General features: G+C 32.8%; 5 protein-coding genes and 2 long non-coding RNA genes across 13 annotated transcripts; 5 read left to right on the forward strand and 2 right to left on the reverse strand.

Annotated features, from left to right (window-relative positions):
• Nucleotides 1-8,928: 8,928 nt before the first annotated feature.
• On the forward strand, nt 8,929-12,057 carry LOC101203912 (indole-3-pyruvate monooxygenase YUCCA6). Its single transcript, XM_011657187.2, has 4 exons — nt 8,929-9,970; nt 10,318-10,566; nt 10,684-10,806; nt 11,614-12,057. Exons 1-4 carry the CDS (start codon nt 9,281-9,283, stop codon nt 11,782-11,784), a joined length of 1,233 nt encoding a protein of 410 aa, XP_011655489.1. The 5' UTR covers nt 8,929-9,280; the 3' UTR covers nt 11,785-12,057.
• Nucleotides 12,058-16,173: 4,116 nt separating this feature from the next.
• Nucleotides 16,174-19,589, forward strand: LOC116404092. The gene is made up of 2 exons (XM_031886300.1): nt 16,174-16,742; nt 17,082-19,589. Exon 2 carries the CDS (start codon nt 17,115-17,117, stop codon nt 19,587-19,589), a length of 2,475 nt encoding a protein of 824 aa, XP_031742160.1. The 5' UTR covers nt 16,174-16,742; nt 17,082-17,114.
• Nucleotides 19,590-20,843: 1,254 nt separating this feature from the next.
• LOC116404093 lies at nt 20,844-22,024 on the forward strand. The gene is made up of 5 exons (XM_031886306.1): nt 20,844-21,131; nt 21,219-21,431; nt 21,527-21,619; nt 21,696-21,809; nt 21,908-22,024. Exons 1-5 carry the CDS (start codon nt 20,844-20,846, stop codon nt 22,022-22,024), a joined length of 825 nt encoding a protein of 274 aa, XP_031742166.1.
• On the forward strand, nt 20,893-25,152 carry LOC116402757. Of its 3 annotated transcripts, none has more exons than XM_031882844.1 (14): nt 20,893-21,131; nt 21,219-21,431; nt 21,527-21,619; nt 21,696-21,809; nt 21,908-22,350; nt 22,498-22,728; nt 22,804-23,042; nt 23,121-23,288; nt 23,380-23,484; nt 23,566-23,614; nt 23,699-23,794; nt 23,873-24,220; nt 24,348-24,473; nt 24,950-25,152. In XM_031882844.1, the coding sequence occupies exons 5-12, from the start codon at nt 22,105-22,107 to the stop codon at nt 23,966-23,968; spliced, it is 1,230 nt and encodes a 409-aa protein (XP_031738704.1). In that variant the 5' UTR covers nt 20,893-21,131; nt 21,219-21,431; nt 21,527-21,619; nt 21,696-21,809; nt 21,908-22,104; the 3' UTR covers nt 23,969-24,220; nt 24,348-24,473; nt 24,950-25,152. The 3 variants fall into 3 exon arrangements, with proteins under 3 accessions (XP_031738704.1, XP_031738701.1, XP_031738710.1); XM_031882841.1 differs by having other exon boundaries at nt 24,348-24,459; XM_031882850.1 differs by having other exon boundaries at nt 20,894-21,131; nt 22,807-23,042; nt 24,348-24,459.
• Nucleotides 25,153-26,465: 1,313 nt separating this feature from the next.
• On the reverse strand, nt 26,466-29,348 carry LOC116402935. 5 transcript variants are annotated; one of them, XR_004215625.1, is made up of 8 exons: nt 29,034-29,348; nt 28,781-28,848; nt 28,563-28,597; nt 27,996-28,040; nt 27,820-27,909; nt 27,435-27,511; nt 26,806-26,923; nt 26,466-26,714 (listed from the first exon to the last, which is right to left on the reverse strand). It is a non-coding gene; the product is annotated as an uncharacterized LOC116402935 (long non-coding RNA). The 5 variants fall into 5 exon arrangements; XR_004215628.1 differs by adding an exon at nt 27,607-27,713 and having other exon boundaries at nt 26,466-26,923; XR_004215627.1 differs by adding an exon at nt 27,594-27,713 and having other exon boundaries at nt 26,466-26,923.
• An 8,141-nt stretch (nt 29,349-37,489) lies between these two features.
• LOC116402964 lies at nt 37,490-38,082 on the forward strand. The gene is made up of 2 exons (XR_004215692.1): nt 37,490-37,707; nt 38,028-38,082. It is a non-coding gene; the product is annotated as an uncharacterized LOC116402964 (long non-coding RNA).
• Nucleotides 38,083-44,290: 6,208 nt separating this feature from the next.
• Nucleotides 44,291-47,210, reverse strand: LOC116404095. The gene is made up of 3 exons (XM_031886312.1): nt 45,377-47,210; nt 44,731-45,079; nt 44,291-44,465 (listed from the first exon to the last, which is right to left on the reverse strand). The coding sequence occupies exons 1-3, from the start codon at nt 47,208-47,210 to the stop codon at nt 44,291-44,293; spliced, it is 2,358 nt and encodes a 785-aa protein (XP_031742172.1).
• Nucleotides 47,211-72,089: the final 24,879 nt, after the last annotated feature.

Consider the following 72,089-nt stretch of genomic DNA (forward strand, 5'->3'; position numbering starts at 1 on the left):
TGCGAATATGACAAATATAGACAAGTAATTATGATGCCATACGACTATTGGAGAGCAATCAGTGGACTATTGATTATAGAGTTATTAGAGGGTTATCACTTTTAAATTTGTAATTAAAAAAATGTAGTGACATGAGTCCTATTATCACAATTTTTTTTACTATTTTTGCAAGCGCTTCTAAATCATAGACTCCAAAATCATCAACAACCTAAATAATTTAGGTTTTGGGAACATTTTCGAACCCTCACAAGGGCGTCTTGTGTCCATGGAACCTGACTCACTAACTGCCCCGTGACGCTTTTATACTTAGTTATTCCAAACATATAATATAAATTAAATTATAAAAAATGTCTCTCAACTTTGTAGTTTTTGTCAAAATTTCTCCAAAACTTTTAAAAGTTTAAAAAATGTCTCTAACCTTTCAAAAGGGTTAAAAAGTATCCTTACCATTAATTTTCAATAAAAATCGTTAAAATTTTGTTTAAAAATATTATTGTACTATCAAAAGTTTCATAACAGTTAATTTACATCTAAAATATATATATGAGTTATATGAGTTATAAAATAAAAAAATTTAGAAAAAAATAACTCATATATCTCTCGTATATCAAAACTATATATTTAACTATTAACAGTTAACCCACCCTAAATTATTAAGAGGTATTTTTAAAAATAACAAAATAAATAAAATATTTACAAACATGTTGGATTCTATTAAGGATAATTTTCTATTACTATAACATATCCATTATTATTAATTTTTGAAAAAAATTCGGCTATTAATGCACAACTTTCATTATTCTCCCTATGAATTAGAGTTAATATACTTGAGTTAAGGGGGTTTATTTATTTGTTTATTTGTACCAAAGAAGAGATAAGAAGATAGAAAAAAAAATCAAAGAATTAAGACAAATATATTAACAACCGTATCTTTCTATTTTTTTTTATAATGTTCATGAGTGTTTTTTAAACTTTTAGATGTTTAGTGTGTAAATAGTTAAATACAACTTCTTCATTTGAGGGGAAATTTTTATTTTAAAATTTAATGAGATTTGGTGAAATTTTATGTTTTAATTTAAAATTTTGGTGTTTATACTTGGTAGGAGAGAAATTGGTGTAAAATTTAGACCAAAAAGAGTATTTTTTAATTTTCTTTTTAAAGTTTGAGGGTAATTGGAAAACGTTTCAATAGTTTAGTTCTACATGTGTGAAACAAAAGTTTAACGGATTTTATTCAAAACTAACAATAAGAGTATTTTCAAACAATTAAAAATATTTTTGAAACTTTTGAAAGTTTAGCAATTTTATACACAAACTACCCAGCTTTAACAACATTTTTTATAATTAAACCTATAACAAATTCAAGAGTTTCCATCCTTTTATAAAACTTTTAAAAATACATAGTAACACTGATTAGTTTAGAAGAGTCTTGAAGTATTCCAAGTATGTCATTAATGTGTAAAATTAGATTTTTCTAGAATTAGGTGGAAGATGTAATTAAACATGTAAAAGAGAAAATCTAGAAATATCCTTGTTAGATTTTTTAAAGTTATATTAAGATCAATTTCTTTAATTAGATGAGGACGAAATTAAAAATATATAAAATAGCTAGAAAAACCTTTGGTTTGGACTCATAGGATTTCATGCCTCTACATAAGAAGTGTGATCACAAATCAAGCAAAAATTGTAAGCAAATAGAGGAAGAAATAAAAAAGAGTGCTCTTCATCAAAAGTGTATTAATTGTTTTTGCAAATTTTCTTTAATAAAAGGTTGTTTCTTCTAAGTGAGTTTCTCTTCTTTTGTGGCAACTTTTTCAACAAAAAAAGTAACCTCTCATTCAGAGAAATGTTTAGATTTGATCAATCTAACCCCTCAACCTACTAAATTTTGATAATTAAGTCCAACTATGTATTGCAAACTAGATGAACTGCCATATTGAAGTATCATACTGGTACATATAAACATGAGCGTATATAATTCACAATAGTTGGCATAGTTGAACATTTTTTAATTTTATAATATCTGAAAAGTATATCATAACCATTAAGAAAATGTAGTAAGTTGAGGGTCTCACAAAATAGAACTTCATAAATTTTATAAAATAAATGAATTACTTTAACACACATTACTTTGGTTTTAAAATGAAAGCCAATGTTATCTAATATATAGTCTCTAAAATCGTGAGCTTGAGATTCATTATAACAGTTACATGTTACTAATTAAAAACATTTAGAAAATATTGCTTACGGAGCTGAATTATTGATTGTTATAGGTCTGATAGTTTATAGATAATATGAGTGAAGTGTAAAGTTTTTTTTTTTTCTCTCTCTGATGTGGTCCATTATTCAACAAACTGCTAACATACTTTGACAAAATTCAACACAAAAATCCAAGGATTTGTCTTAGTCATATAGATGGTGCATATGCTTTAAGTGTTGAAAGAGCTGATCACAATCTTTCTTCATTGCACTTTTTGCAATGTTTTAGTGGGTTACCCTCTTTTCTCTAACTTGGAAAATACTTTCCCTCTCCCATCCAACTTCGTCACCTGGTTATATTACAAATTCAATGCTTGTGTCTGTTACTCTTTTCAACTTTTAATAGCTCTAAGCTTTTAATTTCAGTCTTATATGTCTATCTAACAACTTAACTTTTTTTTGGTATAATTTAGTTTAAAGTTGTAAGCACTAGAATTTATAAGCTTTGAGAAGACAATGTAGTTACCATATTAATTACTTCCTAGTCTAAGAAAACTAAATTTGTAAGCTTTTTAAGAACTACATTTAAAGCTTTGATCAGAAGATATAAAGGTAGTTTAAGTTGTAAGAACAAAATTTGTAGCCGGTTGGAATTGACAATTTGTAAGTCGTGATATTTGATGAATCAACGAAGTCCATTCATTGTCATATATATATATACATATCAAACTAATTATGTTTTCTAATTTATGGGTCATGTGAATACAGTAGGATAATATGACTTGAGCCAATGCAACCACATTAACTTGCATCTATCTTTTCTATTTTTTTGTCGAATAAACGTTATCTTGTTAAGTTGAACTAATCATCTGATCATAAAACAAAACAGATATTCAACCAATTGGTTTTCAATTTGGCCTAAGAAATTCAAAGAAAAGGTGATAGCGAGTGGAGAAGATAGAGAGATTGGTGTGTAAGGGGAGAAATTTCGAGAAGAGGGTCTCTGTTAGAGCTTTCAATTAGAAGACTCCATCTCCCCTCTCTTTTTTTTTTTTTTTTTCTTTCTTTCTTTCTTTTCATTTAATTTAAAATAAATACAATTTTATTATTTATATTTAATGACGTTTAAAAATGGTCACACTTAAAAATTGTCATGAATTCTTCAAATCTGACAACTTTCGTTTTATTTATTTTAATTTTTTTTTTCTAAAAACACTAATTTTGATATTTTATGATAATTATAAATTGAGATGCAACTGTCATAATATGATTTTTGTTGTAGTGCAACTACTTAGGTTGTTAGAAGAATTTTGTAAAACAAAGCCCAAGTAGGAATGGTTTTATGTTTAAAATTGATTGATGTTGGAATGATATGGTAGCATAGTTTAAGCGAGATTGTTTACTAGATGAAATTATATTAGGTTGGAATTGAGAGAGATATTATTATACATTTTTTACATTTTCATACATATATATTGGAATTCTGAAGCTAATAAAATAATGGAATTGCTAGTTGGATGCATTGGCTAATTTTATTGATAAATCTATCTTATCAAAATTAATAATGAATGTAAAATAGAAAATGGAAAGTGAAAATTTTATTATATTTAAGGGATAATTGAAAATTTAGCAATTAAATTTAAATTAATTAAGTATATATCACAATTTTAAAAAATTTGCAAATATAACAAAATTTGTCAAATTCTATTAAAGATATAAGTCTATCACTGATAGACCATGTTACAAATATTGGTCTATCATTGATATATCATATGAAGTCTATCAGCGATACAAGTCTATCAGTGATAATTTTGCTATATTTGCAATCTTTTAAAATGTTGTTATATCCTTAATTATTATTGCTAAAATAGTCATCAATTGCAATTTTCCTATATTTAATATATTAATAAAAGATATATTCGTTACGCTAAAAACATTTCAAGAGTTATCCATTCTTTCGTGTAAGTATTCATTATGTACTTGACATGTAAAGAGTCGAAACATTTCAAGAGTTATCCATTCTTTCGTGTAAGTATTTATTATGTACTTGACATGTAAAGAGTCGAGTATACTATCTTAGTTGACACTAAAATTATGTCATAAAACATATAACTTGATAGTGTTTTGGTGTCACGTAATCGGACTATAATTGTTAGTCAATCATTTGACGCTTTTTTAAATGTCAAGTATAGGGTTACTTGGCATTATATGAATATCTATGAATATCTAGTAATCCAATATTTGTAGTAGTGGATGAGATTAAAATGGCAATTAAGCATGGTAGAGACAGTTTAACCATGAATATTGTCCTAAATGCTCTTAGATCTAGAGAGCTTGAACTGAAGAAAAATAAAGGTAAAGAACCAGAAGCTCTCTGATGGCTAGAGGCAGGGACTGAAAAGAAGTCTAATAAGGGAGGGATGTAGCAGTGGTAGGTCAAAATCTCAAGTAAGGTGAAGAAATGTTTCTACTGACATAAAGAGGAACATATTAGAAAAAAATGCTTTGAGTCGAGAAACAAGAGGAGATTTGAGGGTAAAAGAAAGGAGCAGTCACATAATGCTAATGTAACTAATAATTACAATGAAGCAAAAGTTTCTAATCGATTCTACATGTGGTTTTAGCTCTGAGTGGATGTTAGACACTGGGTGCTACTTCCACGTGAGTCCTAATCGACAATGGTTTCAAGAGTCTAAACAAATTGATGGCGGTAAAGTCCTTTTAGAAAACCATAAAAAAATGCAGTAAGAAGGGTTTTGGAACTATTCAAGTCAATGTTTGATGGTCATATCAAGAATTAACATCATTAAGATATGTGCCTGATTTGAAAAGAAACATATGTTGTCCATTGGTGTTTTTTATTCTGCAGGTTATATGATCCAATTGCAAAATGAACCATAAAGATAGTGAAAGGAGTTATTATCAAAGGTGAGAAGCAAACTTCAGAATGGTCTCTACATAATGGAAGGGATTATTATTATTATTGGAACAACTGTTGTAGCTTCTCATAAGCACCACCCGAAAGTAAAGCTCTGGCATAAAAGGCTTCGACACATCAGTGAAACTGTATTGAAGCATCTTCATAACCAAGGTCTGTTAGGGAATATTTCTTTTGGCTCCATTGACATATGTGAACATTATTGCATATATGGAACAACAAAGAGTTTCATTTAGTAAAGGCATTCACACATCTAAAACAATTCTTGAGTATGGCCATGCAAATTTATGGGAACCTGAAAATACACCAGCAGTGGGACATGGTACAGGGTTCTTTCTCTCCATTCTTGATGACTACTCAAGAAGGGTGTGAACATACCTTTTAAAGTTAAAATAAGAGACATATATAGGAAGTTTGTTGAATGGTAGACTTTGGTTGATAATTAAATAATCAGAAAAAAGAAACTCAAAATATTGAGGAAAGCCAATGGCCTTGAATTCTTGAGCAATGAGTTCCAAATTATTTGTGAAAATGAAGGGATTGAAAGGCATTTTACTGTCAAAGGCACTTCTCAACAGAATGGGCTTACTGAAAGGATGAATAAGAAACTTTTTTATTTTTTTTGCCATTTTTACCTTTAATCTCAAATCTAAATTTTTTTATTGGAAATTTTATTATTTTGAATAGATCATAACGTAGAGCTCGGAACAACGATTATGATGCCTCTTAAATGATCCAAATCGGAGTTCAAACGAAGAAAAATATTACTAAAAGAAGCTTAATAGAAAAATATTACTAAAATAAGCTTAATGAAAAAATATTGAGATGGTGACGTGGTAGTCAAATAATTTAATGAAAAAATATCTAAGATGATGATGTGGTAGTCAAATAATTAAATTGAGCGGATTAGACAAACCTCATTTGAGCAATTGGATAGTAATATAGGTGGCTTTTTTTTTTTATTGTTATCGACTTTTAAAAGAAAAATGAATTTAATATTATTACTTATTTGTGTGCCTAACAACTAGTTTTTTAAAACGATAGTTGTTATCATTGGTCTTTAAAACCAAATATTTTAAAAAGGTACATTATTATGTTATTATTTTTGTTTTGGTAGTTGAGCAGTTAATTGAGTTTAAATTTCAACCATCCAATTTTCTTCTACTTCTATCAAATAATTCAAAATGATTTTAAATTTTAATATCTTTTCCATCTTTCTAAATACTTCCTTTTTCTTCAAATTTTTAATAACTTTGTTTAGAAGTTTACACTCCTAAAAGATTGCAAAAGCTACTAAGGTTATTTTCTCTAGAGTTTTCAATTTTCATTTTTTCATCTTGTCTCATACTGGAATTGCTTTTGTATTTTGATGATTAATTATTGTGAGCTCAAAACCATATATTCACTCTTTTTAAAGAAAAATAGTTTTCTTTTGTGTAATTTACAGCCTCAACATATTGTGACGACTGTATTCTAACCTGTGAAAAGGATCGAGTTTGCTCTTGAACCCGAAAAATGAGCAAGTTGTGGTTCGACTCTAATCTAGTAGAAAGAGTACAAAAAAAAGTTTTCAATCAAAATCTCAATAGATGCTTGAAGAAAGCAAATGTAGGTTGAGTTTGACAAAACCACTATAGAATTATGGTGTCTTCTTCTCCAACTCTTTTCTAATTATTTTTGTCTTTAACTTTAGTTGCATATTCTTATTGGTTGAGATTGATTGTATTATACCCTATTTATCCTTTTTATCAATTTTGTTATTTTAACATAAATTAGCTAAATTTTTTTTATTTAATTTAAAAATGATCTAGTTAGTTTAATTTGGACATATTTAGTAAAAAGTTCAATTAAACTCTATTCACCTCATACCCGTTGAACATCATTGAGAAAGTAAGATGCCTTATGTTCAATGCCTTAAAAATAACAACATACCTTGTCAACAGATGTCTCTCATCAGCAATTGAATTTGTCACTCCAATTGAAAAGTGGACTAGATATCCTCCTGATCTTGGTAAACCTCAGAGTTTGTTTTTGGGTGTGTAGCATATGCAAACAATAAAGACAGGAAGTTACATAACATAGCCAAGAAATGTCTATTCCATGGATATTCAGAGTAAAAGGGTACAAACTATGGTGCATAGCCAAAAATGCATTATTATTAGAGAGATTACCTTTGACCAATCAAGTCCAAGCTATTATAGAAGGTTAGACCCATTTTTCTTCTCTCTTTATCACCCTGCTTAATGCTATTATGGTTGAATCTCACTCATGGGAGGTGATATAAACATGAAGAGCAACTGTTCTAGTCTAATTTCACTGAGGTGAAGAGCTCAGTTGGTGAGATTCTTCTGTTGACGAAGAGGTTTCGAAATGTCTCTTTTTTGTCCTCGCATTGTGAACCAGGTTGCTCACTATATATTAGGACGTTACATTGTTGGGTTTAAGTCTCATTATAGTTCTTTCTGTCTCTTCCAATTTGGAAGATGTAGGGAGGGCTTGTGACTCTTGTTTCTTTCCTTGACAATTTTTGGATGGAATTAGCATTGAACTTTGTCCGATTGACAATTTTTTTTTATAAAGTATTGGTTTAAAAAATAATATATATAAAATAAATAATAATAATAATAATAATAATAATTTGTCGGATAATTATTTTAAATGACAAAACTATTAAAACTATTAACAAAATACAACAAAATTTCAAATCTTATTTCAAATCTATCAAAATAGATATGACTAATAATAGACTTCTATCTAACTATAAATATAAAATTTTGGTATATTTTATAAATATTTTGGTATTTTTTGTCATATTTAAAAGGGATAATTGTAAAAATGGCAAAATAAGTTATAATAATTAATTTCATAGCACACACATTTTTTTATTATCTGTGAAAATGACAAAAACGAAGTCCAACCCACACATCAAGAGATAAAATGTCACAAATGTCTTCGTTACTAATATACATTTGATACACCTTATATACATTTGATACACCTAATACACTCATTGATACACCTGATACATTTGATTGATACACTTGATGGATCTGATACTCTTTGGTACACTTGATACCTTTTAATACACACATGAAACATTATTAATATATGTTTGATACACCTGATATACTACATATACATTTAATATTTTTCACTTATACAATTGATTGATTAAATGCACTTGATATTCTTGAAGTCCTACTTATATGCTTGATATATGATATACACTTGTAAACTTAATTCATATACTTGATAATAATTCATTTTACCGATACGCTTTAACAATATATTGTTGATATACTTGATAATGATACACAGAACTACATCATTCATATACTTAACAATACTCTAATGAATTTCATAAAATTTGAAAAAACGAAAATCACGTAGTAAGTATATTAACCAACTAATACATATAATATAAGTATATCACAATACTAATATACTATTCAAAGTAAAATAAAAAAAAGTAATATAGAAAAATAAAACAAAATGATTTGAAATTAGATTCAACTCAAAGTACACATCGAATAAAGTAAAAAGAAATCACTAATTAAGTTAAATTACTTAGATCAACAATCATTATATTATATTTCATATTGCAATTATTGTACTATTGATATTTTAAAATGAAGATTAAGACAGAACAAATAAATAATTTTATCATATTTGTAAAATTCTAAAGTAATGTATTGTAATTGCTATATCATATTCTTAAAATGAATTTCTCTACTTAAAATTGCTCCCAATTAGTGGTGGTGGTTTCTCTCAAGTCCTCTAGATTCAACACTCCATCACCAACTACACCGGTTACGTTACTCTTTTGGTTGAGGTCATGTTTTAAATTCCTCCACATTTATTGTGCTCAAAAAAACAACTAACATCCTTCAGAATTGTAATTTTGCCACTAGCCCCCATCCATATATCCTTCAACTTGAAGCTTACCAAGGAGTTTGTCTCAAATTTTCATCTCTCTATATAGTTCCCATAACTTTTCCCTTACATATCCTCCTCTTTGTCTAATAAAAACAACCCTTACAACTTCAATCCCCATAGATCAAAATCCAACTTTTCTTTCAAAACTAAAAAAGTATGCACAGAAAACCCGCCAATATACTAAACACATAACCCCTTTATTTCTTCATGGACGATTATTGGAAAGAATTGCAAGGCAAAAGACTTCACGATCCTCTCACCAAAAATCAAGTCAGCCCAATTCCACAAATTTTGGTTCAAGGGCCTCTCATCGTTGGTGCCGGACCGTCGGGCTTAGCGGTCGCAGCATGTCTAAAGCAAAAGGGTATCCAAAGTTTGATCCTTGAAAGAGCCGAATGTATAGCTTCATTATGGCAGTTCAAGACATATGACCGTCTTCGCTTGCATCTTCCAAAGCCATTTTGTCAGCTCCCATTCATGCCTTTCCCTTCACATTTCCCCACTTACCCAACAAAGCAACAATTTTTAAGCTATTTGAAAGCCTATGCTGATTATTTTAAGTTGAAGACGGTGTTTAATAGCACAGTTATAAGGGCAGAGTGGGATGAGAGATGTGGGTTTTGGAAAGTGAAATCAGTTAAAGACCAAAAGGTTATTGTTGAGTATTTTTGTAAGTGGTTGATTGTGGCAACGGGTGAAAATGCTGAAGAGATTATTCCTCAAATTGAAGGGTTAGAGATATTTGAAGGCCCTGTTGTTCATACTAGCTCTTATAAGACAGGTGAAGTGTTTCATGGGAAGAAAGTTTTGGTTATTGGTTGTGGTAATTCTGGAATGGAAGTTTGTCTTGATTTATGTAACTTCAACGCGTCCCCTCACCTCGTCGTTCGCAATTCGGTAAGCAAACAAAAAAATTGCATTATCCAATTAATTGAACTATGTTCAAGTTGATGAATACAATTGCATTCTCTCTCAAAATAAACTTCTCAAAGATACCAGGTTCAAAAATAGAAAATGGAATTTGTGTAAAATTTTCTTTTATAATATTTTGGATGAATCCCTCCAAACATCTCCTAAGCACACTATATTGTTCATTTTGAACATATATTAGCATTCTCGTCATTTTATTTTTTGTTTCACCGAAAAAACTTCAAATAATAAGAGATAATTATCTTGACTTATATATCGTGTCGAGATTACTCATTGTAAAAAAGTTTTGACCTTTGTTTTTTTTTGTTGCATAGGTGCACATTCTACCTCATGAGATATTGGGAAGATCAACATTTGGGTTGTCCATGTGCTTGCTCAGATGGCTTCCCATGCGTATAGTGGATCAATTTCTTCTTCTTGTTTCACGTTTGATGTTAGGAGATACATCTAAATTGGGGCTTCATCGTCCAAAACTTGGCCCTTTACAGCTCAAGAATCTGTCTGGAAAAACGCCTGTTTTAGATGTTGGCACTTTTGCAAAAATCAAAACCGGCAAGATTAAGGTAATTATTGTTGCATTACTACTTGCTCATTAGGTTTTCTCTCAGATTCTTCTCTTCAATATGTCAATATATTATGGTGTTTTAAATTTATTGATAAAATTTTTATTTGGTCTTTAGGTTCGTCGAGGAGTGACAAGACTAACCCGCCATGCCGCTGAGTTCGTTGATGGCAGCCTCGAAAATTTTGATGCTGTCATTTTGGCCACTGGTTATAAAAGTAATGTACCCTCTTGGCTAAAGGTGCATACACGACTCCTTTTTTTTTTTTCTTTTTTTTTTTTCAGTTTAGTGCTTTTCATTTAATTTCATTAATCACCTTAGATTTCATCTCATATATATAAAGTGATTCAGGTTAGCATGTGTATCTTTTCTAGATTTAACTGAATTTAATACACAAACAAATAGAAAGAATTATCACAAATAACAAATTTAACGAAGTATTACAGTATATAAAGTTTGAGATTCTATCAATAATAGGTATTGATAGACATGGATAGAAATTTATCAATTTCTATTATTGATAGAATCCAAAATTTTGTTATAGCATATAAGTATATTTTAGTTTATTTTACTATATTTAAAAATGCTTCAACAAATATTTGAATTTTATTATGAATAATGATATATATTAGACGTTGTCACACACGACTATACCCTAGTTGAGATATCTAGTTAACTTTTATCTCTAGAACCCTCATCATCCTCCCAATCCAAATGATCTTTATGCATTGTATGTGAAGATCACCAAATCGTTCTAATTTGTGGCCTTTTAACACTCGTGGCCCAACCATAAATTCAATTTGTTTTGAGAGTACAATAAAAAATTCTTTAATTCATTGAGCTATCCTTAGATGAGGTAAATGTACATATTGTGCATGGTAATGATTATATAACTTCTTCTCTAGTGGTAGTTGGACATTAACTTATCAAATTATGGGATTTTTGTTTTGTTTTTTGAGTTCAACAAAAAATAAGATATACTTGTGACTTAACTTGTTCAAGTTTGTAGGATTCCTAATTAATTAATTATATTATATGTTTGGACAGGAAAGGCATATGTTTGATGAGAAAGATGGAATGCCAAGGAAGGAATTTCCAAATGGATGGAAAGGTGAATGTGGACTATATGCAGTTGGGTTCACAAAGAGAGGGCTACTTGGAGCTTCAATGGATGCAAAAAGAATAGCTGAAGATATTGAACTTTGTTTGGAAAATTAAAGCTGATAAGAATTTGGCTTTAATTTTATAAAATGCCCCTTCACTTACTCTTCTGTATTGCCTCAATCATCACTCCAAACCCACCATTAAAGCAACCCCTTTTTAGTTTACAAATACAAAAGTCATGCACTTTCATTCTTACTTTTGTCACTTGTGGGGTTGGAAAAAAAAAAAAAAAAAAACACTATATACAATCTCTCCCAAAGTTACACAATTCATTGAAAAATATCTTTCATGGGAAAAAAAATTGGTTTAGACAGTCACCTTTCTTAAGTGTTTCTTTTTTAGTGATTGAAGCTTTGGTATTTGTTTATATTCATTGTGGATATATGTATGTATGTTGTAATTTTATTTTATTATGTTCTATTTACTACTATACTTAAATTTATATAGATAAAAATAGCGTGGGAGAATTTGAGTCTGTGACTCTTCCATGTAATTATTTCTTGCAATCTAAATCATCAAGTTCTAGCTAATCCATTATGTGTTGATGCTTTTATTTTTCTTTAACGAAAATATCTTAAAAGTCTATTTCACAAGTTCTCTTTTCTTTATTATTAATTGACATTTTATTGAATGATGAATAATATCATAGAATTTTGAACAAATTGGATCGAAGTGATGGTAGAACAACCCTATAAATATGTATGAATGTCAAACACACATTATTTGGTCATTAAATTATGGAATGATAGGGAGAGATTTATGAAAATATATGAACTAATTAAGATATATAAAAGGGACCATTCATATATATATATATGTACACACACCACTAGTGACCTTATTTTGTTGAAAGCAACAAGATAATAAAAAGGATCTAAAAAAGAAAGAGAGTGAAGAAGGAAAAAAAGAAAGTGTGTATCGGGACAAATGAACATACAAAAGTTGCATGCCAGTCAGCAAGAGGGTCCCTTTAAATTTCTAGCTTTCAAAATATTATATATTTCTCATAGTATATATACTTTGCTAGCTATATATATAATATTATATATAACATGACTAATTACATTAAATGTAGTACCCTTTTCTTTGAGCCTTATCACTTGCCCCTTTTCCTTCCTATCCTCATCAGTAACTCGGACCACTTTTCATTTTCTAGAGCGTTTGCACAGTCTCTCCCACCACCATCACCAAAAAAAACATTTCACTCACTTTAAATGTCATTTGATACTGTGTGGCATGCACGTCTCACATATTCATCCTTAGTTTTCATCTAACCTAATCCTTGTGGTTAAACCGAATAAAAAGATATGTGACTTTTTGATCTTTATTTTGGTTATATGTTAGGATGGAGTAATTAGAAGATGTATGAGATTGAAGAATAATGTTGAGATGTTTTAAGGATTATTTGAATTAAAATAGGGTTAGGGTGTGGGGATGGGGAATGGCAAAGACAAAGACAGGAGTAATGTAGTAGAGAGGTGAGAGGGAATGTGTGTTTAGGGTTAGAGAAGATTTGGTGTTGGTGGGCTTTATTCCGACCGAATGGAAGGTAATGAGAACACAAATAGAATCTTTTATTATTGGTTTCATAATAGTTTATAGTCTTCTCTTGGGGGTAACTCTTTCTCTCTCTCTCTCTCTCTCTCTCTCTCTCTCTCTCTCTCTATGTGTTTATATATATTAAAGAGGAGAATATCAACATCAAAGGATCAAAAGGTTTGGAGTTGGAAAATCTAATTAGGGACCAGCAATGCCCCTGCCCTACTAATTATTGCCTTTTGGTCCCTCAAACATCCCATTTTTACCAATCTTGGACAACCCTTTCATCAATTCTCCCTTCCACTTCCACTTCCTGCCGACTCCCATCCTCTCTTCTCTCTTTTACCTTCCTATTTTTTTTGAAAATATGAAATCAAACTTTTATTTACTTCCCTTTCTTTGAGAACAACCTACCTCTTTCGTTTTTTGTTTTTTAAAAGATTGTCATGGTTTGTCTAAAGTTATTCCATCTTTCATCTTTGCTTTTGTTAACTACATAATTCTTCACTAAGTACATGCAAACCAATTTTAGCTGATGATGTCCAACCACTAAAGTTTTGTTACATAATCAACCTATAAAACCATACAAAAATGTAAATAGTAAATAATTGATATAGAAATCTACATGATTCGCTAAGAGCGTGGTAGTACGTTCTCGAATAGAGAAAGAACAGTGAGAAAACAATTTTGATGACAGAGTATCGTGTATCTAAGTATTGAGAGTATATAATATACTTCTCCAAATTATGTTCTATGGTTCAAAATCGTAAACAATATAAATGTATCAAATATAAATTCAAACTTAAAGTTTTAAGAAGTTTATACACTATATCAACTCTATAACTTTAGCACACTTCAGTACATAATTATTCAAAATGTCAAATAACGTACTTAAAAGAGAAGTTATTTATGATGTGAGAGCATCCGTACATCACTTTTAACTTATAATCATGAAACTATATCTCCTTTGTTGCTTATACTTGGATTGATATTGGCCTAAACCTTACCTTTTTTTGCTTCCAAATTTGTTTTACTTTTATGTTGTATTTCTTTCATCTAATAACTAGACAACAAATAAAGTTTTCACATCCATTCATTTACTATTCAATGTTCTAGAATCATGAAAGCATGATTGGTTAATAATTATACCAACAACCTCTCTTGTTAAAACTTCTGTATTTCTGAACAAGGAACAACGAATTTGATTAAACTATCATTTTGGACATATAATTATAAACTCTTCAAATCATTGAGTTGACACGTGTGAAATTAGATGGAGTTGCATGAAATTGTTTCAAGGACTTAATTAAGATTAAATTCATCTTAATAATATATATATATATATATATATATCATGTGATTTTAGTCTTAATCACATGATGTTTGTTATTAATGTACTTGACTCTATAAAGCATATCATGTGAGAGTTCATTGTAGATTTGTTTATGAAACAACCGCCGCTTGAGATTCATTTAAATTTAAAATTACATTTTTTTAATCTTGTAGGAGAAACACCTTCGGGTCTATTTGGTTTGACAACATTACTTCGAAATTCATCCACTACATTAGGTGAATCACATGTAATGTTTCCATCATTAATCAACCTGTTAGAGTTTTTGTGTTTGACTCTATTTTTCCAGAGTTTGTTGCATGTATGTCTGATAAAATAAGTTTTAAAAATTAGATTGATAACACCAAACATATTTACTTTTGCATAAATGACAATAAGAGTCCAACCTACTTGATATACCTCTTACATCTGGCTAATACATCTTATCTTCATACACCACACACACACTTCAAACCCTTTCCAATAGACACTTTACACACTTTATATAATATTTGATGCACAATTGATAAACACTCGATACATGCACATTTGAAATACTAAATATTTTGAACCAAAAATTGATAAGGAACAACTTTATTTTTTTAAAAAAAATATTTATTTTAAATTAAAAGAAAAAGAACGAAAAAAGAGGGGGAACTTGCCTTCACGTGAAAACCACTTTTCTTTTCTCAATTTTCTAAAAAATAAGAGTTTTTCCTGTTTTTTTCCCAAATTTTCATTTCTCCCAATTTCACGAAAAAAAATTATTCTTCTTTCTTTTTCTTCCCCTTCCAATTGCACGATTTTTCTTCTCCACCACATGCCGTCAATTTCCCACGATAGTCTCGCACAAGTCGTCTATTTCTCTTCTCCACTAGGCTCCTCCGCTCAGTGATAGCTCAAGGTGCTTATTGCGGTGAATGCTCCTCCGTGCAATTTTGCCCACAGTGAAGGCTTCTCCATTTGATGCTTCTTCACAGCGTTCTTTTCTTCACAACTGTCTCACTCATATCAAAACTCTCCCCTGTCCGTCGTCGTCATGCCCTCTCTCACTCACTGCCCTCTCACTCTTTAGACTGCAGACCATCTCCTACCTTCATCGTTCGTGGCGATCTCTCAGGTATTTATGGTTCTAATCTTTACTCTTTGTACTTTTCTTTGAGTAAGTTATCCTAGAAAAAGATAGTTTTCTGGTATTTGAGTAAAGCTTTAGGCTATTTGCTAAAATTGCAAAAAGTGGTTTCTGGCACAATCCCATGGTCGAAATTTAAAAAGGATCGAGTTATTGCTCCTGCCGATTTTTCAATTAAACTTGAAACTCAATTCTCAACATTGCATCTAATATATGTTCTTCACAAATTTTTGTATTTATTCACTAGAAGAAAACTACCCTACAATGACAGTTATATATCTCAAAAAATGAATGGAAGGAAAAAAAACTGTCACGAAATATAAAATTTCGCGTTTTTGGCGGGAAAAGACGGAAATTTTTGGAAAACACTTTTCGTGACAGTTATTAACTGTCATAGAATGTTAGGGTTAAAAATTTTATTTTTTTATATTTAAAAAAATTTATTATTTTATATTTTGTTTTTCTTTTTTCCTTTTCTTTTCTTCTTCCTATTTCTCTTCTCCTCCCGTGCGCCGCGCAACCCAGATCTTCTCCTCTTCTCTTTCTGATCGCAGCAACCACCGGCCGTCTCCATTCCTCTTCTCCTTTCATTCGTGCCCAGCCGCAGCCCAGCCGCAGCCAGCCGTCGGTCCCTTCCTTCCATTTTCTTCTTCCGTTCGCAGCCCCGCCGCAAACCGTCGTCTCCCCTACTGAAGCCGAACGACCGGTCTGCCGTCTCCATCTCTAGTTCCGCGCGCCGATCTGCCGAACCCCACCGCCACCCTCTCTTTTCTCCTTCGGATCGAAAACCGCCGCGCCCATCCACCGTCGTCCAGATCTGCATCACAACCGCCGCTGCTCGTGCTTCACCCTGGTAGCTCGCAGTAACCCAGATCCGCCGCTTATAACCGTCGGCCGGTTCGTGAAGCCAGCCGCGCAACCTTCGTTCCAACCGCTGCACTGCCGCGCGATTCTCCGGCCACGTCTTCTTTAGCCGACCACTGACCGACCCACAATTTGTGTTTTCCAACGGTTAGCTTCTCTTCAATTTTAATTTCTGAGTTAGCTTATTAGTCTACTTACTTGTACAATGTAAGCCAAAATACTTATACAAACCTACCGCCAAAATACTTATACAAACCTACCCTACTTATTTGTCAACTAGTTCCCTTCATCATTCATCATGTCTGGAAAGGAAATTGTCCTTGAAATGTTTTAGAATAATTGGGGGTTGTTGAACCTAGTCCATAAGTTTCCTTCAAGAAAATTCCTAAATGGTTAGTAATAAATTATTAAGTACTTTGAGGATTATCTACCGTTTTGAAACTTTTAGTTTTTAAAGTTGTTGCCTATAATCTCTTTTGTAATCAGGTTTATTTTGAGGCCAACTTAGAACTCCACACAATGGACAAGTCATGGATGACCCAAAATAGGATGTCAAGAGAATATGATTTAGGAGTCGAAAGGTTCATTAAATTTGGGTTGAGTCATGCCAAAGGTCTTAATTCAATTAGATGTCCATGTTTGAATTGCGGCAATCGTTTACTTAAGGATGTCTCAACAGTTCGGTATCATCTGTATGCCAATGGAATTGATAAGAGTTACAAGGTATGGTTCTGGCATGGTGAAGAATTGAACTCAGATAACGTTGCCAACACGATGGAAACTACAGTGGATGAAACTGATGAAAACGACGATTTATTTAATACAGTTAATATGGTACAATCTATTGAAGAACAATCTTTTAATGCATCAAATACCTTCGACACTATGTTTGATGACGCGAAGAAACCCTTATATCCAGGATGTAAGAAATTCACAAAGTTATCAGCCCTCGTGAGATTGTATAACCTGAAGGTTAGGTATGGTTGGACGAATACTAGCTTCTCTGAATTGCTGTCCATAATAAGTGATTTATTACCTGATAACAATGAAATTCCATGTTCTTTGTACGAAGCGAAGAAAACACTTGGTGCCCTAGGACTGAGTTACCAAAAGATTGATGCATGCCCTAATGATTGTTGCTTGTACAGAAAAGAATATGAAAAGTTGACCAAGTGCCCTAAGTGTGGTTTGTCAAGGTGGAAGATCGCTAAGAACTCAAAGAAGGAAAAAAGTGGTGTGGCTGCTAAGCAGATGTGGTACTTTCCAATAATTCCAAGATTTATAAGAATGTTCAAGAGATCTGAAAATGCTAAGAACTTGCGTTGGCATGCGATAGATAGACAAGTTGATGGTGTTTTGAGACACCCGGCTGACACTCCATCATGGAGGTTGATAGACCACATGTGGCCAACCTTTGGGTCAGAACCGAGAAATCTCCGTTTGGGTTTGTCTACTGATGGAATTAACCCATTTGGAGATATGTCAACGACGTACAGTTGTTGGCCCATCATCACTACAATATACAACCTTCCACCATGGCTGTGTATGAGAAGAAAACATTTGATGCTGACAATGTTAATATCAGGTCCAAAGCAACCGGGGTACGATATCAATACGTACTTAGCACCTTTAATTGATGATCTACAAACGTTGTGGACGGATGGAGTTCGTTGTTTCGATGCATATAAGGAAGAATATTTCACACTGCGGGCTGTCTTATTATGGACCATCAACGATTTTCCAGCATACGGTAATCTATGCGGTTTTAGTGTGAAAGGATACAAGGCTTGTCCAATATGTGGAGAGGAGACTACTTCTATAAGATTGCAACATGGAAAGAAAATGTCATACATGGGACACAGGAAGTATTTGCCAAGACATCATCCATACAGATTACAAAAAAAAAAATTTAATGGGAAGCAAGAGCATGGAATTCCTCCACAACCCTTGTCGGGCGAGGCCATGTACCTTAAGATGAAAGACATGATATTTTCATGTGGGAAGAAGTGTGGGAAGACTGTGCATAATGAAGGTGGCAATGACTATTGGAAAAGAAGACCTGCTTTTTTTCAACTACCATATTGGAAACACTTGCATGTTCGACACTGTTTAGACATAATGCATATTGAAAAAAATGTATGCATGAACATAGTGGGCACCTTACTTGATATACCAGGAAAAAGTAAGGATGGGATGAATACTAGACTTGACTTGGTTGACATGAAAATTAGACCAGAATTGGCACCAACGTTTACTGGTAATAGAACTTATATCCCTGCGGCATGTTATACACTGTCAAAAGAAGAGAAGTATCGATTTTGCAAGACTTTGTCAGAAATTAAAGTTCCAGAAGGTTATTCAGCAAATATTAGTAGTCGTGTCTCTTTGGATGACTTAAAACTGACCGGCCTTAAGTCGCACGACTGTCATGTTTTAATGCAGCAACTGCTTCCAATTGCAATACGTTCAGTCCTACCGAAGAATGTGAGGTACACTATTAGTAGATTGTGCTTCTTCTTCAATGCGATTTGTGCCAAAAGTTTTTCTGTCTCAGATCTTGATGCACTTCAAGAAGATATAGTTCTGACTTTATGCAATCTTGAGAAGTATTTCCCACCCTCGTTTTTTACAATCATGGTTCACCTTGTCGTTCATCTCGTTAGAGAAGTAAAGCTTTGTGGACCAGTATATTTGCGATGGATGTACCCATTTGAACGATGCATGAAAGTGTTGAAAAGTTATGTTCGCAGTAGAGCTCGACCGGAAGGATGCATTGCAGAAGCAAGCATATGCGAGGAGGCAGTTGAATTCTGTTCAGATTTTCTTTCTGGATTAGATCCTATTGGACTTGGGTCACTCAATTCAAGGACAGAAATACAAAGCGATCGACCGCTATCAGCAGGAACATACGTTCGACCCGATGTCCAACAACTCAAGCAAGCACATCTTCATGTCCTACAGAATAGTGGAGAAGTGCACCCATACGTTGAGTAAGCATTCCTATGAGTATATACTCCCATTTTGTTATCCTCAAGCCACCAATTTAATGTATGAAACATTTCGCACGCAACATTTCAATCAATTAAAGATGGAAAATCGCAGAAGAGCAAAAAATGAACAGTGGCTACAAGTTGAACATAATCGATCCTTCAGTGCATGGTTTAGGGATCAGGTACATAGACAATCAAAAATTTATTTTCGTTTTATCTAATTGTTCAATATTTATAACGACTAATTGTTCTATTCAATAGGTGTTTAGTGAACTACAGGCAGGGAAGGTTCTCTCGAACACCATACGTTGGCTTGCACATGGACCCCACCCTGCTTTAATGATGTACGACGGATACACAATTAATGGAACGTCTTACCACACAAAATCTCGTGATGACTACCGAACGGTGCAAAACAGTGGGATTATGTTAGTCGCAACAACAATGCAAGTGTCAAGTGCGAAGGACAAAAACCCGGTCGTCTGTGACATGTCTTTCTATGGCACCATTCAAGAGATTTGGGAAGTCAACTACAATATGTTTAAGGTTGTTCTTTTCAAATGCAATTGGGTTGAAAATAATGCTGGTGTTCGAAAGGACGATCTGAACTACACACTGGTGGACCTTAGTCGAATTGGCCACTCTTCAGATTCGTTCATTATTGCCACACACGGAAGACAAGTATTCTATGTCACAGATCCTGTTGATCCAAGATGGTCGGTTGTTGTGATGCCACCCGAGAAGGACTTTCCCCACAAATGTGTTGATGATGACATAAGTGACATCTTGCCTCACTATCCCCCACTCTCTTCTTACCACACAACTTTTGATTATGACGAAGGTGGTGAAACATATGCTAGACCTGACTGTGAAGGCACATGGGTTACCAATTGACTATCCCCACAAATGAGTTAATCGTTATTGTTTTATTCTTCTTTGTAGGACTATTCCATTTTCAGAGATTACTACTTCAGAATGTACCGTTATCAAGTTTTCTTTTCATGTTCAATACTTTCTTTGTTTTCAAATTTCAGAGAATTTTATGTAGTAGATGTTCTAATTCGAAAGTGTTATGTGGTTTACCATATTTAGTGTGAATTTTGCCTAATTAAGTTTGTCTGAATTGTTTCCTATTTTCTTTGAGAAACAAGGGTTTATTAATGTTTAGTGGTGTTAACACTTTTTTTATTATTTCATATTTCACATTTACAATTAAATCACATGTATTATGTTTTAAATCACATGTATGTTTGTAGTAATGGTTCATTCAGATGATGATGAGGTTGCTACACCCATTCAAAGAGGGGAAACTAGTAGCGAGAAAAAGAAACGTGGCCCTACGGGAATGAAAGATATAACACGTTTTAGTAGTGAGGGACGGAGAATGGTTATTCAGTACAATGAACTAGGTCAACCGATTGGACCGAATGCAACGAAGTTGAAGAGTTTTATTGGAACGGCCGTAAGGTTTCACGTTCCTATCACGTACTCTACTTGGCATGCTGTTCCAATGGAGATGAAGGAGAAAATTTATGAATTGATTGAGGTAAAAATGCTTTTACTGACTGTTTTTAGGTTAAACTACCAACTTCAACCCGTTTAATACATTTGATTGTTTTTTTTTTTTTTGTAGGCCGGCTTCATTCTTGACCCCAAGTCGAAGAAAAGCATACTTCAAAACGTGGGAGTATGCTATCGTGGGTTCAAGTCGAGATTGACAACTACGTACGTACTTCCATTTAAGGACGATGTGAAGAAATTAAAGCACCCACCAGCGGAATACTCATTCATCGATCAAGACCATTGGGATGAATTTGTGGCTTCACGGTTGAAGGAAGATTTTGGAGTACGTATGGATATTCAAACATTTTCTTATACTTTATGTACAATTTGTTACACAAATATGTTAATTTAATAGAGGTTATACAACTTTTTCTACAGAAAAAAAGTGCAGACGGTAAACTGAAAAGGAGCCTGTACAAATACAACCATAGAACATCTCGCAAGGGGTATGCAAATTTGGTTGAGGAGTTGGTAAGTAACTGCCCTTAAAGATGTTCTTTGTTTTCATGAGGTTAGAATCGAAATATAACATAAACTGTTTATGTAGCGTGCATCTTCTTCGTCAGATCAAATAGATCGATCGATAGTATGGAAACATGCACGGTTGGATCGTAAGGGAGAGTTCCCAGATAAAGAGACGATGGACGTTGCCAATCTCATTGTAAGTTAACATGTTTTTTTGTTAACACTTATGATTTCCATATTTTTTTGTTACTAGTGTTTCACATCTATAAATTTCCATTTTGTGCACTATTTTAGGACGATCTAATGGGCAACCAGAAGGGACGTAGTTTATCTGGTGGTGACGATGTTCTCACCCAGGCATTGGGAGGGAAAGATCGTCCGGCATACTCCGAGGCGTGGGGAAGTATGTGACTAAGAAACAATATTTCCATACCCCGAACGAATGTAATGAAGGTAATGAGGAGAGGACAGTGTATGAGGAACGTGATCAAATGGCGAAACGAATTATCGAGCTAGAAGCGGAGTTGCATAGAATGAAAAAAGATGAGTGTGCAAAAGGAGATGATGGAGAAGAAGACCCTAGTATGTGTTCGAAAGGAACACCATCAGTTCAAGGGGTTTCAGATGATGAGACTGAAGACGTTAAATCTGATTTAGTACCAGATAAAGCGGCTGATGTTGTGACAGAAGTGAAGAAAGAAGAAAATGTGGGGGACACAAGATCAAGTGACTTGAAGGTCAGTTTAAAGTATACTTTAATAATTAAGGCACACTGCTCCACAACATCTCTATATACGTGTTTAATCTTGTAAGAAGTTTGACATAACCCTTAAAACGTATTGACTAACTTTACGTGCACATATTTAACATATAATTCTACGTAGGTTGGAACTCCGTGTATGCTTGCGTTTGAAACTGAAGATACTATCATTGCACATGGGACAATATTTGATGCTGAAGGTGACGGTGAGAACATCAAGGTATCAGTGGATGTTGTTCTCGATGGCGATTGTGTGATTCCAAATCAGACAAAGGAAGGAGTCACGAAACTTACGCATGAAGTCGGATCACATTTAATGTGGCCACGACATCTTGTTCTTACTAGGAATGATATGGTAATTGTCTGTCTTATTGTGTTGGAGTTTTTATGCATCAAATTATACTAACATTAGTGGATGTTTTTGTGATAGAAGGAAACTGTGGGCTTCAATACGGATCCGTCCACATTCTCCAGTGCAGCATATCTACGTGCTCCAGTGGCACTCCGGTGTTTGGTTAGACTCGTTGAACATATGGGGTCATCGATTCAACTAAACACGCCTTTAGAGCTATTCGGTGTGAAGAGAAAATGTTGCATTATGGTTGAGTCACTTAGGGATTTCTCGTCAATGCAGCCAATATGCACATCATGCCTAGATGCTTACATGATGTAAGATTTCCTTTTAGTATATATACGTCATTGATGGTTGCGGTCTCCTTTTAATTGTAATGCCATTTCATTGTGTAGGTACCTTCACACAATTATGGTACAAGGACGAAGTTCAAGCTTGTTCAAGTTCATGGATGCCGGATCTGTAAGTTACTCGAGTTACAAACAATCGCGTGCGCAGTTGTTGAATGCTCGACTTCTCGGAGCCGAGTATGACCAAGTCGTATTGTTCCCATACAACTCTGTGTAAGCGCATGATAATGACATTTTCATTAACATTTACGATTTGAATTCACTATTTGTGTATAAATTTATAATGGTGGAAATGTGTTCTTAGCAATCACTGGACATTGGTCGTTGTTAATCCTACAAAGGGTGCTGCATATTGGATTGACCCGTTGAAGAATCGGATTGACGGAGACATGAGTGAAGTGCTTCAGATGTACGTCATATTATTGTCGTTAATGTCTTTATTATGTGTGCAACTATTTTAGTTATGTAACAATCTTATATTATGTGGTAGGTCATTCGATATATCAAAGAAGAAAAAACCGAGTTGGAAGGTTGTTAAGGTATGTGGCATTGACCAGTAGGGTAGTCGTAACTAAGTTATTATTTTCAACGTTTCACATGTATTTTTTGTATTCTACATCCAGTGTCCCAAACAAAATGGGGTGGTAGAATGCGGGTACTATGTTATGCGATTCATGCGGGACATAATTTCTGCTAGGAGTACTTCGATTGTAGATGTCGTAAGTATTAGAGTTTTCGAACCACTTTATGTCATTGTTTGGAAAGAAAATAATTCTTAACCACTTTATTATTTACAGATAAAAAGTTTACCTCCTACGTACTGTCAAGATGAAATCAATGAAGTTAGATCGGAATTGGCGGAGTTCCTTTCTAAGCACGTACATCGTGCTTAGCACCAGATTAGGAAAGAACATTTTTTGAAGTATTTTGTGGGGTTTTTTTGTTAATATAATTTTGTGTTACCCCAACGACACACAAGAAAATGTTAAGCGCATTCTTTTGAACACGACACACATGAATGTGTGTTTGCTTATATGTTTCTTAGGAAGAGTTCGATATATATGTGACTGGTTCATGGAATTTTGGTATTTGGTGCCATACTGCATTGGGATATGAATCTTCTTGCAATCAAATAGCTGCTAAAGGTGACTATTTGCTTGTGTCCTTGGTTCACTACCTTTGAATGTTTAATATATGGATTGGGGATTAGAGATGTTTAATATATCATATATGTTTTTGCAATGTGTTGTCTAATTGGTTTTTGTAATTCAGTACTTCGGTCTTCCAAAATATGGACAGCTTTGTCATACACATGGGATAATGCTGGGCACTTCATTCAAGTAAGACGGTATACACCTACATTGCCGCAAACCAACAATGAATGGTATGTCAATACATGTATGGCTTGTTGTAATCTTCCTATTCGTTTTAATAATTTGAGTAGTTGGTACCTGATTATTCATAGTTCATCTTTATTGGCGATGATTGCATAATACAAACTGTTCAACTCTAAGGATTACAAATTGTCGTACATGTATTGTCGTAGGCTGTTTTGTTCTAACGACTAGGAACAACCCAACAAGTTGTTCAATTTGCAGTGGCCATTTGGTTGGACGTTCTTCTTCTCCTTGATAGAGAATGGGAGAGTGAGATGGGGTATGTTTTTGGTATGTGTATTCTAGAGAGAAAGACTAGCAGTATGTTTTTGTTTGCTGTGTTTGCCTAATGTAGTCCTCATGGTCTTCTCTTTTCATTTCATGGAATCAAGTGTTGAAGTTCTTGTTTGTGTTCTGTATTTTGTTGAGATATTGATTTAGTTATTGATTGACTGTTCGTATGCGTTATGGATACTTATATTAAGGTTGTCTTTGTAGGTTCAACTGGAGTGGACAACCATCAAATATCATTTCCAGAAACGAACATTCTCGGTTGGTCCAGTCAAATATATTCGAATGCTATTTAAAATATTTTTTGATTAAGGCCTAGTATTTTGTACATGTGGATTATTGAAACATTGTATTAAGATGTACAAATATTATAAATCGTATTATAGTGTATATATATTAAAGTGTTGGCTCTTTTTTTTGTACATTGGTGTGAAACTTGTATAATTTCAAAATTGTCATTCTCAGCTACATTATTGTCAATCTAATGATTCGTGTAATGGTGGAGCTGCATGGAGAACAGGAAAAAACTATAGGAAATTGAGAAATCTGGAACAGGAAATAAATGACGTAACAAACGAATTTGTGATAGTTAATAGTTGTTGTAAATTGGACAACGATGACAGTTATTTAACAAAATAAATTGTCACGATTGCTCTATATGTGACAGGAATAACATGTCGTCATAAGATAAACAATGACAATTTTTTTACAAAAAAAACTGTCACGATTGCATTATATTTGACTGGAAAAAAATGTCGTCAATGGCAAAACAATGACATTTAATGTTATCGAAAAACTGTCACGATTGCACAATCGTTGACTGGAAAAAAATGTCGTCAATAACTAAACAATGACATTTTTACAAAAAAAAAACTGTCGCGAAAAACATATTCATGACAATTAATACATGTCACGATAATAGAATTCGTGACAATTATTTAACTGTCGTTAATAAAGAAATGATGATAGTTATTCAATGTCATAAAATAAATTATGACAGTTATTGAATGTCGTTGAATGTTGATTAACAACATTTATTTCATGTCATAAAACAACCTATTCCGACAGTTTTCAAAAACTGTCGTCGAAGGCCTTTCCATGACTCCCGCTTCTATGACTGAAAATAACTGTCGCGAAATCCGTTCGCGACAGTAAATAACTGTCGTCGTAGCCCACTTTTGTACTAGTGCACTACTACAAAAATTAGTTTACTTGACGTTAATACAGTGTCAAGTAAACGTATACTTGACGTTTTTAAAAGCGTCAAGTAATCGACTGTCAAGTATAGTCACATTACTTGACACTAAAAAACTGTCAAGTATACATTTACTTGACACTATATTAACATCAAGTAATCTATCGCACTTGACGCTTATTATCTATCAAGAAAAGTCGTATACTTGACAGTTTTTGCACGTCATGTAAGATCTTATACTTGACACTATTTACACGTCAAGTAAGATAATATACTTGACACTATTTGTCTAGTATATTTGACACTATTTATATGTCAAGTAAAATTGTATATTTAATTCAAATAAGATAGTATACTTAACATGTATTTAACGTCATGTATACAATGTATTAATATATTAAATATGCAAAAAAATTCATTTCCTGTAATGCACGTACATTCATTTCAATAAAACATATCTATCAACAAAATAAACTTTTTAACCAGTAGTTGAACAACAAAAAATAACAAATAATTTAACATAATAAGTAAACCAACAATAATTTTATTAATCTCAACAATGTCATCAACAATTACACAATTCCAATCCAATATAGTCAACTAAAATTTTCTAAATGTGGCCTATTTCAAAATCAACAATAATAATAGATATCTTATATAACCAAAAACATGTGTGGTATACTAAAACTAAGGAAGAGATTGCTTGCAAGTGAACAACTGGTACACCAAAGATGTTGACCTCTGTGGCATTTGGATATCTTCCACACACATCCTCAACTACAGTCAAAATTTACAATCAATTGACTAAATAGTATTACAAAGTAACATAGAATAACATACCAAATGAACACGAGATTATAAATGTTACCTTTTAGGAAAAGTTTCATAGCCTTGGAGTGTGTATGCTATATCCTCATCCTCTTGGTCACCAGAGGTCTGAAGTCTTAAAACTGGAATTGTTTCTTGTTTAAACTTCCAGCTCATAACTGAAATGAGGAATGAAAACTTTCAACAATGTACACGAGCTATACCATCTATATACTTTGATATAATGAGAAATTTAAAGTTTTTGATGGAATATGAAGGCCCAAACTTGTAGATTTGAAGCAATTAAAGGGTTAGATTTGAGTATGAAGTTAAAGACAACTAAATAACCATGAATAACTGCAAAACCTATTCAAATACTCAATAAACAATCTAAAACCATGAACAAAAAAACTTACCAAAAGAAATTTAAAATACATAAACCAAGGTTTGTTCATATTGGTTTAAAATGTTGTAGATGTGTGATGTTGACACAAAGGTTTGTTCAATAAATGCAGATGTTGGAATGCATATATCTTTTTACAATGCAGATGTATCAACATGAACAAGGCAGATATCTCTCTTTAAATTAATAAATACTCAAGATTTCTTCATGTTGATACAAAGGTCTGTTAAATAAATTAACATCATTTCATTTTGAACAGAACCAGTAAAAATGGGGAAAAAATAAACCTGCCAGTACCACCAGATCTGAAAGGCTTCACTGACTTGAAATGTTTCAGTCCTATCTGTTCTCCGCCATCCAAAATCTGTAGCACAGAAGAAGATAACATCAATTCTACTAAATTGACAATGGCAGAAATTCAAGAAAAGATTACACAACGAGCTAACTTATTTTGTATACGTGCTTCTATGTCTTAGAGAGTGTTCAATTGAACCGTTATCTACATTGCCAGTAGCAGTTTCTATTTCCAAAAAGGTCCATAATGAGCGATCATGAATCATAATTTCCTGCACAATCATAATATGATTTTTCGTTTTTTTCCCTTTTGTTTTTCTTGAATGTCGAAGGTCTGCAACAATAATAAAATATCAAATAGATTTCTCTTCAACATACCTTTAATAATTTTTTGAATCCCAGGGATGTTCCCATCTCTTAGAGTTTCTTATGCATCATTTTCTATTCCAAGGATGAAAAGAGCAGCAGCTTGAACATACACTTTCTTATTCAGTATGCTGATATCTAAATACATTAATAAAAAAGAAACCTAAATATATAAGAAATAAAATTACCTGAAGCTCTTTAGCCACCACTTCATCAAAGTTTGCATTAGTTTCCTATGAAAATAATACAAATACTAGAAGCTTAGTTTGCAAAATTAATGTGGTCACAATATTTCCTCTTAGAGACAATTAATATACGCTTTGAATCCAAAACAATACAGTGAATAAAGAAACAAAACCTTCATTTTCTTCCCAAAAATTTCCTCAGCCTAGTTATAAAGTAATAAATCTCAGTCTGTTTATAAAGTAATAAATGACCAAATAAAAAAATAATTCATTGAAAAACAACATAAATAACATAGAGCTATTGATGTTAATAAGGAGAGAAGATAAATGCACTACAATAAACTGCACAAGTTAAAATGAGCAGGGAAAAAAAAGACAATGTATTAGTAAGAGATTGTGTAAAACCTAACCAATAACAAGAATGAAAATTAATCTAAAAGCATTACTACACGCCACATGCTCTTCAAAAAATTCAAAGTATGAGAGTACAAATGATGTTTCCAATTAGTACTGAAGAAAGAAAATTAGAAAAACTATAGCTTTGCAAAATCGATATATCCTTACACGTACCCAATGTAATCTTCAAAAACATATAGCAGTGTAATCTGGAAAAACAAAAAATACAAATTCAATTACTGAAATACGTTAACCTTGGTTTCACACACATAACAATATACTAATCTATATCAATATCTTCTAAAAAAATATTTCCGAACAAAGAACAATGAAATCATAGAAGAAAGATTCCCAACAAAGAAGATATAAATGAGATTGAATTGAGAAATTACATAATATCAGACTCCTCATATCAGTAGTTTTTGCTTTGTCTTTGAATCTTCCTTTTCGAAAGAAGAACCTAATAAATGTTGAAGAAAGAAAAGTTAGAAAAAGCTCAAAAGTACTTCTCCTATAGAGTCTTATGTAGTGCCGCGTAGAAGGACGTAGGTGTTGATGATTTACAAGACTATTACAAAAAACCTATGGCACAAAGAACAGAGAAAGAAGAAGTCTAGGGTGGGCAGTGGCGAATGGAGCACTTACGACGAGTTCGGTGAGCAAGGGAGCAGCGGCCTCCAGCAACGAACGGATGGTAGCAGGTAGCAATGGCGTTCAGCAACGTTCGAATGGTAGCAAGTAGCAGTGTCCTTCGAATGGTGGGTGGCAAGAAAAAGAAGAGGAAATGGGGAGGGTAGCGGCGATGTTTGGATGGTGAGTTGCGAGAAAAGGAAGAGAAAAATCGGTAGGGTAGCGACTGGGTTGCTTTCTATGAGAAGAGGAAGAGGCAAATTGGGGGAAAATGTTGTGTGGGAGAGAAAAATGTAGGAGGGAAATGTTGGAGGGAAATGTTGGAGGGAAAGGGAAAATGAAAGGAGAAAAAAGTAAAAAAGAAATTATGTTTTTTAAAAAAAAATTATAAAAAATGAAATTATGTCTTTTTTAAAAAAAAACTTATAAAAAATGAAATTATGTTTTTTTTAAAAAAAAACTTATAAAAAATGAAATCATGTTTTTTTTTATAAAAAAAAACTTATGCCCATGATATTTTTGTTGCTGCATAAATTTGATGTCATCATAAATGCCTATAAAAAATATAGGATCTTTTGCTACGTAAATTATGTTGGCATAAATATGTCTAAAAAACGTGGGGTCTTTCACCACTTAAGCTACGGTGGCAAGCATTTAAAATATTTGTCAATGATACCTAGCCATAAATTAAAATAAACGTTGACAGAAATTCAACTTAAAAAATTTTCTTAAAACCACACAACTTTTTGTCCACGTGTATATTTTTGTTGGCAAAAACAATGATGTATCCACGCAATACACAACTTTTGCCCACATATATATTTTCGTCTGAAAAAACGAAGATGTGCCCACACAATGAAAACTACGTCGACACATCATATCTTTGTCCACATTTTTTTATGTTGCTAGAAAAAATTGTCACCACAAACCAAAATTCTTATAGTAAATTTTTCTAATAAGTTTATTTTAATAAATTTATTTAATGAAAAGAGGGAAATAAAAAATATTTTTATATTTTTATACTTCATAAAATAAAAAAGTTAACTATACTTGATATTGTTTCTGCGTCAAGTAAATATTAATTATACTTGACGTGAAAAAAATGTCAAGTAAAAGTTGCACTATACTTGACGCTAAAACACTATCAAGTAAATTATGCACTATACTTGACGTGGAAAAAAATGTCAAATAAAAGCTAACGTAAAATAATTAAAAAATCAATAAAAACTTTGCTTTCTTCAAACTATACTTGACGATTTGTTCGCGTCAAGTAATAGTTGGCTATACTTGACGCGAATAAAACGTCAAGTAAAAGCTAATGTAAAATAGTTTGAAAACTTTTGTGAAAACTCTGTTTTTTTGAAACTATACTTGACGTTTTTCTTTTAAAATGGTCAATACTTGACGTTTTTTTAATAAAAACGTCAAATATATAAAAGTACCTAGTGTCAAGTAAAGTAGATTTTGTAGTAGTGGTGATTCCTTAACTTTTCTAGTTTTCTGGCTGCCACTAAGTAAATGAATATTCTTTTGTGTTGTCCACCAATTGTTTGATGAAATGACCATATTGATGAAGTTTCTTATTTTAACATGTATTATGTATGGAATTTTTTTGTTCAAAGTTTTAATAAAGTTGCAATACTTGTTGGGATTATAATTTTTTGTATTCATGTAAAAACCTTCATTCAACTTAAAGGTTGAGTTATATATTCAACTTAGTTACAATATCATTCCGATTAGATTCTTCTAAATATTTAAATTAACGTGTATTTTCATTTGTTAATTGAGATTAATGGGACATAAAGCATATATCAGTGAAATGATGTTGAGAGGTATGATTTTCTTATTCAAAATATGTCATTCTCATCATTTTTTTTGGTTGAGTAAAACGTTTGCTTCTAGAAGGGTGTGAAGTCCTTTTCTATGTTCAAAATATACTTGCTCTTTATATATATCTTCTTTATTTTCATAACATTATATGTTAGTCATTTTTTTAAAATTATTGATACGTGATGAAGACTAATTTTGTGTGCGTGGGAAATTTTGTTACTCATTTGTTTGGCTGCTTGTTAATCACATTTTGTTTCTGTTTGTTTTTTTCTTTCAAGATTTATCGTCCATTTGAAGAAGCAAAAACCTAATATTACTATTAAATTCTATGTAAAAATTCATAAAAGTTTGCAAGTTAGGTAATTGTAGCTTTAGCTATTTGGAACTAAATTTTGGTGATATTAATCAATGGGAGTTCTTGGGCCTTCATGACATTATATACTTATTTTTAAGTTCTAGTTCTTGCTAAAATATAATTTATGCATGTTTCAACTAAATATAGGAATTGCACTATTCTTTTTAACCCTTTTGGATATCTTTTCTTTTCCTTCAGTTACTGAATTTGAGTGCTTGGTGGATGTGTGCTGAAATTTATCAGAACATAATCGTATATTATGAACAAAATTGGGCAATCAGTTTATAGTTAGGGAGAGAATCTCTACTCTCTCAAACCAAAGACTGACAAAGGAATTCTGTAAACATGAGTTATGGAACCCCAAACTTGAATCTCAAGGTTTGTTGATTGTTTTGATTATATTATACTTAAAGGAGATGTAAGCATTTGGCTTCTTCTCTTAATTCCACTTTAAGGCTCCATCTTCAATCTTCTCTTAGTTCCACTTTAAGGCTCCATCTTCAAGATTGCTTATTCTACATCTTGTTTTCTTATGGTGTTGAATTGTTATATTATATTTAAATTGGTTTCTTGTTTCTCATATGACCTTTTTTAAAAAAAAGAAAAAGATAAAAAGTTGATAGCATTACATGATTATGATTTTGAAGTTTTTTCCATATATGATGTTTTAAGTATTCCTTGTGGAATATTCAAGTTATACATAAATATTTTAAAATTCTTTGAAACTCATGCTTTAGATTTCTTAGAAATGATGTGCCACCATGCCCCTATTGTGTCATATATGTATACATGATTTTAAGTTGAAATGGATGGCATTTTATGAGATAACAATGATTCACAATCATGAAACACAATATTTTGGTAGCTTAATTCACTTGAAAGCATTGTATTTTGTGAAATTAAATTTCTATCTTATCTAACATTGTATTTGAACTATAACATTGTATTTTGTGAATGAATTTATTTGTTCTTTAAATTTTATGTAACAAGAATCTCATCCAGAATCTCATCTTAGGGTTCCCGCAATAGCAAATGCTCATGAAGATATGGAACTCACCTAAGGTAAAATATTATTCAACCATCAATAAGAAAACTTACTACTTATATAAAAATAATTTTGTAAAATCAAACGTTGATGAATTTAAAATGACATAACCTGATTTTGAGTATTTTTTTCAATTGTTGGAAGCCATAAATTCTAAAACATTCGGAAGTTAACTGATCTGACCGAGAGATACTTGATGTAGTAACATCTTCTTTAAAGTCTTTCTGTAATCTTATTATTTTTTGCATATTTGCGGGCTATGTTTATGGCTTCTTGAGATGGATTTATTATAATTGAAGGCTCTGGACCAATGTATGCCACTGTCGCAGGTTAGTTGCATGGCACAATGAACCGACAAGGAAACACGTGTAAAGTACTGAAGCGACCCTTGAATCTGAGAGGTTGCTATAAAAGGCCCAAAGGTCAAATGAAAAAGGAGAGTTTTTCCTTTTGCTTGGAAAAAGCTTGATTTTTAGATGAAAATGGAAAGGATATATTCGAAATGCTAAACGACTGATCGAGGGAACCACTAGGTGACATGAGAAATCAACAGCAGAGAAGGAAGAAGTTGAGGCTAAGTATATGTGTAAATGACACAATAAGATTCGATGTGTTTTTTAAGTTATTATTACTGTTAAGTCTTTTTTATGTTCGTTTACAAATTATGAATAAATGTTGCATGTGATTCGTCTTAAACTCAAACGAGTATCTTTGTAACGAATGCTTGTTTCTGAGTATTCCTTATAGGTCGAATACTCGTAAGTCTTTCATCAACAAAGGAAAGCTTCTATGAATGACTTACATAAATAGTTAATGTGGTGTTTGTAAACTTGATGCATATAAAAGATATTCTATCGATGATTATCTGAAAGTATTTGTTCGTCAATGCTTAGTATATGATATTGTTACTATTGTCATATTATGTAAGGAAAAATAAGCTAGAAAGACTAACATTTTTGTTTATCATTTGTAATGGTTGCATATTGAGAGAAGATAAGTCCTATCGCGTGATGCTAGTCGAGTATGAGTCCCAAGTAAGCGAGGGGAGATTCCAGGTCCTAGAATGGGCTTGTTATGAAATAATTCTAGCGTATGACATTGTAACGCTCATTGAGAGAAAGATGTTGATGAGACTCTGGTGAAATGTTGAAGGAAATCCTTCGTGCTATTAAATGATCAGGAGTTGCGACTACCTTAATGCACTATATTTGCATAAATGACACATGATTAAGGCGACCTTCTCTCGAAGTGTTTAACACCACACTTTTTCACCTTTCGGGATAAAATGGCTATGCTTACTTAAACAAGTTATAACTAGGGAACTTGACTCATAATACATATAGGACTTTTCATTTTAGGACGGTTGCCTCTCAGCATCTATTGTCCGCAGTAGTTCACCTTTCGAGATACAAATTTTAGAAGATGCCTCGCTAAGGAAAAGTTTCTTACCAAACTCCTCTTTACATGCATTAGTCTTATCCTTGCTACTTGCCCTCTCGGATAGTTGGGGATTGATACTGACCAAGTGATGAAAAAAGCTTAACTAATGCAGTAAAAATTATAAGATAAATGCCTTATTAAGAACTGATCACAACCCTTCTCCTTTACTAACACACAGATAGATGAAAAGTTAAGAAATGGTGGATTGCAATGGGACAAACATTCAGTTATGTATAAAAAGAATATAGGTCTTCAGCCACTGTACAATATAAACAATACATACACTACAATAGAAACAAAAACAATGGTAAAGACAGAAGAATGGAAAATGCAATTACAAGTTCGAAGATTAAACACAAAGATTCTTTTCTTTTGTCTCGGTCAATTAATCTTTAGGTAGCTTGCTCAAGCTCTCTTTCTCTCTGTGCAACATCTTTATAGCCATTATAGTATTTTCTCTCTATCTCTCCCCCCTTTCTTGGTGGAGGTGCAGCGCTTATTATAAGTTGCTTTTTCGATGGGAAAACTCTAAACCTTTGAATGTGTCGACACCGTAATTCGTCCCTGTGAAGTCACATCTTTCAAACTATTATTTTTGTCTTTTTAGAAGCTTTCCTCATGTGATGTTTAGGTTCATCGTCTGGGGCTGTTAGTCACTTGGTATAATCCATCGCCTTGTCTTTGCACGGGATGTCTCGTGCAAATTGCTCCTTTTTGCTTTTTCCCACTTGTCCTACATTTAGACATGTTAAATGGGTAGAATATGAACTACATTTATGTAAGCCTCATTTCCAAGTATTTATGCTTCTACAACATAAGTTATGCGCTCTGAGCATCCCTTATGTGTTTTAACCCCATTATTATAATAAAAAGTCTATAATAACGATCATTTTTGCACGTTATCAAAGTGCTGCCATATTGTTTCCGCGAGAAGGCTACGCGAGAAAGAAGAAAAAGAAAAGATTTTCAGTTCTAAGGCTAAGTATAGTGAGTTATCTTCTTTTAAAAGTACTTATATGATTTCAAACATGTTTTAAAGATTTTTTTAATAATTGTGATATTGATTATAAAATGGTTTTCAAACAAGTAGTTGCTTCATTTAAATGAGCTAACTGTTATATGCACATAAGGTTAAAGGTAACTATGTAGAAATGACCTGCATGGTGGAGTAAAGTCGGCCAATGTATAAAAAGATTGCAATGTGTTAGGTGGCCTGAGCAATAAGGACAAATTTGTATGATCTTAAATGTTGCTGATACAACTAAAAGCAAGGTAATGAGACCAAGCATAGAGAACGATTCAGGATCCTTGGTGAAAGGAATGGTTGTGACTAATTGTTGTTTATGCGAAATATATATTGATGTGATTTGCGAGTTGACCTGATTTTTATTGTAAAAATGATTACATGCGTTTTGATATATTTTGTAAAATAATGTGTTTATTGATAAACTGATTTGTGTTAAAATGTATGATTTGGCGAAAATGATTTATAAAAAGGTATTGCGAAAAGAATTTCATAAAACCTCACTAAGTCTTTTAGACTCATGTTTGAAAAATTTTATCTTCTAGGATCAAGCGTTTAGGCCAAGTAGAGAAGAAGGTTGAAGAGCTTGTAGCGAGTTGAAAAAGCTATCAGGCGTTTAAAAGTTTTGATTAGTGTCATTTGTTTTGGTCAAGATGTTGTAGTTGTATACTATGTAAGAAACGAATGTTGTTAATTAAGTATATGCTTTGGTTATGTCAACTATGGTAAGCTTTAACGCCTAAAGCAGGATATTTATAGTTTTTGGTGTTCAAACAAGGTAAAGGATTTAAGATGAGTATCTTGACGTTTAATTTTGTTAAAACGCTTATTGTTGAATAAAAGTTTAAGTTGACTTCCGATGCGTTATGTTTATCTCTATCACATGGTAGTTTAAAAGGAGTTGAGTTTTAGCTAGGCAATAAGACCAGTTTGGAGGTTTTTAAGTTAAATCACGTCCTATTTGCACTATTTTCTGCTTTCTTATTGTTTTGTGGATCAGGGTGTGACAGTCGAAAAACCTACCCGAACACCTAAAGTATGCTTACCTGTTAATCTGAGACTTTGCCAATCATCATTATCACACCCCGCCCCAAGCACCAACTTGCTTGGCCTTAGACGTGGTGTGAAGGCAACCAATATCGTCCTCTTCAAGAACAACATCAGCTAACTCTTGACTTAAGCCATTACTCAATAGATAACAACGGAAGTTGACACATAAATTTTAAACAAAACTGGTAGAACCCTTTTCATTTAAACAAACTTTAAACGAGTTTATACAAATAGAACATAACCTTAATTACATGAGACAAAACCCAACAACAACCTTCCCAAAAACCTAAGTCTCAATACAAAAGACTAACTGATCACGAGTATAAATTAACAAGACACATACGATAATGAAACAAAATTCTTCAACACACAGGTAGTAGTGATTCAGGCTCTGAGGACACGATGTATGAAACTCCAAATTTTTTTAAACTTTTGAAATTTATTAAGTTGGTTAGGAATAAAATCAAATGAGATTTAGGGAAAAAGGAAGTTAAAATATTTGGAAAGGTTAAGGTTTAGGTTTAAGAGAAAGAGGAAGTTTGAAATTTGGAAAAATTGGCTAGGTATCAAGGAATGACACATTGAACATTTAAAGGTTAGTGTGGGCGACTAAAGGGGCCATGTAACCTCTAAAGAGTGTTTGTGCGACAAAGGGAAAGAAAAGAACCTATAAAGAGGTTACTTGGCATTTTAGGCATTTGTTAGCGTTTTGGATGGCTTGTCAAATTGAAAGATGTTAGGCGAGAAGAGTAGTTTGAGAGGTTTTTTGGGCATTTTATGTAGGCAAGAAAGCTTAGTTAGAGGTTAGTTGATGTTTTGTCTTAGAGTTTTGGACTTGTCAAGGGGCTTAGGCATTTTGGTTTGGCGTTTTGAAGAAAGGCTATGCGATATGGACTAACACTACTACAAAATTGGCAATACTTGACGCTTGCAGTTTTGTTATTCTTGATAAAAACGGTCAAGTAGAAGAAAAAAATGTCAAGAATAACCAATAGTAAAAAAATGCATATATATATTTTTTTTTAAATACTTAGATAGCTTAAAAGCATCAAGACTAATTTTATTTACTTGACATTTTTTAATGTCAAGTAATACATTTTTCTCCATTTTCTAAAAGCAAAATTTTTTCCACTTTTTTTTGCAAATTTCCCCCTTTTCTCCTATTTTGTAAAAAAAAAAAACCTTTTTCCTCTTTTTTTCCCCAATTTCTAAAAAACTCTAATTATTTTTCCCCCAAATTTTTACTCATCCTTTCTCCATCCACGAATTCTTCCCCTAACTTCAAACTTTCTCCTCCAAAAGTCTCAACCACAAAAGCCACGGTTGCCCACCATGCCTAACATCTGATGACCTATCCATAATACCCAAGCTCCAACGACCCATCCACCACTTCAAGCTTCAATGACCGTTCATTCGGTCTTCAACTTCTGTTCGTGTGCCACTCGTTCATCGACTTGATTTCAAAAGGGTCCACTAGAAGAAAACACCCCTACAATGACAGTTATATATCTCAAAAAATGAATGGAAGAAAAAAAACTGTCACGAAATATAAAATTTCGCGTTTTTGGCGGGAAAAGACGGAAATTTTCGGAAAACACTTTTCGCGACAGTTATTAAATGTCATAGAATGTTAGGGTTAAAAATTTTATTATTTTATATTTAAAAAATTAAAATTACATATTTATATTTTAAAAAAAACCCAAATTCCCCAAAATTTTCCCCAAATTCTTCCTCCCATCCACGTGCCCTAACTTTCCCCCAAATTTCCCCCAATTTCTTCCTCCCCTCCGTGTGAAGTCCCGTCGCCACCACCAATCCCCTCCTGCCCGTCCGTCGAAACCTTCTCGACCAACCCGTCGCCACCACCCCCGTCTTCTCCAAACCTCTTCAATCAACCCGAAGCAACAAAATCGTGGGCGTCGGTTGTCACCCCTCCCCTCCGCCGGTAAGCTTCTCTTCTTTATCTCTTTCTCTCTCTCTCTCTATGAAGTTCTTCGTTGTCTCCATTGGATTGTTTCTTGATTTCAGTTTATCCCAATTTCATTGGATTGTTTCGCCGGTAAGATCTTATCCCAATTTCTCATTTCCAAAAGAGATGTCATGGCTAGTGCCGATTTCTTTGCAATCTTTCAAATTATTTTCTTTGTTTTCAAGAATTTGTGTAGGTTGGTGATGAAACATTTTGGTAGCTTACAATGTGTTTGATGAAATGCCTCAATGAAGTATTTGGTTGATTTTTGATTGATTTTTGTTTGTTCGAATTAGGAAATCAAGGCCAAAGGAGATGTCATGGCTATGGGCTGAAGCTTTGAGAAAAAAAGAATGAAAAATGAAATGTGAGATCTTAAACTTTGTACTTTGCCTTAAGTTGTGTCAAACTAGTCAATAAAGTAACTTAACTACCAATTTGCCTTGAAGTGCCGGGTTGTTGGGATTTGTTTGCTGTAATTTGTCTACGATTATGTGTGTTTGTGATGTGTTGTTAGTGAGTATGTTGAATTTTGTGTTCGAGCTTCCAGATGTGAAGTATATAAAATGTTATTTGTAATTGTTTTAAACTTGAAACGCCTTTGATATTTGTTATTCTCTTGTGTCATACGATTATGTTTCAGGACATCTACTGATTAAAATCATGAGACCTCATGCATACGTGTATACGCATAGTTATTATATTTAAAAGTTATGATTTTGGTAATCATCATCATGGGTAAAGTTTCAGTAGTGGTTTACATGACACCAAGAGTTAAGATTAAAGAGAAAACGAGTGAGTTGTACACTTATAGAATGGTATTTCTTTGGTTTAAGGACTTGTGAATGATCTATATGTTTTCTTTGTAAGAAGGATAACAAGGTGGAGTTGAGGTCCAGCAAGGGTGCAACACTGAATGAGCTGGTTGAGCTCAAAGGTTGTTCTTCCAGCCTATTTTTCGAGGTTAGAACCTTTTCATTGCACTGTCGTAATCTGGAATTTTTAAGGTACAATGTTTTCTAATTTTTATTTTTAATTAGATATAGGATGATAACATTTTGGTTTTATTCTTGTGGTGTATAACTTATAAGGATGTTTTAACTATCCTTTTGCTTTTCATTATATTACTTTCCTATATGGCCTTCTCATCATGTTTGTACATTGCGATCATATTTTTCCACTCATTGATATTTTTTTCTCTAATTCCAGTGCAGAAAACATAAAGATCTTTATCTATCTATGGCAAAGTGCCCTAGTGGGCCATCTATGAAGTTTTTAGTTAATGCCAGTAATTTTAACTTGTATTCAAATTTTATTACTGGGTTACTAAAATTTTATTACTGGGTTACTAAAATTTTATTACTGGGTTACTAAAATTTTATTTGATTTCTTTATTAAATGAAGTTTTCTTACTTGTCCATTTTTTTTGCTTTCAGTGCATGCAATGGAAGAATTGAAGCTTACAGGGAACCATCTGAAAGGTTCCCGTCCAATTTTGACATTTTCATCAAATTTTGATAAAGATGTCCACTGGAAACTTCTGAAGGAAATGATTATTCAGGTACCAATGGCAAAGTTTTGTCTTTAACAATTAATTTTTGAATGTTGAAATGATTTTTCATTCTTACTCGTGGATCAATGTATGAGGCAAATGTCAATTTCCTTGTCTTTCTTCATTAAACGCATTTTTTGCTCATTTCCTTGCTCCTTCAATCCAAAGCTAACATCGTATTGAATGGATAAAATAGTCTGCATGACTGTAGTCGAAGTAGCTTCTTTCAGTTTTTTCTTATGGAAAGAAAAATAAAAGATATTCGTAATGCACTTCTTTCATGTAATATCATGGCATAAGAATAAGGTTAATGAATACTTGTGCCCATTCTAAAATGCCAGTGCCTCACCACTATTATTCTCTTTTCATGTTGCCTTTATTAATTTCTGATTTCACATATGCATATTTACGATGTTGTGAAAAGTATGTAGATCCTTGCTGCTTCTCCAAATAATGGCATTTTTTAAAACGATTGCTATTAACTCTTATTTTACATGACATACTTTTATCTCACCAATGTGTTTTTCTCTCAGTTTTTTGGAACTCCTAAGGAGCATCGACATTCTAAACCATACCATGATCATGTATTTGTTTTCTCTATTGTTGATGACCATATCTGGTTCCGGAATTACCAGGTATGCTTTATTTATTTCCTACTTGCTACAGAATTTAATACTAACCATGATCATGCTTTACTTTTAACCATCACTCCGTTAGCAACACCACCTGAGGAACAATGCGTGTTTTTAGTGAAGTACGTTAAGGTATATATGGATAAATGTCAGAAGTGTCGTTCTTAAGATATGAGGCATACAATCGTCATTAGGAAAGGAATTTGGCATGACAAAAAATTAATTGATTTGAAGAGTTTGAGATTAAGCAGATTTTGGGGAATAGTTTTTAGGAGTCCTAGTTGGGGATCTTGCTATTTTTCTTTCTTATGTCAATGATTTCATTGTTTTTCTAGTTCACTGTATACATTTCCATATAATTGATTGTTATCCTTTAAACTTACATGTTCAATTTTCCATCAACTGTTGGTATGAGAACCCACTTTATGTATCGCCAAACCAGGTTAGATTGATTGTCCAACTTTTTGATCATTTGGGATTACACTTCTTCACACTATTATTTAATGATCGTTTGCCTAATGTAGTCCTCACGTGCTTCTTTTCATTTCATGGAATCAAGTGTTGAAGTTCTTGTTTGTGTTCTGTATTTTGTTGAGACATTGATTTAGTTACTCATTGACTGTACGTATGTGTTATGGATACTTATATTCATGTTGTCTTTGTAGGTTCAACTGGAGTCGACAACTTCATGAGTTTTCTTTCAAAAAACATTTCCAGAGACGAACATTCTCGGTTGGTCGTTTATGCTTCTGCAGAAAATCTTGTTAGATGTATTCTAATGCTATTTAAAATATTTTTTGATTAAGGGCTAGTATTTCGTACATGTGGATTGTTGAAACTTGTATTAAGATGTACAAATATTATAAATCGTATTATAGTGTATATATATTAAAGTGTTGGCTATTTTTTTGTACATTGGTGTGAAACTTGTATAATTTCAAATTTGTCATTCTCAGCTACATTATTGTCATTCTAATGGTTCGTGTAATGGTGGAGTTGCAATATATTTGACTGGAAAAAAATGTCGTCACTAGCAAAACAATGACATTTAATGTTATCGAAAAACTGTCACGATTGCACAATCGTTGACTGGAAAAAAATGTCGTCAATAACTAAACAATGACATTTTTACAAAAAAAACTGTCGCGAAAAACATATTCATGACAATTAATACATATCACGATAATAGAATTCGTGACAATTATTTAACTGTCGTTAATAAAGAAATGATGATAGTTATTGAATGTCATAAAATAAATTATGACAGTTATTGAATGTCGTTGAATGTTGATTAACGACATTTATTTCATGTCATAAAATAACCTATTGCGACAGTTTTCAAAAACTGTCGTCGAAGGCCTTTCCATGACTCCCGCTTCTATGACTGAAAATAACTGTCGCGAAATCCGTTCGCGACAGTAAATAACTGTCGCCGTAGACCACTTTTGTACTACTGGTCACTCGTCAATTTGTGCGCCACCAGTCGTGATTCTAATCATCTGAACTTTAGCGTTCGATGAATCCAGACGTACAGACAACTCGTTCTTCCCTAATTCCCCAATTACTCGTAACAGGTAATTCATTCTTTCGTCAGACGTACGTCCCATCACTTCCCTGATTGTAGTGCATGACACCAATCATCTAGGTTACCTTCTTCCCTGATTTCGTCAAGTTGCCTTCTTAGTTTCTTTCCCTCTCCCTTTGTATGTTTCAAATACTTATAATGTTGTTTCTTCATTACGACTCTTAATGCACTAAACATTAGCTATACAATGGAATTACCCTTCATTGTTGTTCCACTCATTGCAATTTATTCTGTCTCTGACTCATAAAGGAAATTTTAGTGGAGGTAATCAAACAGTTTGATTGTTATAGATTTTTTAATTGTGATTTATTAAAGTTGAGATTTCAACTTATTGGATCACAAGATTACAAAGGAGCTTTGATGAAAGATAAGTGAGAAACCAGATATATTTATGGCCAATCCTCCGAGTTGACTTATGAATAAGGATGGATATAAGTACTGAATCACTAGTTTGGTCTTCCTTTGACTAATAGAACCCCCTAGCCTCAGGTTTAACCTCTTGACCTGGATAAATTGCAGGCAACTATGCTTCCATAAAATGATTTAGTTGTCCTAATGGTGACTTTGATTATTGTGCTCATCTCTTTTGAAAATGCATTCAACACAAACATTTATAGAAATATTTATCATTATATATTTTTTATATTATACTTCAAATTGATAACCATTACTCAATAACTTCTCTTAGAATTTACACCTATGGATAAATCATGGATGCACAAGAGTAGGTTATCCAAAGATTATGAATTGGGTGTAGAAAGCTTCTTGAATTTTGGATTTTCTAATACAAATGATGGTTCTATTCGTTGTCCTTGTTTGAAATGTGGAAATTATGAAAACAAAGTCACACTATTATTAGAGATCACTTATATGTCAATGGTCTAGACAAGTTTGAGTGGATATGTGCTTCTAATTCGCTTACACGCCTTCGAAGTTCTTTATTCTCAAGTATAATCTCATCCTCACGTTTAGATGTCTTTTTTATAGAATGAAAGTAATTGGTAGGAGTAACATACCCATCGACCCCACGAACACGATCGTGATGCTCTTTTGTACCCAATGCCTGGGTTAACGCATCGTTAGAAGAGTGTCCTTTTGAGACGATGAAGACGTATTCATTGAAATCTCATCCTAAAACAAAAACCAATCTACATTATAGAAATGTGTAAACAAAACCAATCTAGTTCAAATGTTCAATATACAAAAAGTCTTACAATTTTATGGACAACTTGTTGAACGTCGTCGTTCTCATACTCCCCTTTTTTGTTAACTCGAGCCTTCTTCCACATGATGGCTCGATCCAACTCTTGTTGATTTGAACCTTCCTTTTTCTACCTTTCAATTCCATAATAAGATTAAAACAACCTTTGATAAAGTTTGCTAAACTTAATAAATTAGTTCTTACCATTTCCTCGATAAGATTGGCATAACCCTTCCTCGAAATCCTATGGTTATACTTGTTCTTAGATCGTCTATCTTGTTGCAGAAGTCTTTTTTCCTATTTTTCAAAAATATTGTTAGTGAGAAAGTAACACACAATCTAAACTTTACAAATATATTTGTTATTGAGAAAGTAACATACCTGAAAAGTTTCACACAATCTAGACCTTACAAATTCTGCCCAATGATGTTGATCAATGAATGAATACTTTTCTGGTGGAACTTGTAGGAGTTGTGGTTCATCCTTATGTGGCATAATATATTTTGTTGTTAGCCAACACTTAAACTGACGAAATGAAATGCCAGCAGTTTGGATAATATTTTTCCTAGATCTTGGATTAATGACGAATGCGGCCTAAATATTTAAAAGTGATTAATAAAGTATACATCATGAACATTATCAATATAAGCACATTGAAATTATATATATACACCTCAACCGTACTGAATATTTTATCTTTCAGCTCTACCGGCACACTTTTCCACGATGAATATGTGATCGAGACATGATAATGTGTCGCAGATCCTATGAAAGACTTCAACTTTGCTCCATTCTCACCAATGGGTACTCCGTCTTCATTGTACATCACCACCTTCTTCTCTCCCAAACTTCTAATGCGAGTGACATCGAACATAATAGTTGGTCCTCGTGGTCTACATATCTGCTTTGGGGTTTCATTTTCAACACCAGCTTCTTCATCACTAAAGTTATCCATGTGATGTATGAATCAAAGGCTGCCAATCAAAATGAAGAAACAATTAGCATAGTATACAAGTTTTAAACAAAATTAAAAACTGATCAATTAATTGAGATGAATGAGCATAATAAACGAATGGTACTGTTAGTTTGAGAACAGTAAAACTAAACCTTATAATATTATGTAGGTATCCATGTGCCTTCACAATCTGCTCGTACGTATGTTAAGATGTTGTCATCCAAGTCATTATTTAAGTCAACATCTGGCATACCATTGGGTATTCCTTCACACTGTAGTATTGTATCACCAAGTTCATCGTTATTATATCTATCTTCAAAGTCTCTTTGTGGTGGAGTAAGCACAACTGACCATCTAACATCGCTTGGATCCTCAACATAAAAAACTTGTTTTGCTTGACTTGCTAGTATGAAGGAGTCTGACTTGTGTCCTACTCTATTCAAATCAACTAAAACATAGCCAAGTTCATCAATCCGAACACCGCCATTGTTTTGAACCCAATCACATTTAAACACAGGAACATTAAACGTATTATAATTCAGTTCCCATATCTCTTGTATGACTCCATAAAATGACATATCTCCGATGACCGAATTTTTATCTTTAGAACTAGACACTTGCATTGTTTTTGCAACTAAGCTAACTCCACTGTTTTGTACACTTCGTTCTTTATCACAAGATTGTGTGTGATAGCGACATCCATTGATTGCATAACCACTATATCTAATAACAAAAGGATGAGGGTCATGAGCAATCCATCGTAAGTTATCTGAAACTTCAGCATTTCCAACTTCAAGCTCAGTTGATACCTAACATGATAATTCTTATTTAAAATTGGACACATAACATGTGTAACTAAATTACTATGTTCAGCACTATACCTCTTCCCGCCAATGTATAAAAGTTCAATTATGTTCCTCATGAAGTCATTTTTGATTTCTAGACTTATTCCGATATTGTAGTTGCAAAGCCTTCTTATGTTTTCTTTGTAGTCATCAATTCAAACAATGTAATATAGTTAGATTAAGTATATAAAAGTGAATAAAACAATCAAGAAAGCAAGAAAATACTTACTCTGTATATGGTTGGACATTGACTGTATTTTCCAAAACATATTGATGAGCTTGATGTAGAAGTTCTTGTTGAGGTTTGAAAGGAACTCCCATGGACAATGGTCTACCAATGTTTGAAGTATCTAAATGGTCTTGTGACTTGCGAGTCCCAAGTCCAATGGGATCTACTCCAGATAAGAAATCAGTACAAAATTCAACAGCTTCTTCTATTAAATAACTTTCAGCAATACAACCTTCTGGACGATATCTATTCCTCACAGAGTTTTTAATGACCTTCATGAATCTTTCAAAGGGATACATCCATCGAAGATATATAGGGCCACAAAGTTTGACTTCTCTAACTATGTGTACTGTGAGATGAATCATGATTGTGAAGAATGAAGGGGGAAAATACTTTTCAAACAAACACAATGTTACCACAATATCTTCTTCCAACTTGTCTAGTTGTTGTACGTCTAATACCTTGTTGCATACAGAATTGAAAAAGACGCACAACCTAGTTATAGCATAACGAACATGTTTCGGTAGCACTGATCTTATCGCAATGGGAAACAACTATTGTATGAGCACATGACAATCATGAGATTTTAAACTATTAAGTTTTAAATCTGTCATTGACACAAGGTTTCTAATATTGGAAGAGTAACCTTCAAGAACCTTTATTTCAGACAAAGTCTTCAAAACACATCGTTTTTCATCCTTTGTAAGAGTATAACACGCGGGCGGAATGAATATTTTCTTTTCACTACTGATAGGGGCAAGCTCTGGTCGAAGTTTTAGATCAACTAAATCGCGTCTAGCATTCAATCCATCCTTACTTTTCCCAGGAATATCAAGAAGTGTACCTAAGATATTCATGCAAACATTTTTTTCAATGTGCATCACATCTAAACAATGTCTAACATGAAGATCCTTCCAGTATGGCAACTCAAAAAAAGAAGATAATCTATTCCAACAAATTTTGTCACTTCTGTTCATCAATCGTTTCTTATGGTTCTTCTTCCCTCTAGAAAATTCAATATCTTTCAATTTTAAATACACATCCTCCCCAGAAAGTGGCTTTGGAATTGTATCAAGTTCTTTTTTACCATTGAATGACTTCTTTTGTCGTCGATACGGATGATTTCGTGCCAAAAATCTACGATGTCCAAGGTATGCCATTTTCTTCCCATACTTTAACCTTATAGAATTTGTATTATCTCCACAAATTGGGCATGCTTTATACCCTTTCACACAACATCCACTAAGGTTACCATATGCAGGAAAATCATTGATTGTCCACAACAAAATTGACCTTAAGTTGAATGGTTCTTCTCGATAAGCATCATAACATTCAACACCACTTTCCCATAAAAGTTTTAAATCTTCAATTAATGGTGCTAAGTATATGCCTATGTCATCCCTTGGTTGTTTTGGTCCTGAAATTAGCATTGATAGCATCGTGTACTTTCTTTTCATACACAACCATGGTGGAAGATTGTAAATAACCACCACTACCGGCCAACAACTGTATTTAGAACTCATGTCACCATGAGGATTTACTCCATCGACTGACAATGCTAAACAAAGATTTCTGGGTTCAGAATCGAAGTCTGGCCATTTCATGTCTACTAACTTCCATGCTGGAGAGTTTGCTGGATGTCGTAACTTGCCATCATTAATTCTTTCAGTAGAATGCCAAGTCAAGTTTTCAACACATTCAATGCTTCTGAATAGCCTTTTAAATCGTGGAATGATTGGAAAGTACCATATCACTTTAGAGAGAATTTGCTTTCTCCTTTCATTTGTATCCTTGACGTTTTTCCACCTTGATTGACCACATTCAGGACATTCAATTGCATTAGCAAATTCTTTTCTATAGAGACAACAATTATTCGGGCATGCATGAATCTTTTCGTATTCCATTCCTAATGCACCTAATGTTTTCTTTGCTTCATACAATGAATTCGGGAGCTCATTGGTAGTAGGCAGAATTTCCTTCAAAGTTTCAAGTAATTCTGAAAAACTAGTATCACTCCATCCATACCTAACTTTTAAATTATACAATTTGACTAGAGTAGACAACTTTGTGTACTTTTTGCATCCTTCGTACAATGGTTTTTCAGCATCAATAAGCAACTTCTCAAATCCAGTTGGGTCTTTTGAATACTCCTCATGAGCAACTTCAATCATTTCTTTTACACTTCCAACATCATCATCTTCACATGTATGGATGTCAAACTTTGAAGATTCATCATAGAAGGATGAGTTAGGAAGTTCTTCCCCATGCCAAAACCAAATTTTATAACTTTCATCAATACCATTAACATACAAGTGATCTCTAACACCCCTTCTATTATTTTTTTCACAATTCCCACATTTCAAACAAGGACAGCGAATATAGGAGCTAGTTGTATTAGAAAATCCAAATTTGATGAAGTTTTCCACACCCAACTCATAATCTTTAGACAATCTACTCTTGTGCATCCAAGATTTATCCATCATTGTAAATCTAATGAGAAATAAAGTTATTGTCACTATTGATAATTAAAGTGGAAGGACAAACTTAAAAACACCTAATCTTCAACAAACTACAACAATTGATCACTGTCAAACAATTGGAAACGCAAAATAATGTCAAACTCATACAAAGAATGACTCAGAAAATCAAAAAATCAGAAAAGTACAAGTACAAGTTTCATGCTTGGAGTAATTAACACAACAGGTCCAAATGTCGTTTCTAATGTGGTATCATTTTCAAAGATAAAGACTGATCCTATTAGCTCAGAAGATAGGCAGGGAGGTTCCTCTCCATAAATTGAAGGCTCAAACTTGCATTATAAATAAACAGTTATTAAACCAACTAAGTCGGGATGGTTCCATCAGGATTTCCTCCAGTACCATTAATTGAATATTAGAGCAATAAACAGTTACCAAACCAATATTCGTTAACATCTAAAGAATGTACACAAGGGTAACGCACCAGACTTCAATTTCCTTCAACAGGTAAGATAGAAAAACAAGTGATAATCAAATTGAAAGCAAAAGAAACACAGAAGAAAGAAGTAATTGGTTCTATAAAAAAACAAGTGATAATTTTGATTACAAGTAAGTAAAATTGAAAAGAAGAAGAAAGAAGTAGATTAGGAAAAATGTTAGAGCCGAAAATTAAAATTCAATATCTTCTCAGTGTAAGGCATAACAGGAGCTTCCCTTTTACACAGAAATTGGAGACAAATGGAAGTTTTCCGGTAGAACAGGTCTGAATGTGTTACGCGTTTTCGAACAAAGAAGGTGAATAGAGGGAACCGTGCAAGAACGATGAACAGGGACCGTAGGCTTTATCTCGTGAATGACCAATGGCTCACGTTTCTGTACGAGTTTCGAATGGTGAACGGTGAACAGTGAACGGTGAATGAACGAAGGGAGAACGATGAACGGTGGAAGCTTGAGAATGGTGAAAGCTTGAGAACGGTGAAAGGGGAGAACGACGAACGACGAATGCAACAGGGGAGAAGCTTCCCTTCGAACGCGCGACAAATTAGGTTTTACAGAAGAGAAAATGTACTTAAATGAAATGACGTCGTTTTACGATTAAATCCTTGATGTTTTAAAAAACGTCAAGAAATTTTAAAAATATTCTTGACGTTTTAAAAACGTCAAAGATTTTTTTATAAATTTCTTGACGTTTTTACAAACGTCAAGGATTTTTTAATAAATTTGTTGACGTTTTTAAAACGTCGAGTAAAATTTTAAATTCTTGACGTTTAAGAAACGTCAAGCATGTCGAATTCATACGCTTCTTAACGTTTTAAGAACGTCAAAAAATTAATAGATATTTCTTGATGTTTTAAAAACGTCAAGGAAAAATTTATTTTACTTGATGTTTAATAAACGTCAAGAATGATGTTTCAGAAAAATTCTTGATGTTTTTTATTAAAAATGAAATCTTTCTTGACGTTTTTCGAAAAAAACGTCAAGGAAAACTGCAAACGTCAAGAGAGCCTGTTTTTGGAGTAGTGACAATGTTATATTTGTGTAGGACAAGAGAACTTCAATAAGATAGAAGAAGAATAAGTATAACCATCGACTCTCAAGAAAATGTTATGCTAATCTTCGAGAGGAATTTGTAAGAAGTAGTTTATGTTTGAATTAGTCATAAAAGCTTCTTAATCAATCTAATGCATTGTATATATTGAAATGTAGACAAATATACCTTCAGAAGAAGGTGATCTTGATCGAGCTAGCATGTGGAAGAAGGCTCGTGTAGATAAGAAAGGGCAATATGACAATGAACATGTTTAAAAAGTTGTGAATCGTATAGTAAGACATGTTATAATTTTACATTCTTTAAAGTTTTATGAAATTAAGCTATATTTTTTTACATATTTTAGGATGAGATCTCAAATACTTATGTTGACAAAGAGCCATCTCCAAACGATGTTTTGACATCAACTTTGAGTATAGAAGAGTGTAGTGGATGTGTACGTGAAGTTGGAGGGTTTGTCACCACAACTGTTTACTTCCATACAACAAAAAACTTAAAGAAACGAAGTGAAGAAATTGAGAAGGTTAGCCAAGAGAATGAAAAACTTTGTTTGTGAGTTCAAGAATTAAAGAGTATTCACATATCAACACAATCTACACCAACGTTTGCACATGGATCTTGCTCTAGACCAAGATTAGAATATGATATTCAATGTAAAAAAAGATCGAACTATGAGAAAATGAATGTCACAACGAAGGTGGTTAAAGAGGGAGGTGAATATGGATGATGAACATAAGGATGCTATCAAGGTAAGTAGTTATGTTTTGACAAAATTTGTTGTATGAGTTTCTATATAAGTCTTACGTAGTTTAGCATTATTGTTGGATTTATGACTTTCTTAGGTTTCTAATGAAAAAGAAGATACTTGTGAGTCTAATATCAACATGCCACTACCTTTGAAGACAATGCTTAGATTTGCTGAAAAGGTAATGGACAAAGATTCAGACATTGGTTACCAACTATCATCTCATAGTTTGGTATTAGTAGGAAGACTTGTGTTCTTCACAAAGATATTATTGATTTCTATTACACATGCGAGAAGTCAAGACTTTCACATTGGTGGCATATATGGCGTAATTACTCATTCATCAACTCTAGACTTTTTATATAAGTGTTCCTTTATTTTATGTTCCATCTTTCTTAGGTATTTACATTCACAAGTTGTTTCAAATTACATCTTCGTTGATCCATCCCTTATATCTGTTGGTCACAACACCCAAGAAGTTAGAGCTTGGAATCTATGTAGTGGATTAATGGCTTCAAAACAAAACCAAAACTCATTCTGGCTCCTTTTAAACCCGAGTAAGTAATAAAATATACTAATCAATTCATGCTTCTTCTTCCATTGATATTGAAAAACATAGCTGATACTTTAATGTGCTCTCCATCTAGCTTGGTTCATATTATGTTTCTTTAGGAAATAAAATAAACTATAGGTGATTTGTTTCTTTAAATTGAATCTTAGGATTTTAGATTATGTTAAAGGAAATTTGTTTCTTTGTATTGAATCTTAGGATTTTAGATCATATTATGTTTTTTTGAATTAAATTGTATTGCTTCTTCTTTCATTGATATTAAGACATATAGCTCATACTTTAACGTGCTCTTCGTTTAGTTTAGTTCATATTATGTTTCTTTAAGAAATAAAATAAGCTATAGGTGATATGTTACTTTGAATTGGACCTTCGAATTTTAGATTATGTTAAGGCAATATGCGAGGGGGGGGGGGGGGGGGGGGGGGCCTTTAAACTTTTATTGTTGTACTCTACTTTTGATTTCTAGAAACTTGTTTTGGGTTATGTTAAGGAAATTTGTTTCTTTGAATTGGATCTTAAGATTTTAGATTATATATATTATGTTTCTTTGAATTAAATTGTATTGCTTCTTCTTCCATTGATATTGAAACACATAACTCATACTTTAATGTGCTCTTTATTTAACTTTGATCATATTATGTTTCTTTAGGAAATAAAATAAGCTATAGGTGATTTGTTTCTTTTAATATAATCTTAGAATTTTAGATTATGTTAAGGCGCTATGGAGAGGGAGGGGAGTTCAACTTTTATTGTTGTAGTTTACTTTTGATTTAGCGTAGAGAAACTTGTTTTGGATTATGTTAAGATAATCTACTTAAATTCTTTCTATGTAGTGGTCATTGGGCACTTCTGGCTATTAACGCATACGATGAGATAGTTTATTATATTGACTCACTTCGAACAACATCAAGAGTAGATATTAATTACATAACTTACATGCAAGTAAGCTTTTTTAATATATGATGTTTACCGTCTTAAAGTTCACTTCATGGCTAAAGTGTAGTTGTTTCTTGCAAATAGGGCTATTACTATCTTTCGCTTTCAGAAAAATATTCAAACAAATCGAAAACAGTCAATATGGAAAATAGTGAAGGTAAAGTGTAAACATACTTATTCGTTAATTAAAAGTATACGGTATATGAGCTATTTGCACCATTAAGTATATATTTTGGTAATTTATCTATTTAAAATGTCCTTTGCAAGTTGGAGTAGTTGAATATGGGTACTATGTGATGAGATACATGAGAGATATAATCATTAATGGAAGCATAGTAGTAACAGATTTGGTATGTTGTGTTTAAATGATTATTTGAATTATTTTCTACAATTCAAGTAATCAAAGTATTAACTTTAATAATTTGTGTTTCATATCAGATTGATACAAGAAGCCCATATAGTCAATTCGAGTTGGATGAAGTGCGCATGGAGCTTGCTGGTTTTTTGGGCGGCCGCATTTGATTTATGGTGATCATATTTTGGGTTAGATAGACAAGTTTTGTTGATACTGGATATTGGTGTGGTATTTTGTTGATATACTTGATATAGCTAGGTGAATTAGTTTAGTTGATACTCCTATAGTTAGGCTACACATAGATGGAAAGCTTAGGCTATTGTTAGAAGTTTAGGCTAACCATATGTATGTATATGATTCATTGATCTATATATATATATATATGCAATATGTTAAAATATTATTAGTTCATTGATGAAAAAAGTTTAGTTGATTCAATTATTCAATTAATGTGTACTTTAGCACATTTGTATGTGTACTCTCTTGCTTTACTTATATAAGTTCGATATTGTTGAACTTCAAAACTGGTGCAAGATAAATTATGGGGATATTTTAAAATATATAGTTTTTTTTTTATAAAAAAATATTTGACATGAAAAACGTGTCAAGAGTAAACAAATTCTTGATATATAGAAAATGTCAACAAATCTTGTATACCTAACTTTTATAAATAGTTAAGTATAATACTACTTGATGCTTAAAAACTGTCAAACAAAACCCCTATTATTCTTGACATTGGATTACTTGACGTGTAAAAAGCATCAAGTAATCTCATATACTTGACGTTTTTTACCTATCAAGTAAACTGGTTTTACTTGATGCTTAAACATTGTCAAGTAAACCACCTTTATTCTTGTCATTGTATTACTTGACACATTGAATAACATCAAGTAAACAGATACTTGACAATTTTTAACCATAAAGTAAAGCCAGTTTTGTAGTCGTGTAAAAGGTTAGCTATGCGTTTTGGACATGCAAGTGGCAAGCTTAAAGCAAGCGGTTTAAAGTTAATCCACGTGTCTTAATATTATTAACATGAATTTTGAAGTGGAAAGGTACTTTAAGGTGTCTTGAGGAGGTTTAAGGATGGATTAAGCAAGGTTGAGGTATCAAAATATGTTCATGCAAGGCTCTCTACAAATAGCTAGATTCAACAAAGAGTTTCTGACAATTCACTCGTGAAAAATCACTCATTTTAGGCTTGAAAGTTCAAAAATTGAGTCTAGTTTGTAAGAGGGGGATGTTGTGCATTTTGCATTCAAGAAAGTTTACATTTTGATCAAAATTGAAGTAATGGGCAGTAAGTCAATGTTATGCATACTAGGAGAGATTAGTAGGCATTTTGGGAACAAAGTGGTTATTGTGTATGGTGGTTGGGGTTGGGCACATGGCTTGTTCGTGGGGTGCGCGCACCCAAGGCCTTGCCACCACCCATGTGTGCTAAACAGTGTCATGACATGATTTTGTGTCTTTTTGGACAACTTTTGGAAATTTGAAGTACACTTTCGATGTTTTCATGGTCAAGGAAAATTAATTGGATAACTTTACCATATTTTCATGACAAGAGGAGATCGGGAAAATTTATAATCCAAGGATTTAGGCTTGTATCTGCGAGTGGAAAATGATTTATTTAAATTAATGCAAAGCATGTTTAAAGCCATGATTTATGAATTGTTTTCAAGCATGTTATTATTTAAAGTATTACTGTTATTGAGGTTATGTTTAAGGATTATTGAGAGTAAGTTAAAGATTTCTTATTTCAAAAGGATTTAAGATTTATGGTCTTAAAATGTTTTATAAGAAAAACTATCTTAGAAATTACTCATTACGAGGCAAACTTAAAATTTACTTGTGCAGGGGAGGAATAAATTACTCATCGCGAGGTAGGATTAAAATTTACTCGTGACGAGACAATATTTAATTACTCGTACATGGTAAGATTAAATTACTCGTAATGGGGCAAGATCAAAGACACTTATGTTTTGAGCATAAAAAACAAGAATTCATGTTACAATTGTTTTAAGATTTAAAGATTTCAGTTTATGATTCACTGTTTACTATTTACAAGATTTACAGTTTACAGTTTAAAAAGATTTATGAAAAGTATTTAGAAAACTATCAGTCACTGAACTCTCGTTTAGCTCATTCTTTGCAAAATGTTTTTCCACTTTTAAGATAGAGATCGTGTCTTTAGAGCTTGAATAGCTACTATCTGTTTGTTGAAGAGTTTGGTCTGTTATAGTACGTGTTTTGTTCAGTATATTTGTAATGTTAGACTTAGGTTAGGTTTTTCGTATTATATTTGGTTATGTAAATAAGGTTTCACATTGTCGTATAATCTTATCTAAAGATTGTTTTAAGAAAGACAAGATTTCTTTTAGTTTTATATTTAAGTTACGTGTTATTGCATCAATTGTTGTTCTTTGTTTTATGGCTTAACGTTAAGGTTAAGATAAGGTTTAACTGATGTCGTTCTTGAAGTGGGCGATATCGATTGACTTCACGTCATGTCTCGGGCCAAACAAGCAAGTGCTCGAGGCAGGATGTGACAAATTGGGTATTAGAGCAAGAGTTTAGTCTTTGGGGAGTAAAAGTCCAAGTCATGATAGTAAGAACAGTTAGTTTTTTGTGTGGTAGAAAAAGTAAGGGAAAAGAAAAGTTCAATGAAAGGAAGTTACAGTTAAAGTTTAAAGTTTACATTAGTTAGTAGTCTCTATAACATGTCTAAGGGTTGATATGGTATAGGAGTCATGCCTCAGCAGCGTAAAGATAGACATCGTAAGCGGGATTTGGACGAAACTTGAGGTCTTACTCAGAAGCAATCTGAGGAAGAATCTAGCACTTTGATACAAGCTAAGACCGAAGAAGAACAATATCATAAATTTTCCCAAAAGTTCATGATAACAATAGGATCGACGCCTTGAGTTCCTGAAAACAAATATGGTATTGAACGACTAAAAATTTAGAAGCTACAAATTTTGAAGGTTCGACGGACTCAGCTGATGTTGAGTCATTGGTTAGTGTTGGGATAAAAGTGTTTTAACGTCATCAGGTGTCCTAAAGAGAAAAAGGTAAGATGGTAAAGTTTCTTTTTTAGAAAGAAGCAGAATATTGGTGGAGATTAGTGAAGGTTAGACGAGAAGATACAGATTTGGATTGGAAGACTTTTAGAGGTATTTTTTAAGATAAGTATTATCCAAGTATTTATCGGGAGACGAAGAGGGGCAAATTTCTACATTTGGAGCAGGAATCATTGTCTATAGCAGATTATGAAAGGAAGTTTACAGAGGTGTTAAGGTATGCGAAAGTGTTAGTGGCAATTGAGATTGATCGTTGGCGGATATTTGAAAGAGGTTTAAGGTAAGAAATCCTTACTCCTGTTACTTTAAGGACAAAGTGAACTGACTTCTCTAAGTTGGTTGAGACTGCATTATGAGTAAAATAGAGTTTCTTGAAGGCAAGGCTAGCATTAGAATTAGGTCAAGGGATTTCATCAGTTAGTAATACCAAAGGATAGAAGTAATGACAACTTACCTTTGGTATATTGAGTAAAAGGAACTTTAAAACTCGATCTGGTGAGAAAACCTGCAAGCAAGTTAGTCAAGGAAGTGTTACATTTCCAAGGTAATCAAATAGAGCAGCAACGAGATCTCAATCGAGACAGGAATCAAGAGCAAGTAAATTTGCAAGACCTCTGTGTGAAAATTGTGGAAGATTGCATACAAAAATGTGTTTAATAAGGACAGATGAATGCTACTATCGTAGAAAACTAGGGAATTTCCAAAGAGAAAGTCCTCTAATGAAAGTGATTATACAGGACAACCAGAAGGAAGGATCTCAATCGATAAGTCAATAGAAAACTGCAACACTTAGAGGAGAGGGACCAAGTAATAGTAAACCAAAAAGTGTAGGGCAACCTCGACAACAAGGAAATGTTTTTGCAATGATGCAACGAGGAAGATGATGCACAAGAGATAACCATTGGTAAGAAATTCTAAACTCTTACGTGTTTGTTTTTCAGTTTTAAGATGTTTTGAGTTATAAGTTTAAGTTAATAAAAACAAGAAAACTGCCCTTAAGATATGGATATGAAAATTTCGAGAACAAAATTTCTTAAGGGGGGTAAGAAATGTGAAACCCCAAAAATTTTTAAACCTTTGGAATTTATTAAGTTGGTTAGGAATAAGAGAAAATGGGATTTAGGAAAAAAGGAAGTTAAAATAATTGGAAAGGTTAAGGTTTAGGTTTAAGAGAAAGAGAAACGTTTGAAATTTAAGTTTAAGTTAAAGTGAAGAAAATTTGGAAAAATTGGCAAAGTACCAAAGAACCGCACGTTCAGCGTTTAGAGATTACTGCGGATAGCTAAAGGGCCATATAACCTCTAAAAAGTGTTTGTTCGGTGGCCAAGGGAAAGAAAAGAACCTCTAAAGAGGTTACTTGGTTTTTTAGGCTGTGTTAGGCATTTTGGATGGCTTGTCAAATTGAAAGATGTTAGGTGAGAAGAGTAGTTTGAGAGGTTATTTGGGCATTTTGTGTAGGCAAGAAAGCATTTTTAGAGGTTAGTTGGCATTTGATCTTGGCGTTTTTGGACTTGTCAAGGGGCGTAGGCATTTTGGTTAGGCGTTTTGAAGAAAGGCTATGGGAGATGGACAAAGAGGTTAGCTATGTGTTTTGAAAATGCATGTGGCAAGCTTAAAGCAAGCGCTTTAAAGATAATCTAAGTGTCTTAATGTTATTAACATACATTTTTAAATGGAAAGGCAGTTTCAAGTGTCTTGAGAAGGTTTAAGGGTGGATTAAGCAAGGTTGAGGTGTCAAAATATGTTCATGCAAGGCTCTTTATAAATAGTTAACATAACCAAGGATTTTCTCACAGCTCACTCGTGCAAAATCACTCATTTTGGTCTTGAAAGTTTAGAAATTGAGTCTTGTTTGTGAGGGAAGGCTGTTGTGCATTTTGGATTCGAGGAAGTTTAGGTTTTGATCAAGGAAAGGCAAGAAGGTCATTTCTCGAGTGAATTTGAGCAAGGTGCACTTCCAAAGGGCTACAGACTCATTACTTGGAACTGATCTTCACAAAGTTGGAATAAGAAAGTTATGACACTTTAAAGCAACTTTGTAGAATAAAGTTTTATCAAAAGAGTTATGGACAGTAGGTCAGTGTTATGCATGCTAGGCAAGATTAGTAGGCATTTTGGGAACAGAGAGGTTATTGTGCGTGGTGGTTGGCATTGGACGCACGTCATGTGCACAAGGTGCCCGTGGCCAAGGCCCTGTCGCCTACCAATGCATGCAAGATAGTGTCATGATATGATTGTGGATCTTTTTGGATTGAAAATTTTAATTACACTTTCTATATTTTCATGGTCAAGGAAAATTAATTGGTTAACTTTACCATTTTTTCAAGACAAGAGGAGATCAGACAAATTTATAATCCAAGGATTTAGGCTTCTATCTTTGAGTGAAAAATGATTTATTTACAGTATTGGCATGTTTAAAGCCATGATTTATGAATGAGTTATGTTAAATGTTTTAGCTATTTGTGAATTGTTTTCAAGCATGTTATTATTTAAAGTATTCTTGTTATTGAGGTTATGTTTAACGATTATTGAGTATAAATTAAGGATTTCTTATTTCAAAAAGGATTTAAGATTTATAGTTCAAAAATGTTTTATTAGAACAAACGATCTAAAAAGTTACTCGTTGTGAGGCAGACATAAAATTTACTTATGCCGGACAGGAATAAATTACTCATCATGAGGCAGGCTTAAAATTTACGTGATGAGACAGGATTTAATTGCTCGTATAGGACAAGATTAAATTACTCGTAACGAGGCAGGATCAGAGATACTTGTGTTTCGAGCAAGAAAAACAAGGATTCATGTTACTATTGTTTTAAGATTTAAAGCTTTCAGTTTATGATTCACAGTTTACTGTTTACAAGATTTACATTTTACAGTTTAAAAAGATTTATGAAAAGTATTTACAAAACTATCACTCACTGGGCTTGTTTAGCTCATACTTTCTAAAATGTTTTTTGACTTTCCAAGTAGACACCATGTCTTCCGAGCCTAAATCGCTACTATATCTTTGCTAATCAGTTTAGTCTGTTATAGTATGTGTTTTATTTAGTACTTTTGTAATGTTGGAATTAGGTTGGGTTTTCGGTGTTATGTTTGATTATGTAAATAAGGTTTCATTTTGTATGTATAAACTTATCTAAAGGTTGTTTTAAGAAAGACAAGTTTTCTTTCAGTTTTGTTTTTAAGTTTCGTATTTTATAGCTTCTCTTATTGTTCTTTGTTTTATGGGTGAAGGTTAAGGTTAAGTTAAGGGTCAACTGATGTCTTTCTTGAAGTGGACAATATCAGTTGACTTCATGTCACGTCTCGGGCAAGGCAAGCAAGTGCTAGGGACACAGGGTGTTACACAATCTCTACCTGAAAAGTGAAAAAACAGTTTGAAGACTGTGAGCTAAACGAGCCTCGTGAGTGATAGATTTTTAAATATCTTTTCATCAACTTATATCATAAACCTTAGAAACATTGCTTCAGAAATCCTTTGAATAGGAAACAATAAACTATAACATGAGAGCTTAAACCTTAAAGCATTTAGGAATAGTGACATAAAGCCTTATTTTTTTGCTTGAAACCCAAGTATCTATTCCTAGAATGTGGTAAAGATTACTCGATACCAACTCCAAACCTCAGATAGAGGCATCCCCAATCCCTTTTCCTAGGTGATAGGTGTCCATAAATTCAAATCCTGGAGATAAGTGTCCTAACCTCAAATTTCTTGGCGCTCCATAATCTTGCCCCACGATGGGTAATTTATAATCTTGCCCCATCGTGAGTAATTTTGAGACATCTTCATTCCGATATAAGCATTTACAAAACTGAAAACTTTAAACTTTTAAATTCCTTTCAGAATCCTCTTACATAACCTTTAAACTTATTTACAATAAACCTTAAACAATCCTTTGTAAACAGTAACCTTGAATAAATACTTTTAAATGGTAACAATCTTGAAAATCATTCATGAAATAATTTAAACATTTAAAATAAATCATTCATGAACAATGGCTTAAGGACGTGCTTAAAATCACATTAATAAATTCAAATTTCACTCACAAATAAAAGCTCAAGTCCTTGGCCTATAAATATGCTCAATCTCTTCTTGACCTAAAAATATGGTAAAATATTCCATTCAACTTTCCTTGACCATGAAAATATCAAAGGTGTACTTAAAATTTCCAAAATTGACCAAAAAGGCCCAAAATCATGTCATGACATACGCTGGCATGCATGTGGTGGGTAGTAGGCCTTGGTTGCGTGCGCTGGGCATGCCCATGCTAACCTCATATGGCCATGTGCACCTGGCGTCTCGCACAACCCCATGCCTTGAGTCTCCCGTTGCTCCCTTACGCGTATACCTTGGCATGTGCGCCTTGCATGTAGGTTGTGCATCCAGCACACACCATAACACATGCTAACTTCTAAGAACATCAAACCACACACCCATCTCGAAACATAACCTAACTTTAAAAATTCATAACTAAGAATTCAAAACACTTTTGAGGAAACTTTCTTCTACAAAAATTCTTAAACATGTATTAACTTTCTTACCTCAAAATTTCAGCTTCTAATTTCAATGGATGAACCCTATAGCCTTCTGGATGTCCACCTTGCTCACATTCATATGAAATCTAGCATTTCTTTCTTTCATCAACTCAAACTCAACCCTCCCTTGCTCAAAATTGTTCAACAGCCCCTTTCTAATAACTAGTGTCAATTTATGATTTTTCAATAGTAATTTCAGCAAAAATGCACAAATAAAATGGGAGAAATGTCAGTCTGAAGTGACTTATTTATACTGAACCTTGCATGAAGTTTTATTGACACCTCTTACTAGCTAAAATATAATTAAGCATGCAAGGACACCTATAATGCACTTTACCAACTCTACCACTCCATCATCTCATCCAACCAAAATGCCCAATGTCCCTTGACAAGTCCAAAACTCCTTGTGTCAAGCCCTTGCTAACCTCTAAGCCCTTCTAGCGTGACATGTTTCTCACCTAAACACCAAGCCACCAAGCCTTCTCGCCTAATCTCTCAAGACATAAAATAACCTCTAAGTGATGGCCTTCCTTATCTATCAACACTCCTTTGGAGGTTCTCTTTTCGCCTAATGTGTTTCTTTCATGCCATAGTCACTTTGCCAAGCCTAAATGCCTACTAACCTATTAAGAAGTTTTCTTCTTTCTTTTGGGCACCCAAAGCATAAGCAAGATAACCTCCAAAAAGCCTAATGACACCCATTTAAAGGTTATTTCCATCTTTTGGCTACCTACACCACATCAACATAACCTTTAAACGCCTTGCTCTTAAGTCTCAACACAGCCAAATTTTTTCTCTTTTCCAATAACCATGACACACCTTTTATGACACTTTTTATCCTTAACTTCCTTTAACTCTTTAACTTCCAACTACTTCAAAGGACTTAAGTTTTCTTTCAAGTTTCAGGGTTTGCATACAATTTGTCTGATGAGCAGGAAGCTAAATTAATTGAAGTGTTGAAAAGGTATAAGTTTGCCATCGATTGGACTTCAGCTGACATATAAAGTATTAGCCCCATCATCTCTCTAAACATCATAGAGAAACTAAACAGTGAGTTAAAATATTATGTGTAGGAGGATCCTAAATTGTGGAAATTTTGTTCAGAGCAGGTAATTGGACGATGTGTTCCTAATTGTAAGTTCTTTGATATGTGAGAGTTTTGTCATAAGCATGCTTGTGGTGGACATTTTAGTTATAAAAGAACTGCGCTAAAAGTGTTAAATTTTGTATTGTATTGGAATACTTTGTTTAGAGATGCTTATTCTATTTGTAAATCATGTGAGAGATGTTAGAAAATGGGAGGATTAGGACCTAAAAATGAAATGCCTTGAGTTCCCTTATTATTTTATGGGCTCTTTTCTATCTTTACGTAGTTTTAATTATATCTTGTTGATTATGTTTCTAAAAGGGAGGCAAAAGCCACCACAATTGAAGATGCTCATGTTGTTTCAAGTTTCCTAAAGTCCAACACTTTGAGTAGCTTTGGCTGCCTCAAGCAATCATCAGTGACAAAGGAACACATTTATGCAATAAGATGTAACATTATTAAGTCATTAATGGTTAAGGCATAAGGAAGGAATTTGGTAACTTAACGAGAAAACTCTTATTCTATGTGATTATGTGCATTTACTTGCTCAAGACGTACAAGGATAAAGGTTGGGGTGGTGATAGTGAAGGGATAAAAGTCCATGGCAACGAAAGATTTTACAGAATATTCCTCAAATTAATTTTGGAATCTCAAAATACCAGTACATTGGCAAAATAATATAGAAATAAATTTTCTTATTACTTAAAGGTTATGCATGCTCTCTAATTATATATTAGAAAAAGAAAAAACTTACTTGTTTATGACTCTGAATCTACAAAGTAAATTTGTGGTTACCACCCATCCGAGACCTTCCTATGCTCTGGGATGAGATTGGTTTAGGGGAATCAATTGAGATGAAAAATATATTTAGAGAGAAACTATTTTCTTTTTGTAGATAGCAAAAACATTCACTTTTTTTATTTGATTAATTGATTAAAAAAATTGTTTTCATCTAGATATTTATAACTCTTTTTCGTTTACGAAGTATGAAAGGGAGTAGAGATAATCATGAGATTCTATTAATTTTAAAAATATTAAATTAATAAAAAATTCAAATTTACTAATTAATTAACCATTAATCAATTAGTTAATAATTAGTTAAATGGAGAATTTTTAAAAATAGCAAATTTTACAAAATATTTACAACCTATAGTAAATTCTATTACTCATTGATATGCTATAATAATAGAAGACTACCACTGATAGAATTCAAAATTTTGCTATTTCTAAAAATGACCCTAATTAAATCATATTTAATTAATATTTCATTTAAATCTTATTTAATTAATATCTCTCCAATATCTTATAATTTTAGATTAATTTAATTAAATCAAATTTAATCAAATAAAAAAAAACTAAACTATTAATTAATTTTCCAATTAATTAATAGCTAAATTAAATATTTTATATTTAACTTAAATTAAATTCGAACCAATATAAGTTTATCTCATAATCAATAATTTTAATATGAATCCAATTCACATTAAATTAATATTTGAACTCATTCAAATATATTATCTCTCATAAATTAATTTTGAACCATATCCAATATTAAATTTATAAAATAAAGTTTGATAAACTTTATATTATAATGTATCACTATACATTAAACGAATTTATAAAGTAATTTTGAACATTTTAAATTACAACCAATATAAATAAACTTCATTACCCTTTACGAGCTAGAAAGAGGACCTAATGGATCTACATATCAGAAGCTACAACGATTTGAGATTAATTAGCTAAACTCATTAACCACATTAATCAATATTCGTTAACTGTGTGTACACTCCACTAAATACTCGCAGCTGAACTCTTCTCACTATAGATATATATGTGTGTCCATGGATATAGACTAATAACAGTAAGTTAGTCCTTCACGAGTGTTCGTAATACCAGCTGAATCAAATTACTGTTTTACCCTTGTGTTACCTCTAAACCTTAAATACCAATGCTCCTCTAATTAACAACTTGTTTGTGGTCTTACCAATAAATAGAAACCCCTTTTGTGCCATAAAGAAGGTAGGGCTGTTTCTTCAAGTCTTGAAGATATCATTTAAGGAAACACTCATCTACTTACCCTAAAGTAAGGAAAGAGTGAATTTCATCTTGTGAATCATGTTCCCAGCACCCCACTTGGTCTTGTCCCTAAAATGATGAGCTTATTGAGTCGATGATTTGGCCACTCTTACCTGTACAAATCAAAACACAATCCCCCGCGAACAGGAGTTCATAATACACTCATGGTTAAGACTAAGTTACCTAGGCCATTCTAATGAAATAGAAACGTAATTAGTTAACGGACTTACATCTAGTGGTTACTATTTTATGGTCTGGTCTTATATAAACTCATTGCATAGGATACTCTCACTCGCATGTCAACTACACAAATGCGCTGGATCATTGCGTTAGTATCAAATACAAAGTGAGCAGTATCCATAGTGTTACCAAGATAAAGTGCTTAGCCTTATCCCTATACTATGGACCCTTTAAGCTGATCTCGAACATTTATCCATGTATGTCTCTACATATTGTTCAAGATTCATTAAACATCTTAGGATAATAGTTTATTGGATTTGGGTTATTAAGAAAAAAACTAATAATATAATCAATAACAATTATTACAATAATAATATTTTATTAACAACGATCAATGGATTATATTTACAATCTACGAGTTTTATACATAAATCCCATCAAACTTGCACTTGGACTAAAACTATAGTCTCTATGGGATGTATGTAATAAAGTAATCCTTAAAAATTGAAAATGGTAAAATTTACAAGTATATTAATAAAACGTATATATTCAAACACATTAAACTAGGGCACCTCATACTCATTACACATCTCTCACTTGTCCAAGATTACCTAATGTTCATAGCTCGTAGACCTAGACTTTTTAGATGACTCTTGAACACTTTAGCCGTGAGAGTTTTTTAAAATGGATCAACAATTTTGTGCTTCGAAGCAATCTTAGTGACGATCACATCACCTTGTTGGACAATCTCTCGTATCAGATGATACTTCCTTTCTATGTGTTTTCCTCATTTGTGGTGGCGAGGCTCCTTAGAATTAGCTACTGCCCCACTGTTATTACAATATAAAGATGTTCATGTTTGGAATAACTTCCAAATCATGTAGAACCTTTCTAAGCCAAACTGCTTCTTTTGCTATTTCATAAGCAGTGGCGTACTCAATCTCCATAGTAGAGTCTACAATGCATCCTTGCTTGATGTTATGCCATATCACAGCTCCCTGGTTTAGGGTGAACACTGATCCCAACATGGATTTTTTAGAATCCTTATCGGTTTGGAAATAGAGTCAATGTATCTTGTAAGGATCAAATACTTAGCTCGATACACAAGCATGTAGTCTCTCATTCTCTTAAGATACTTGTGAATAATTTTAATCGTTGCCCAATGGTCTAACCCTAGGTTGGACTTATATCTACTGACTATTTCCACTCCATAACAAATGTCTGGCCTAGTGCAAAGAATAGAATACATTATGTTGCCCACAACTAAGGCATAAGGAATACGTCTCATATCCTCAACTTCTCAAGGTGTCTTAGGACAATATTCCTTAGACAAGACCAAACTTCTCAAGATTTTATTGCAGTTTCAAATCTAATGTTCCAATATCTAGATGCTTCTTTCAACCCATAAATGGATCGATTCAGCTTGTTAACTTTTTGCTCTTAACCTTGGATTATGAACCCATCAAACTGAGACATAAAAATACTCTCTTCAAGATTGTCATTCAAAAAAGTAGTCTTGACATCCATTTGTCATATTTTGTAATCATAAAAAGCGGCTATGGACAAGAGAATCCTTATAGACTTTAACATAGCAACAGGGGAAAAAGTTTCTTCATAGTCAACCTCTTCCCTTTGGGTATAGCCTTTGGCTACAAGTCCAGCTTTGAAGGTCTGTACCTTTCCATCTAAATCTTTTTTTCTCTTAGATCCATTTGCACCGTATAGGGTTCACCCCTTCAAGTAAATTTACAAGCTCCTACACTAAATTGAAATATATAGACTCCATTTTGAGGTCCATGGCTTTGACCTATTGGTCTTTCTCTACATCGTTTATTACCTATTTATAGGACAATAGATCCGCAATGCCATCATCTGGTATGACAACCAGAGTTTTGATCAAACCCATGTAACGGTTAGGTTGTGATATAATCCTCCCACTACGTCAAGGCATTCTCAATTATTGAGAACTATGTGATTGACCTGATGTGTTGGTTTCATCAACTCTTGATGAGGGACCAGCTTCATCAACAACCCTTGTTCATTCATTAGTATTTTCACTTAATACTAATTTGCTTCGTGGTTTATAATCTCTCATGTTGTCTTTTTCAAGAAAGTAGCATTTATCGATACAAACACTCTATTTTCTTGTGGACCGAAGAATAGACCTCCTCAATTTTTTTTAGGGTAACCAAGAAATTGGCATAACCTTGAACGTCACTAAAATAGGAGTTGGACAACCCCAAATTCTGAAATGACTTAAACTAGGTTTACATCCTCTCCATAACTTGAAAGGTGTTTCAAAAAAACTCTTCTAGGGAACATTGTTCAAGATATGAATTGCAGTCTCCACTACATACCCCCAAAATGAGCTAGGTGATTGAGCATAGCTCATCATTGAATGAACTATTTCTAACAAGGTTTTAAAATTTGAAACTATTTTCTTGAACTCATCTAAGTTGTTTGCTAAGGTTTTAGAAGGATCCATTTTATATGTGAAATTTTTTTCCCTCAGGTACATTTTGTTTAGGAGATCTTTGGTGGTAAATAGGCATTCTAATTTCTTCCAAAGTTTATGTGTTGTCTCTTCTTCTAGGACTTGCCTAATAATATTGTCACTAAGGTTTAGTATTAGTGTTCCATAGGCATTTAATTCCATTTCTTTCTTTTGTGTTGTTCTGAGAGTTGTTGGAAGTTCTAAAGGATTTAAAAGGGTTTTGTGAGCCTTTTGCTATTCTAGCAAGACTTTGATTTTTGCTTTCTATAAGGAAAAGTCTCCCTTTCCATCGAACTTCTTGATTTCTACTCTTGTTATAGCCATTTTCAGGTCTGTTTTGCTTTAGTTTTCTCCAAGTTTCAGTTTCTTCAAATCAAGAACCTTGCTCTTATACCAATTTGTCGGGCATGTTTTGTGTATTTTATTTGGACCTCATTTTGAATGTAGGATAAAAAGAAATCTTGCAGGAGAGAAAACCACGTAGATTTCTTTGTAGCCGTACACACGTGAGCATGAGGATGTTTATCCCTGCATGTTGAAGAAAAGGAATAGGAAAAGAAAAGGGAAAAGGTAAAGTTATTACCTTTTCTTCTTCGTTCTTCTTCTTCTTTGTTTTTTCTCTCTTTTTATTTCAAACCCTAGATTGATGTCTTTATGGCTTTGTTTGAGTATTGTTTTTCACAGTAACATGAAGATGAAGGAGAAGGGAGAAGATTGCAACAAGGATTTACATGGTTCGGGGAGGGATCGATCCTTTCTTATTATTCAAAGATAAGTACACAAACTCTCTTTTTCTCTCTCTTTTTTCTTGTAGATGAAAAATTGTATGTCTATCTTTTTTTTTTCTTTTGTTAGTGTACACCTTTACATATTTATAGGTAATTTATAAGACATAAATAGTTAAAAGAAAATATGTAATACTTATGCTTTTGTTGGAATTCAATTTATTTTACCGTTTTTGATCTTAGTGCTCATTAATGATAATTAGAAGAGGGTTCTCAATAATTTGAAGATAATGTGATTCAATGACCGTTCAGTTAGGGTTCTAAGTGAAAGTGTTTAAGTATAAATTTGATTGTTGATAATGTGCATCATTAGCTAAATCAATGATAGGAAAGAAAGAAGAATCAATACTCGTCATACCCAAGCTAAGTTCTCGTAATTCATTAGATTCTAAATTTGGTGCAATTTTTTCACAATCTCACACAATTCGCTTCACATGGTCATCTTTAGTTGTTTGCTTTTATTTGTTTTACGTATTTAGTTACTTCAATTCAAGCCCTCCAATTGCTTGGATCTTAAGAAATCTAGCAAGGTTTTTGTGGATCGACTAGACACTTACCTTAGACTACCATTAGTTTGGAGTGATATGGATAAAAATAAATTTATTTAGCGATAGTGGCACGATTAATTCAACACCCTACTTGGTCTTTGACCAATCATCACCTGTCTTAATAAAATGACGGCTTATTATGCATGCATGTTGGTGTTAGGAAGACAATTAAAATTCCACATTTGTCTTGATAAAATGACGGTAATGATCGTATATAAAGGAAGACAAGTATCATAAGTAGTATGAGACCTTCAAAACCAAACAAATTAAAGTAAAATGTCCATGAGAATTTATGGTCTAAATGAAAAATAATTATATCATTGTAGAGATATTTGAGGTTAGTTGTCCTTTATAAAGTAATAATTTTGGATACCAAACGCTAACATATCCATTATATCAGACTTGAAAAAGGATCAAATTTTGAACAAAAGTGTGTGAACTGCTTTACATCAATTTTATTTGAAGAATTAAAAAAAATATACACTAGATTAAGCATGTAAAACATAATGAAAAAAAAAAGGTAGTCTTTGAAGACAATCTTAAAATACTAATCAAATTCTTGATCTAATTGATGGACACTTCTTGATCTTATTTTCACGTAATCATTGGACCAACTTTTGCTTAAATCAGGACTCAAATACTTTAGGGAACTTAGCATTAGAAACTAATCTCTCAATGGCAAGATCTAATCTAATCAACTAGTTGCCAATCTAAGGATAAAGGATGAGAGGGTTTTGTAATTGGATTGTCACAAATGAAACCAAATTGTGTGAAAAGTAAACAAGGTTGAATTTAATTTATTAAAAACTCTAGCTTACGCTCTTGAAATACTTTCCCTCGTTTTGGATACCTCCACTCACGTATATATCTATACATGCATGAACTATTTGAACTATATTGCATCATTTGTAACTTTTACAAAGTAGCATATTCGTAGTGTTATTAAGATAAGGCACCTAAGCTTGTTCATATACTATAAAGCCTTTAGATTATTGCTTGAACGAAATCTACTACGTCTATACATAGTTACCAGGATAACAATTATTTTTTCAATCAATCATTGTTTACAAAATTACGAATCACGAGTTTAGGGCATAAACCCCGACAAGAGTGACACCAAATTCTCGATTTAATCATGTTAGACAAATCATCATATGTTGAACAAAGAAGTGGATAGCCTTAGAATATGCATTCAAGGTGGTATCGATCCATACATTGTTGGCACTGTAAGTAGTGAAAATAAGTGAGACGATCAATAATATCCTCCAGCTATCTCGAAAGTAATTAACTGAGAGAATAGCTAAAGAACTAGAAAAAACAAATAACACATAAGGCTTTGTTAACCTAGTTTGGTGAATACCACCTACGTCTGAGAAGTTTCTTCGCTCAGATAAGAAATATTATAAAGATTCAAATGAGTAATCAACAACACTGTTAAGTTATAACAGAAACTTAATCAAAGATTGACTCCCCTTGTATTTATGTTTGAATCTACCTGAAGATAAACTCAGGCTCCCCTGAATTCATTGACCGCAATTCAATTATTTCAATCTTCTTTCATATTTCTACTTAGTAAGACCACTGATAGATCTTCAATAATTCGACATAACCCAGAAGGTAACTAAAGTACCTTCAACAACCTTCTTCGACAATACAAATTTCTTCAGATAAACATTCAGTAATTCGCATGCTAAAACTTGCATGAAGCTTCACAATTTAAAAAGAAATTATCAAATCTTCAAGATCTTTAAATCTCTTATCTGGTACACAATGAAACCACTAATGAAGATATCAAGATTTCGTCATAAAACAAATAAGGTAATCGATTTAGCTTCATACAGATTATTCTTCACAAAAAGTATAAACTTCTGAACAACAGCTATGAAGAATCGATTTTACGCTCAGAGAACTGCTTTTTAAAGAACCAAGAAGGAAGAACTTTTTTATGATAAAATATTCCTAAATAGGAGGAATATCTTTTATCTTCTTTCAATGAGATCTTTTATCTTTTCTTTAAATATTTAAGGAAGCTAACTCATAATTAAAAGATATCTAGAAATGATACTAAAGATAAGAAAGATATTTTATCTCTCTTTAAATAAAAAAAACTAATGTCATATTTGTCAAAAAGTTCTAACAAGTAGTAATTATTGGAGGAGTTGGACACTAGATGTTGTTTCTCTTTAGATGATTGTTATAGGTGCTTTTTGTCCAAGGTGATCATTACAGCACGTTGGTAGAGTGAGTCAATAATAGCCTCTAATGGTAGTTGAAGCTCGAGTTGGGCATTGGAGGTAGTCGCTAGAGGTGGTCTTCAAGGGTGTAGTTGTCAAAGCATGTTCCAAATGAGGATTTTCGTCATAGTTGGGTCATCGATAATGGCCTGTGGGTGGAGTTAGTAGAAATATTGGAGGGCGAATTGAGTTACTTTACACTAACTTCAAAAGTTGGTAGGTCATATGTTTGAGTCAAGTTTTTAACTGAACTTAACTCAACACCTATCAATGTCATAAACCCCTAAATATTTATATGAGTGTTTTATTTTCAAATACGACTTTTACATTTGTGTTGTCTTTACTGATTTATTTTTTCGATATGACAATTTTGATAGCTTATATATCACAACATTGTTATGAGTTATCCCACTGGATCAATGTGTATAAATTTTGGTAACATACTAGAGAAGCAAAAATTTCAAACATTTGAAAGAAAAGATATAAATAAAGTTATAAATGTGGAGGAGCAACATTAATGTATGGCTTTAACTAAAATTAAATCACTCTAAATAGTGCAAGTTAATTGTATACTATTTAAAAGTAGTGTCAAACTTTGGAGAGTGTCTCATAGTTTGTGTTTTGAACTTTTTTCAAACGTACTTTTTCATATTTCTATTCTTTTATCTCTCAATCAAAGTGGTCGGACGAATGAAAATATATTCACATACTCTAATCCAAATTATCAATTTCTCCTCCATGGAAACACATTTTATGTTGAACATAATTCAACAAGAGCACTGCTTAACCAAATTAAAATATGGAATTATTATGACATGCATTGGCCAAACTAGATCTTTCACAAAGAAGCATAGTGAATTGAAAGTCTCTTGTTGAAGGATAAAGAGTGGTTGAATAAGCTCAATTTTCACACACTTGGTATATGTAGAAGGTGATAGATTGAATGGACCATGTGGCACGTGGAAAGTTTCATTTCCAAACTCATTATGTTAAAAAAAAGAAATAAAGAAAAAAAAAGGGGTCATTTTCATGTTGAACTCATCTAACTTGTATACGTATCGCTCAAATTTTCGCATTAGAAAAATTAGAAAGTCTCACAATTTAATAGGACAAACGAGGTACTTCTTTCGATACTCGTTTATTTTGAAATGAACCTTAGAATCAACAACACAAAAACAAAATTAGATTTTTATGACTTTGAAAAAATTATACACATTTTTAATTTTTTTTAGTTATTGAGTGACATTTAAATTTTGTAGTAAATATCTAGTCTTGAAAAGATTATAAACGTAAAATATAAAACAATCCGAAATTTTTCTTTTTTCATATTAATTAATGCTGAAAATCTACAGTTAGATTTTAAGTTTTTTTAAAAAAAAAACACTAATCTTTTTCCTTAAAAAGAGAAAGAAAACTAAAATTTGGACTGCTATGATGTTAATATTCTCTATCACTAAATTAACATTCTTTTAGTAATAAAAAAGACCAAACTATTATAATGTATGAGGATTAAACGTTTGTACTTAATTAGAAAGGAAATGATGTTAATTAAAATTAAGGTTGAACTAAGTTTATAGTATAACATTTATAGCGTTGGTTATTCTATCAGATAAATAAGTTTTGATATTGCATTCAAGTAAGTTAGCAGTAACATTAACATGAAATATTATTGTTAGGATAGATTACATGTCATAGCCCCATGCAAGAGAACACCAGGGTGCCTGCTTCTTGCCTGCTTACACATGGAGCACATGCCCTTCTCTTCCATTTTGGACCATTCCCATATCCCTCTAAGGATTTAATTTTCAAGTGGTCCTTTCTTTTTTTTCTTTTTTTCTTCATTATTATATCTTTTTTTTCTTTTTATTTCGGTAGTTATTAAATGTAGTGAACCATTTTATTGGTATTCTATATTTTTCACAGTGGACCATTTGCCATAAGTTAAAGGACGCTATGTTTAACCACTATGGTGTAACCTTCACACCCACATACACATCCCCCATTCAATTCTTTCCCCCCAATATTAATATAATCTTTGTACGGAATTTCACCATAATTATTTATTCCCCCACACACCTCATCATGGCCAGAATTTTACATCATTCCACGTATGAAAGAAAGAAATTAAAAAAGGAAAAAACACCATAAAACTACTTTGAATTAGTCATACTCTAGTAGGAGTAGTTTAGAAGAGCGTTTTAATGTGAGATGGTGATCACCTAATAATCATTGAATACAAAGTCTATTTTGTGTAAATCCAACACTATAGCAGCCACGTCTTTGAATAACTTTTGTCATTGCACGACAACTACAACTAATAATATGGGAAGAGAGAGTGAAAAAGGCAAGACATGCATGCGTGTGAGATAGAATACGACAAATCTTTGGGAAGCATCACATACATTAGAGGCACATATGTATGAGATATATACTACACACTAGAGAGGGTAAAGAGAGTGGCACTACAAATAAAAAAGATTTTAAAAAATTCCTGTTTCACAATTTCTCCTGACCCAATAAAGACATAAACCACTATATATTGAAATATAAGTTAATTTAATTCTATTTTTGCAACTTGACTTCACTCTTCAATCATTTTCCCCATCCATTTCTTCAAATTATTTCATATAAATGACCTCTGATCCTTCACTTTCTCCTTTGGCCAGCAACAAATAAAAATCTCCATCTCTCTCTATCTCACTTAAAAACAAGTTAAGAAAAGTATACTTCCATTAATAATACACATATATAAATATTGAAAACGGAGAGATGAAAAAGAAGGGATATATGGATATGTCATATTCCTCAGAGAGAGAATAACGAGGCCCTTGTTTGTATAGTTGTGAAAATTTGGTCAAAAACGTTGTCATTTCAATGGCCACCCAAAACCACACATAGAAGAAGCTAAGAAGAGAAGAATCTTTTATGTTGAGTGCAATAATATGATTAAATAACCCCACACACACATACCTTCCCTTACACAACAAACATTTCATAGCAAGTCCAATTGTGCTGCCCTTTGTACCACTTCTTTCTTTTCTATTTTTCCTTTTTTTTTTTTTTTTGGTGCCTTTGAAATCATTTCTATATGTTCTCTACCTAAGTTGGAGGGAGAGAGATCAGATAATGAGATGGTACGTAAAAAAGAAAAATTTATCGGTGACTTTCAAGTTCAATTCAATAATAAATGAATACATATTCACAAATGTTTGTGTAGCGTTTTAGTATGAGTACTGGAGCAATAATTCCTAGATGTCTTTATGCATCTCACTCTCATCACACATACAAAAAATAAGAATTTTCTTTAATTACATGATATTAGAGTAGGTCGAATCGAAAGATGGATTAAGATATCCCAACTTTAGGTTAATGCATCTCTAGAATTCTCACTGTACCGTGGACAATTGAAAAATGATGTGTTCCAATTAAGTGGAGGGAGGTAGATGAGCAAGAGAGAGACTTTTATCAAAACAAAGTTGGAGAAAGAGCTTCCAATTAAGTACAATCGAAAAATCATCCCATTAATTAAATAGAGAGAGCAGACTTTTATGCAAAAAAAATGAGAATTAAAATATTTAAAAACTTTGGCTTTGAAAATTATTATTGGATATTAATTTTAGTAGGATGCACAAAAACGAGTACAATGTAAGGTGCAGCCGATTATTTTTAAAACGAGTGGAATTTACAAATCAATGTATAT

The sequence above is a fragment of the Cucumis sativus genome, chromosome 1 (assembly GCF_000004075.3).
Source record: "Cucumis sativus cultivar 9930 chromosome 1, Cucumber_9930_V3, whole genome shotgun sequence".
NCBI classification, from domain to species: Eukaryota; Viridiplantae; Streptophyta; class Magnoliopsida; order Cucurbitales; family Cucurbitaceae; genus Cucumis; species Cucumis sativus.

What these genes read in the sequence shown, in the direction of transcription:
- LOC116404093 (XM_031886306.1), top strand. Translation starts at nt 20,844, where the DNA reads ATGGTTCATTCAGATGATGATGAGGTTGCTACACCCATTCAAAGAGGG. An exon ending in AAATTTATGAATTGATTGAG is followed by an intron (nt 21,132 to 21,218) that starts GTAAAAATGCTT and finishes TTTTTTTTGTAG; the next exon opens with GCCGGCTTCATTCTTGACCC. An exon ending in GGTTGAAGGAAGATTTTGGA is followed by an intron (nt 21,432 to 21,526) that starts GTACGTATGGAT and finishes CTTTTTCTACAG; the next exon opens with AAAAAAAGTGCAGACGGTAA.
- LOC116404092 (XM_031886300.1), top strand. Translation starts at nt 17,115, where the DNA reads ATGGACAAGTCATGGATGACCCAAAATAGGATGTCAAGAGAATATGAT.
- LOC116404095 (XM_031886312.1), bottom strand. Translation starts at nt 47,210, where the DNA reads ATGGATAAATCTTGGATGCACAAGAGTAGATTGTCTAAAGATTATGAG. An exon ending in TGAAATAAAGGTTCTTGAAG is followed by an intron (nt 45,080 to 45,376) that starts GTTACTCTTCCA and finishes TTCATCTCACAG; the next exon opens with TACACATAGTTAGAGAAGTC. An exon ending in AATGTCCAACCATATACAGA is followed by an intron (nt 44,466 to 44,730) that starts GTAAGTATTTTC and finishes TTATCATGTTAG; the next exon opens with GTATCAACTGAGCTTGAAGT.
- LOC101203912 (XM_011657187.2), top strand. Translation starts at nt 9,281, where the DNA reads ATGGACGATTATTGGAAAGAATTGCAAGGCAAAAGACTTCACGATCCT. An exon ending in ACCTCGTCGTTCGCAATTCG is followed by an intron (nt 9,971 to 10,317) that starts GTAAGCAAACAA and finishes TTTGTTGCATAG; the next exon opens with GTGCACATTCTACCTCATGA. An exon ending in TCAAAACCGGCAAGATTAAG is followed by an intron (nt 10,567 to 10,683) that starts GTAATTATTGTT and finishes TTTGGTCTTTAG; the next exon opens with GTTCGTCGAGGAGTGACAAG.
- LOC116402757 (XM_031882844.1), top strand. Translation starts at nt 22,105, where the DNA reads ATGGCGAAACGAATTATCGAGCTAGAAGCGGAGTTGCATAGAATGAAA. An exon ending in TGCCTAGATGCTTACATGAT is followed by an intron (nt 23,043 to 23,120) that starts GTAAGATTTCCT and finishes TTCATTGTGTAG; the next exon opens with GTACCTTCACACAATTATGG. An exon ending in ATGAGTGAAGTGCTTCAGAT is followed by an intron (nt 23,485 to 23,565) that starts GTACGTCATATT and finishes ATTATGTGGTAG; the next exon opens with GTCATTCGATATATCAAAGA.